Genomic DNA, 72,089 nt, shown 5'->3' with positions numbered 1-72,089 from the left:
AAGTTGTCTTGCACAAGTATTGAGGATTCAAAAAAAATAAAAGAGAGCCAGTCTTGACTCTTGAGGTTTCATAAGCTAGATACCATAGTAAAGTTCCCGATTTCTAGCTTTCGCTCATCTACTCAATGCACTCTGGACTCGACTGACTAATCAACATGAAACTTCGGGAGTCATACATACATTGCATTCTCCCCATCGACTTAAATTTTTGAAAACCTCGTATTTTGTTCTTTCGTAAGTATTGTGATTCAATCACGTTGTTAACTAACGAGAGCGAAGAAAAAATATTGAACTCTACTTTAAGACGATGGAAAAGGCCATCACTTAACTATTTTGGGGCCATGGGCTTAACCTTTGTTTCTACCCATTAGACTTAAAATAGATCTATACGGGTTTCCAATGTTTAGACCTTACGTTCAAAGTGCTCATTAGACTACCCCTAACTACGACCTTACCACGAGGTCACAGCCACGACTTTGGTTTTAGCCACGGACTTAACGCTACATGACTCCTCGACTGGCGTTTAACATCTGAAACGACCTACTGACTTTGACAATGACAGCTTTGACCGACCATGACGCGGTCGATTTTGACGCCGACTACGATGTGCCGAATTTTGACCACGCATGGGTCGAATTTTGATTTTGACCATGATGGCCGATTTCACCATGACGGTTGAATTTTGATTTTGACCATGATGGTATTGACTTTGATTTTGACCATGATGGGTTGACTTTTGACCGTTGACATTGGACTTTGACTTTGACCATGATTGGGTTGACTTTGGCTTTTGACCATGATGTGTTGACTTTGACCATGATGGGTTGACTTTGATTTTAATCATGATGTGTTGATTTTGACTTTGACCATGTGATGTGTTGGCTTCTTTGGCCCATTTGAATTTGACCGCCGACCGTGGAATGTTGACTTTTCTAGTTTTTCACATATCGGACTTTATGGATAAATATAGAAATAATATGTTGTCGATATTATATAACTCGTTGGTCATTATCTAATTTAGATTTGACGCGAAGTAGTGATAAAACATATATATATATATATTTTGATCATGACCGTGGACCGCTTATTTGTGCTACGCTTGGTGTATTATATTATATGGACACATATAAGAATAAAACGCCGTGGAAGCCTCAGATATATTGTCATTATCTAAGAAAGATTCGACAAATGATGCCACAGATTTTTTGACACGTGGATTTATATGAGATGTTAGGAGACATTATATTCCTAACACGCTTATAATAAAGACGATGCGATATGTTGAAGCATCAGGACATGATATAATATGCCGCGATATTTATATTAATGCAATATCTTGAGAAATTTATGTAAACGCTCCATTATTATATATGTGAGATGCTACTTTGAGATAGCATAAGATTGATTAATATTTCACCTGAAATGGTGTGGTAAGGCAATAATATATGGGCAACGGAAAGAACGAAAGTGACTATGAGATATAATTGAGATGTTTCTTAGATATTATGGCTAAAGGTACAATAAAAATCGGACCGCAAGACGCGATATAGTAGAAATGTTTATGAAGTCATTAATGTACGCATGAACCAATAAATTACATAACGAAAAATCCTGTAACCCGACTACCACAACTCATGTGATAAGCCCCTTCCGGCGCTTCGCCATCCGAATGGCCTTCGGCCCCTTCCGGGCGCTTCGCTTGCTTCGAATGGCCTTCGGCTGCCCTCCGGGAAATTCTAATAGTGGCTTGATTATTCCGCAAAAAATAGAACGATGACGCTTAATATTTTATGCCGAATAGTGGCAAGCATTACATAGATTCGCTTCCATGTGAGGATTTACTGGTAAAAGCGATCCCGCCAGGGTGGTTACGCGACGGAGTGGGTCATTATGTAAGGGAGGCATGTGGATGTACATGTTCATTGGGTCACATCATTGTGGCGCCAGAGAAAACTAGGTAAGACATAGATACCGACGCGGATTTTAGTGGACACACAAAGAAAGCCCGAAATAATCTAATTACGGTAATATGTTTGGTTGGTTATTTGTTTAGTTAGAACCTAAGGCTTTTCGGATGGAGGAACTACATGCCTTATTTATGATGTGTATAGTTTGTTGTGGTTAGTGAGAAGTTGGCGCGCCTCGTTGGAGGAACCACCGCCTTTAATTATTGTACTCGAGTATGTTATATTAGTCGTTGAAAGTTAAGTTACCGATGGAGGAACTAATCCGTATGGATTGTGTATGTATATGTATAAGTATATTTGTATTTTAGGGTTACCACACCAAAGATTGTTTATAATCGCCGATTCCGACGCATGTTTGTTTCATTCGCTGTTCATTCAATGAACATAGTTGATAAGTTTTGACAAAGTTTAGTGTTGCGAAGAAGGTCACCGCCGTTGTGGTTTTGCATTATAATACATCTCCGATACGCTTTGTTTTTCCTCGAGGTGATATAGCTTTTCAGCCTAGACAATGTTTTTGTATTCTCATTTGTATATTTTAATTAAAGAGTTATTGAAAAGAGATTTGTAACCTAATCTTAATTGGGAATTTTTGTAATGAAGAGGACTTATGTATAATTGAAATTTTATTGGTTTTTAATTATCCGCGATATTTTAAACTGTTTATGGGTTTTGGAAGTGAGAGGCAAAATACACCCTGAGATCGAAGAGTCGGGACAAATAATGTTTTTCCCAATCTCATAAATTCGGTGTGACACCACACTAGGGAATCGAGCTTGCTAAGTTCCCCTGCAAAACAATTATACACTTATCATCTCATTTGGGTGAGGATGTAAGCCCGCTAAAACCGACAATACAATCCCCACACTAACTAGACTCGAATCATCTATCGCCAGATCATCTAGATGGAAAAATAAAACAAGTAGAATAAGAGTGATGAAATTATGCTACTTTAATGTGCTGAAAAACAAGCTATTCTTAGCACTCTTATGCTACTCTAAATGCTAAAACAAGTTGCTCTTTATGCTACTCTTAGCACTCTTATGTTACTTTAATGCTAACCGCACTAAAATTATGCTAACTCTAATGTCCCAAGTTCTTTTAATTCTTTCATTATAAAAAGAAAACATCAATCAGCAGGCTTTAGAGCTATTGATTTCATAGTATTCGCTAGGTTATATGACGAGAATGATAACAAAATTTCATTCTAAGCTACTTGATGTTTGTTTTATGGACTGGTAATAGTCTAGCCAAACCCACCTTATTCTCGCAGGTGCCTACTCAGGTTTCTTTAGAAAGGCCCTCAAGAAAGAGAGCGCCATGAACATCCTATTGTCCAAGTGAATCGGTGATGTATTTAGAAAGGAAAAGTGGACACATATAGTCATTTAAGATACCCATGGTTATACCTATTTCTATGGTTATACCTATTTATTTGTAATATACCTATTTCTCATCTATCCCACTAGAATTAGGAGTGAAATGAAAATCAATACATGATTACAATAAAAACGGGTTCATAAGTCGTAGTATGTACATCTTGGGAGACAAAATTTCATGTCAAGGTGTGTGATATTGATCACCCAATGAATTCAATTTCAGATAACTATAAAACCATACCTAAAGGTTAAACTCCATTATGTTAGCTAGCATTCTAGCAAGTTGTTGAATGGAAATAATCAGGACAGGACTAGTAAGTTTGAAAATCTATTCTAAATTTCCTAATATAGAAATCTATAGTTTTAGTGATGCCGAATCGGTTACCACACATTCCAATTAACAATTAAAACACTCAAGCAACACTTTAGAGTTGCAGACCGAAGCTACCCCAACATAAATCACAACAGACATCCCTAGATGGACCTTCAAAAACAAAGGTTCAAAGTTGTTTTACCGTAAATCAAGTCATGAACAGAAAAGGGAATATAGTAAATCCTTACCCATGGCGCAAGTGTGTCTATCAAAGATGGTTCAAATTACCTTTATCTACTACCGCATTCAACCGGGTACAATCGCCTAGTTAAAGGTAATCCTAAAGGCTCGGTTTGAACAAGAATATAGACTAAGAAACCCACTGAGCAATTATGAGCTCCCGGCTGTCACTTCCACCAATTCGTTATACAACAACGTAGCCTTATATAGCCCATGAGTACACGATGTTAATCTCGATATTTCACTAAGCACGCATACCCTATCACCAACCATACACATAATCCTTGGAGCCTATTGTCAACCATATCTAACACAACTTCTATGTTTTTAATGAACTATGTACATTAGATAAATACTATTAGATAAATTTTTCTATATAAGGACATATAATGCTTATCTAAGATGCATGCTCATCGTGCTCTAAAAATACACTTTCATAAGAAGTTCTCATGGGCGTGAACTTGTTCCTGCTTCATGAGATCAGAATTGTACTGCGGTTAGATAAATAGATAACACAATGCACCTAAGATTTTAACTCCTCGAATTCTCCTACACTTGTAAGATAATAACTCCTCTAACTCTCCTACACTTGTACTTATGAGATATAAAAAAACGTATCCTTTTGATCAATAAGAAGTTCCCGACGATGGACGGAACTTTTTCTGCTTCATGAGACTGTAGAATTGTACTGCGGTTAGATAAATAGATAACACAATGCACCTAAGATACTTAACTCCTCACTCTCCTACACTTGCACTTATGAGATATTGGGCACGCATCCTTGATCAATAAGAAGTTCCCTCATGGACGTGAACTTGTTCTCGCTTCATGAGATCAGAGAATTGTAACTGGGCTTATAGATTATTTATTTGATCGGGCTTAGAGAATTCATTTGTTCTTCACTTGTTGTTTTCGTTGTTTAGATGTAAAGAGTCATCCTATTTCAATCAGAGTGTGAGTTAGAATACTTGTTAGCCACCTTTTTTTCATTCGATGAGATTGTTGTAATCCACATTTGGATGGTCAGGGGTCGGATTGTACTCGAGATAGCCACACAAAACTCAAACTTGTCAACATAACAGAGGCATGTTTAAGTTGGATGATGAGCCACTTCATGCTAAATCAAAAACACGTGAAGTGGATCGGATTAGTCTTTTAACCATTTCATCACCCTCAAAAATAAAATGAAAAGAACATTGTTGAATACAATGAGGTATTGAGCCAACTATGACAAATCGAGAAAAACAAATTACGTGCATCTATTCTAGATGCTCTATCCATCAAAGATTAGTCATGAGCACTAAATAAATCGCACAATGAGTGATTCATTATCATCCTTTCTACTAATTTTACGGTATTGTTAGCAACCTTCTCTTCATCCTGAATATATTTCGCTCATAATCTGCTCAAAAAAAGATCATCCCTAACGGGTCTTCTAGAATCAATTCGGACTCCTCCCTTAATAGCAACAACAGAGATTTAGCTAAACCTTTAGCCCTCCATGTCCCATTAACGCAGAGTCGTAGTGGGCAATCCCCGTATTGTTCCCTCCCTTAATATCAATTCTCGTACTTTTTCTACAACTATTACACATAGAGAAAAAAGCACTCCTGGATTCTTTTCGACCGGGTAAACCTACTAGAAAAAGTAAAATCTCAGTTTGAAACCCCAATACTTCAGCAGAGGCATCTTCCCGGCTTAGAAAAAAGATCCGCTTAGAGATTCCTCTCGGTCCTAGTCGAGATCTTTCTTTCTCCAATCCCGGTAGACGGGCTGCAGCATCTCCTAACCTTAAGAAGTGAAGTTTTCAAGAGAAGGAGTACGCTTCTTCAACTCCGGCCCGCTCCAGTTGATTTTAGCCGATGAGATACGTGAGTTCGGGGCCTTCTTGCAGGTCTTATCGCATCTCACTTGCTCTCAATCTCGTGAATGCCCTTTGTTATAGAAGCCCTGGCACATTTCAAGTGCGACCTAGCCAGCTTTCAAGCCTTTTATTTTAGTACCCTAACGATAAGCTAAGACCAAACTAAACCGATGTGGACCCACGCGACGCTTCTCTGCCTCTTTCATTAGAAAGAAAGCCTCAGAAGGTCGCTTGAAGGTCAAGGAATAAGAGCCTAATTAAGGAATAAGAGCTCGGGAAAAAAGCAGAGATCAAGACCCTTCCAAGTTTTCTATGTTACTATGACACAACTACACCTGTCGTGGAACATTGTAGATCTTCTATGGGAATGCCGACTACGTAAAACTAAAAGACTACGACTATTAAAGTAGTTGGAGCGAAGTCGCTTTATTCTCGTTGGGCTGATCCTTGCCCCGCTTAGACTTCCTAAGTAATACGCTCTAAAGCACTTGGCATTCCTTCCAGCTCAAAAGCCGACACCCCGCCTAGATCAAAAGCAAATAAGCCCATCATTTTTCTTTCTATGACTTAAATGAAACAACTCATCCTAGCTTGAAGCAGAGCATCATGTATTATTATGTAGTGACTCTAATTTCCACACTCATATACAACCAAATGGTATTCATGCAAGAGAAAGAAAGAAAAAAAAAAAAAAAAAAAAACTATAAGCAGAAATTCAAGTTGTTAAAATAGTATACTTCGAAATTCATCACCAATCTCGATTTAACAAACTTGTCCCAATCTTCTTGGTTGATATATTTTTCAGATATTCCGGGAGGTTTTCTAAGCAATTCGAGTTGGTCTTTAAATGGTGTGATGTAGAACCGGGTCACCGCTTTTGAATTCTCCATTTCTCACCGATATCTTGCAAAGTACCTTTCATTTCGCGTGGTCTTCCAAGTTGAATTTCCCTAAAACACATACAAGAGATTTTGAAACTAGCAAAGAATTAAGACTATCTAATTAAGTAATTTTATTTTCGAACTTTTTACCTTTTATAAATTTCCATAACTGCTCTCGCTTCTCCTTTGACATCATGCCAATTGCCATAAGTAGCAATGGAAACTCGAGAAGCACCAAAGAAACCCGAAAGTAGCTAGCCAAATCTTTCCCACCTTCACCAATACGTTGACCATTTTGATTGAATACAACATCCACAAGTTCATTCTCTTTCATCTTTGTAAGACGGAGCATACAACCGCTCCTCTACCTTTCCTTTTCTCTCCAAGACGTTGTGTCACATTTTCTTCCATGTTTGAGTCGGGAGTCTCGGCTAACTTCCGTGTTAGAATTGAAGTTTTCTCGATCCATGTCCGAGTCAAGAGTCTCGCCAACTTCCATGTTAGGATTGAAGTTTTCTTCCGATCCATGTTAAATTCCGTAGAGTGTAGACATGAATAAAAGCACATGAAGCCAAATAAGATAACAACTATAACTTCTAAAATGATTACACAATTTTACTTTAAGGTAAGATAACAAATCAAAATAAACCCAAATAAATTTTATTGAGGAAAAAATTAACTAAAACAAACTTTTCTTAGTGATAAACTAAAATGATAAAATATCCGTACAAGATAAACCAACTCCTTTGGAAGGAAAGAAAATATGTTTTAGGTCTAATCGACTCCATATCCCTCACAATTTGCACGAGCATAAGAACCCAAAGAGTCAACTTCCGCAAACTTTTACTCGTTTGTATGGTCAATAGAGCAACCAACGTTGATCTCATCCTCATTCTCCTCTTCATGGTAGTCTTTTTCAGAGCCCTCAATGTTATTGACCATCTTGGGTCGAAATGGGTCGGGTACATAAAATACTTGTTTGGCTTGGGAGGCCATAACAAAAGAGTCCGATTTATGGCCTATTCTACCAAGATCAACAGATGTGAAACCCAATTCATCCACTTTGACGCCATTTCTGCTCTCAACCCAATCACACTTGAATATCGGGACTTTAAGCGCCATATAGTCAAGCAACCATATTTTGAATAACACCGTAATAACACATCTCCCAAAATGACTGGTTTTTATCCTTGGCACTAGCAATTTTGCAATCGTTGAAGTTTACTAAGCTTACACCACTATTCTGGTTTACTAATGATGCTTCATGAGCCTTTGTATGAAAGTTAAAACCCGCCAATAACATAGCGAGCATTTCATAACGCTCTCGACGAGGTCCTTGAGCTACAACTTTCAAGATGTCCGAGATCGCTCCTCGAATCATTTTCTTCCTCAACCCGCTTTTGTAGGTTTTGGGAACTTGTTAGTCACATTTATAATATGGTATTAAATGTGATGCAAGTTCAATTAGTATACCGCTTTTACGGCCAGTAAATAAAGGTGCGGTGGTGCTCATCTTGTAGCCATTTCAATGACCTAAGGGGATTACTACGCCTTAGGTGCTCCATATGCTTCCTACAAAGACATAATTAGGAAAATACAAGAACCATCAAACCGTCCAAATTAAGCAAGAAACTTTCATAGTTTCTTGTAGACCTACATTGTTAGGTATAATTAATGCCGACTTACTCAATATAAAGTTGTACATCATCCGTGGTTTTGCAAAACACACCGACGCGCTTTTGCTCCCAAGAGTATTGTTCCACTCCAACAACCTTTGTACCACCAAGAGGCTTCCCCGTTGATATTGTATTTTTTTTTTTCTTTGTTGTTGGTATCCATGTTTCTTCCTAAAGGAACTCCCACGGTTTGCAGACCCGATAAGTACTCGCAGAAGAAACTCTACAGCTTCCTCAACAAGATAATTTTCTGCAATGCATCCTTCTGGACGATTTCGATTTGAACGATCCCTTCAATATCTTTATGAATCTAAAATTTAATACATATAAGAGTTAGAGAAAAAGGGAAGCTTCGTTGAATTATTGAAAAATATAAGAAATTAGCTTGTACTTGCCTCTCAAATGGATACATCCACCGAAGAATACTTGACCACAAAGCTCGACCTCATCATGTACAAGATGAATTGTGAGATGCACCATAATGTCAAAAATGATGGTGGAAAGTACATTTCCAGCAAACACAATGTAACCGCCAAATTGTCTTGGATTTTCGCGAACTTAGACACATCCACCACTTTGGCACAAAGAGAACTCAAGAAGAAACATGTTCTAATGATGGCATATCTCACATGTTTTGGCAACACCGGATCGGTGATAGCCACCGGAAGAAGTTGTTGCATCAATATATGATAGTCATGAGACTTGAGACCGCACAATTTCAAATCTTGATCGACACGCCGATGCCGGAAATTCAACAATATCCATTGGCACTTTCAGCTCAAGCAAAGTATTGCAGACTTTTGCTTTCTCCTCTCTAGTTAATGTATGACATGCTGGTGGAAGGTAAGTTCGATTTCCTCTTGTTTCTGGTGCCAGTTCCTTCCTAATATTCATCTCAACAAGGTCAAGACGACTTTTAAGGTCATCCTTCGTTTTATATTTCATGTTGAGGAGTGTGCCAATAATACTATCACAAACATTCTTCTCAATATGCATAACATCCAAATTGTACCGTACAAGCAGAAATTCCCAATATTCGAGCTCAAAAAATATGGACTTCTTCTTCCAACAAGTTCTACTTTCGCTTTCATTAGTCGAGGTAAGCCGCTCTTCGTATCCGACTTTTCATTCGATGCCTTTGACTTCCTTTTTGATGCTTTTGGCTTCGAATCACCAAAAAATTTTTTCCCCATTTGACTCGGATCCCTTTGACCTTTCCCAAAATCTTCTTCCCGCTTAATGTACTCTGGACTTGATCGACATTCTTGTCGCCCATTAAACCCCTTTCTTTGCTTCCTAAACCGATGGTTTTTGGAAGCCACTTTCGATGTGCTTGATATATGTTTTTTTATTCAATGTTTCAATCTAATGGAATCTGTTTCTTCACCGCAAACCGGACAAGCAAAATACCCTTTGACGCTTACAACCAAATTTAAATTTCCTAACGCTGGAAAATCATTAATTGTCCACATTAGTACAGCCCTCAATGTAAAAGATTGCTGCTTGTAGGCATCAAAACCTCAACACCAGGACCCTACAAAGTCTCAGAATCTTCAATCAAAGGTCCGAGGTAAATGTCAATATCATTACCCGGCCGCCGTGGACTGATATCAACATTGTCAACATCAAAAATTTCTCTTCATACACAACCATGGAGGAAGATTGTTGTAAGTGACCAACATAACGGGCCAACAACTATGCCTATCGCTAAGGTTACTATGTGGATTGATTCCATCCGCCGAAAAGAGCTAATCGTGAGATTCCTTGGTTTCAAGCAAAAGTTGGCCACAACTTATCGATCTCTTTCCACGCAGAGAATCGCCAGGATGACACATTTGACCATCAATTACTTCTCTCATTTGCATGCCATACCAAATCTTTTGTCAGCCCGAGCCGATTGAAACATCTTTACAAATCTTGGGATAGGTGAAAAGTACCACAATACTTTTGCAGGTGCTTTACCCTTGTTTTCTTGGTATCTTGACGCTCCACAAGTCGGACAAGTAGTTCTAGACTTGTACTCCTTACCTCTATAAAGTATACAATCATTGGGACATGCATGTATTTTCTCAGATCGCATTCCAAATGTAGACAAAATATCTCTAGCGTTGGACATGGATTTTGGCAACTCATTAATTTCCGGAAGGGCTTTTCCGAACAACTTCAATAAAAGGCTAAAACTCTTGTCTGACCACCCGCTTCTTGCTTTCAAATTGAACATTTCGACAAGGAATGACAACTTTGTAAATGTTTTGCAACCTTTGTACGAGGCTTCTCCAAGATCTTCAAGCAAGTTACAAAGTTTTTCAGATCCCCCTGAAATGCTCATATGCATCCTCAACCATTCTAGTTGTGTCTGCAAAATCATCAGGGATCTCAAAATCTTGAGAAAGAGGTTGACATGTACTACCACTTCGCGGCTGATCACTAGGAGAATCTTCCCCATGCAATATCCATGTTGTATAGGTTTCTTCAAAACCGTTTTCATATAGATGATTTTTTATCTCCACCAAAGTTTGGTGTTGATTATTCCCACAAACAGAGCATGGGCATCTTATCCAATGAAGCATCTTCGGGCCTACACTCTTTTCAAAGACATTTAAGAAAGTACAAGACCCCTACTTGAATTCGCTTCGTTACTCTATCCATAGTCATCCAGACCTATCCATTCTTATTCCTATTGCAAGTAAACAAAAAAACTTAAAACCCCATAAAGATAAGTCATTTTAAACACCGTGAACCACAAAATAAAAACAAGTATGTAGCATACTACATGGAGCTACGTAAAAGTACAAAGAAAAGTTCAGAGAACTGAATGCAGTAAAAACAATACCTAGCAAGAATACTGGTTTCCACTCAAGTCCTTACACGCACTATTCTCAAGAACTCCAAGAGCTTTCCCAAGAATCTGCAAGACAAAGGAAGAATGTTTACAATAACTCTCAAGTTACTTTCGCGCAATTACTACTTTGGCAATCTCAAATCAAGCTTATGACTTAAAGTGGTCTAACAAAGAGTTCACTGCTTATAAGGTTCTCAAACGCCAAACCTCAGATCCATGCCTTTCAACCCTCTTGTGATGACCCGGCCTATTTTCTTAATTTTCTACTTGTTTGAAGTCCACATTTTCTTGATCATTTTAAGTCCATTGGAAGTAGTAGGCAATGGATATCCATGGTGACTTCACATACAAATTAACATGTACTATATCTATCTGTGCATCACTCTAGACCATTCAGCTTTTAGGTAGCATCTAGCTTATAGCTAAAATCCAAACGTCATATATCATTAGTGTTCTTGATCAAGCAACAGAGTGCAATACATTTCAGTTGTATTATTAACTTTTAAAACAGTTTTAAAGAAGGGATCATTGCATAGAGGTTCTAGAATATATTCTCTTGAATTACCCACAACAAACCAACAAGACAACTCAAGTCTCTGTCAAGCCTTACCACCCAATTGCCAGAGAACTAATTTAGGAGAAATAAAGAGATATATATATATATATATATATATATATATATATATATATATAATAGTATATTTTATAATAATGGTATTTATAAATGACTACTATTCTCAATACCCTATACAATATGCACCACTTTAGATAAAAAGAGAGTTATAACTAATGGTATTTATGACTATTCTATAAATGACTACTATTATATAATCATGGTATTTATAACTTCAAACATACTATTCTATAGTTATAAACAACTCTAATCGATGACTATTCCATAAATAGAATTCAAATATCAACTCAAAATCCCCTATAGAAGTATTCCATAAATAGCTTAGGTTCTCCAAGTTGCCTCCCCACGCCTTATTAAGTCCGCTTCTTCGAAACCTAGGAATTTTAAACCCGGGCTTTAACCCGACAGTGGAAGTAGCAAGAAAGAGCAATGCGAATCGATAGCATCACCGCATTATCCCTCGCACTTATCCTCTTAGCATCCGAGGGACGATAGCAAAAAAAAAAACCAGAGTGATTCCTTTTGGATTCCCTCACTCATCTAGTGAGGATGTGTAAGAGGGATACTTGGGCAAAAGAAAGAGCTTTCAAATGCTTCTTGATCAACCAACTCTCAAAACAAGAAGGAGCAAGAGTTCGGTCTTACGCCGCTTAACTCTGTCGGGGGCACTCACTAACCTAAAACACTTAAGCAAAGCAAATGCGTCGCCTTCTAGCAAGGAAGCCTTTCACTCACAAAGGAGCTACTTGCCTTTTGGAAGGAGATATCGAAGGCAAGCCTCATCCGAGCTAATGTCGCTTAAGTTCGGTGCCATTCCTTTCGGTCAAGCATCGGAAAACAAGAGACCTCTATCACCGTGGGAGGCAACTTGGAGAACCTAAGCTAGCAACTGGTTGGACAACTAGCAGCTTTCTCAAACGAAGTTCAAACTCTAAGATCCACTTACTTTTAGGAAATTGGAGGCATGAATACATCAGCTAGTCGGCGCGGCTTCACTTTCCAAACAACTCAATAAGTGGGAGAACTGTGGCAAAGCTTAAGCCCGGGAGCTATTCAGATCAAGGCTTATCAATACAGTTCCAACCCTCACTGTGAGGAAAGTGGGAATCAAAGCATTCCGCTAAAAGAGTAGATGCTACTAAACGATCAACCTACTAGCAAAAGACCGAAAGCCAGCTGGACGAACTCACGGGGGTTTGAGGGCTGTTGGATAGATAAAGCGAGGAGCTATAAGGACTATGCTTACTTAGCAAACCAGGTAAGAAGATAAGAGTCAGAGAAAGCCAAGAGAAAAAAACACTTGATAGCTCGCTCCGGCCTTAGTGGAAGCAAGGAATAGAAATACCTAAGAGTGATATTCGCACTGATACTAGCTCCCACCGCCGAGCTACCGGTATCAAACAAAAGGTCAATCCTAACATGTAAGCTTCTTTATACCCTATAAAGTATACCACACTTTAGAGTCAAAGAAATATCTAATTGTAGATGAAATACCAATACTAACTATATCATAGTATAGAGAAAAAAATAAGCAGCTCTCATGTTAACGATCTTCAAACCGCCGAGCTACCGGTATCAAACAAAGTAAAATCCTAACATGTAAGCTTCTTTATACCCTCTACAAGTATGCCACACATTAGAGTAAAACATCCCTCATGGTAACGAACTGAAAAGCTCCCACCTGTTAACAAACTTCAAACCGCCAAGAACCAAGATTCCTTTTTGTATTAAGTTTTTCGGGTTCTAAAAAGAAGAAAAAGGTAAATCTTTTACCTTTCCTTCATCCCGGCCCGCCCCATCAAATTAGAACCTATACTGTACTACTAAAATACCGAGGTCTCTTTTCAAGAGATTACTCTACAAAAGGAAGGTCTACACGGCAAGGATAAGCATTGCAATCCGAACTTAGATCGAGAGTAAATAAAATGGTTCCTCATATTCAAATACTAGATGTTTAGCCTGTCACACAACAGTTGTTGTATAGTTAGGACTATCGAGTCCTAGGGTAAGGCAATCGAGAGCGGATACAAGCTTCTCTAAATTATTTCAGATATAAACAAACGCCGTTTTGGACTATAAGTATTATATTACAAATATAACTCAACCCCATCGACGAAGTTACTTTCTCCTTTAACACGGTTCTTACAAAAACCTCCTCGATAGTAGCTATTTTTATAGAATCCGCAACAATGGCAATTTATCTTTAGTAGAAATTCATTTCGTTCAAAAGAAGCCACACACGAAGTAAGGGTCGCTAAACCTCTGCAGCCTATTTCTTGATTGTAATCTTAGCTTTCCCGACTTAAAGCAATTGTCGCCTAAGCCAATCGGATGGTTGACCGGCTTCAATGACATGGGTGAGGATCGTAACCTCTCGCGGGAGGCTTAGACCAATTACCCCATTCATAAACCGTAGGGAGGTGACCAATGAACGGAATCTTATCCCGTTAGAAGGTGTATACTTCGGATACCGGGTAAGGCAACACCCCTCCCGGCTCCTCCATCCGTGTAATCAATCAATCGATTTTAAGCTCTGCAAATCCAAAGCTATCCTGTTTCAAGCTCTCTTGTGAATGAAAAACGACTTTTAGTCTTCCATAGGTTCGTGAAGTCAATCTTCCAGAGTGAGGGTACTCAAGCAAGTGGTCACTAACCACCGGCCGCTAATTCATGATGAAAAACGCCAAGCTATAAATAAACCCTTCGACACGCAGGCTAATCCCGATGCAGACGCAGGCTTTGGTCTCCGGTTGTTCAAACCTAACGGATAGCCCTAATACTTTTACTTATTCTCTTCCCCAGAGTGAAAGATGGCGTTGCCTAGGAGCTTTAGCCGTTCATTCCGGATGTTCCATATGAAAATATTGGAGATTCACTTAAATCAACTAGGTCCTATTCATAGTCTAGGTCGCATGTCTTCGCGATACCACATTATAGAGACAATCCAAAGAACAAGTAGTACATTTTTAAGATTCGCAGATGCTTTCGGTTTAAACCAGATGCACAACTACTTACTACTCAATTGATCCAAGGACCAAGATATCAAAGTTTCTACTATGTTGACTTGCTCCCTTGACTACCCACTGGGACATTTGGAATTAGAAGTAATGGTAAAGGTGGTACTTGTCGCCCGACGACAAAGGAAGCCCTTTAGTTTTTATGGAACAGAGGCCTATGATTCTCGTGAAAATGGCTCGCATGGTACTTTTACCCCTAAAGCAGCCATTCCTACCAATGTATGGAATGGATTTGTGCTACTCGTGGTCATTTGGGTGCGAAAAGCGGTAATGACAATATACTACCGACCATCACATTCCACTTTTCGGGGGCAGATTTGGATGTGACTTCACAAAGCGTTTTTAGTTTTTCCGACTATCTATGCCCGGCTATTGTCCCTCATCAATTTGATTTAAGCATTACGTTGATAATAGGAAACCTTGCTCAATCAAACCATAGGTTTTGTTTAACGCGTTTTAGATAATCTGATTACCTTTGTCGAGGAATGTAAACTAGGATCATAATCTCATTGAGATTTTAGTTAACAATAAAACGTAAACGACCTTACTTGAACGGGGATCGTTCTATAAGGAAATACCTCTGTTTCCTTGAGTAATCAAGAGATGGGCTCACTCCTCCTATAGAGGATCGTTCTCAAGAGCTGCTTTAAAACTAGTGTCGATTACTATAGTGAATATAGCTTGTCTGAACTAGAGGGTATACAATCATCGCAAAAAAAATACTTGAAACTAGAGGGTATCACATCTCATCGCAAAAAACAAATATATACATAAAAAAAAATACCTGAAATAGAGACTGACAGAATCCTTTGAACTTGGTTAGTTGGTCCCCTTCAACAAAAACAAATGTGAATAGTGAGGACGACAGGTTAAAATCAGTAAAAGAAGCAAGTGAAGAAGAAATGGTTAAAATCAACAAAAAAAAAAGTTGCTATTTTTATGAAAATGGTTACCTCGAGTGATTGAATAGTGAGGACGATGACGAGTTGATGTGAAGAAGACGAGTTGAGTTGTAGTTTTATAGGCAACTAACTTTGTGATAATTCTCTCAAAATCCAATTCCCGTTTCTCACGAGATAAGGTTATGGGAGTCCACAACAATTCTAATTCTACCAGTTTTTTATCCAAATGGGATGTGAGAATCGTAAACCCGCGGGAATCCTAAGAGTCGTGGAAGAACTGGAGAAGTTGTGAGGGAGAGACCGAGATAATAGCGGGAATATCCAATTTGAACGAGTTTCGCCGTATTTTTTTTTTTTTGGGCGTATTTGACTATTTGGCATCAAAGCCCAAAATATCGATATCAAGGCCCAAAATGGATATATATCGGTGTACCCAAAAACCGATATATATCGGATATTTTGGATATATCCATTTTTTTTTGTAACCAGTCCAAACTATTTAAAATATCGGAAATATCGGATATATCGGAAATATCGGATATATATCAGAAATATATTGGAAATATCGGATTTATATTAAAAAATGATCAAAAAGTCAACCGATATATATCGTAAATATCGGATATATCGATTATATCGGCGATATAAAATTTTATATCGGAAATTCCGATATATAGCGGGGAAAAAGGGTTCTATATTCGGTGGATATATGTCGGAAATATCGATATATGTGTACCAAAATACCGATATATATCGGATATATCGGCGCCGGATATATCGGCGATATTTTGGTCCTTGTTTGGCATAAAGTCATAAACCCACGGTAGAAAGTGGAAAATTTATATACCCATTTTATGTTAAAGGTAGTGGGGATGCGGAGTATTCTCATTAAAAAAAAAAAACTAACCATGGTATATGGCCCAACTTATCCCACGGTTTTCATGTAATAATCGTGACATATACCAAGAAACCAATGACCAAAGAAATTTCCGCCGTGGTATATAAGTATTTCCCACGGTTTTTGGAATAACCGTGGTATAAACGTTCTTATTGACCGTGGTATATGTGTCATTCTGTAGTAGTGATTTTCAAAACCTTTCATTTCGAAATTTAAAATACCTTGCAAGTTTTTTTCGTTCAAAAAAATTGAACCTTAATATTCGACAATAATAAGGCTGGAGCATAGAATCATTAGGTTTGAAACGTTTGTCTTATTATTATTCATATTGTACGAAAAATAGTAGAAAACGTGTATAAATGGGTAGAAAACGGAGTACATATTGCTGGCTATGGAAATTACCCTTCAAAAACAAGTTTTATAGGCCATTGGGTCACATAAATGATGGATTTGACTGTGCAAGTTTCAGACTTTATACCAAGTAGTTTGTATGTGTTTTACATAAGACAATACATTATACTGGCATTGGAAATGGTACAAAGGAGGGGAAATAAAATTGAGGAACATTTAGGTGAGATGAAGTTGATTTTTGTAGATGTATTTTGGGGCATCACACATAGGGGTGGAACTTGGGTCGGATTAGCCCAAGCCCGATGGACTAAAACCTGATTTTTGTTGGTCCTCGGCTAACATGTCAGATATGTGGTATAGATTTGGTTTTGTAAAATAAAAACCTTACTCAGTTTTGGGTTGGGCTTGAGTTAGAATATCAAAAAACCGAAACACCTGAGCCCGTGTACATAGTACGTATATCTTTCAATCTTTCTACTCTTATAAAAAATAAAGTTGAGAATCTCTATTTTAAAGAGAATAATGCAATCAAGCTTCCCTTTCAAAGAATCAAATTTCTTTAATTTCATTAGAAGATTTCAATTTCGGTATTTTTTTGCCTCCTAATTTCAAAAAAAATCTGAGAAATTTGACCAACCCGACATAACCCAACCCAACATGAATTGGTCGGGCTAGAACTTGGGCTGAAAATTTAAAGACCGGCTAGGGCTTGGTCGGTATATTGTGATACTTTGTACTGTGCAGTAACGATACACCTCTCCAATGCCATAGATACAAGTTTTGATATGCCACGCAAAGTTGTAATTGCCGTACAACTATAAAAGTGACCACTGACCAGAAGTGAAGTTCCATAACAAATCCAAAACTAACATCACAAATTCAGAGTTTAGAAATCGGTTGCTGAATTTAAACTCGTACCTTCAGTCATTTATATATCTCTTAAGTATAACTTTCTTACTAAAGAGACTGAGCGATGTTTTTCCCTCAATGTTGCCCTTGTAGCATTCGAGCTTGTTTGGTAATAAACTAATAATGATGTATTGGGAGTAGAAGTACTTTCGGATTCAGCAGGAAATTAAAATTTTAGGTTGCTAAGATATTTGTCGGATACAAGTTGATCTCAATGTTCTGTCTAACTAATCAAATGATAGAATTGTGGATGTATAGAGGATTCTTCATATAATGGTAGAGGCCGTACAGCTTTCTGCTACTTGGTTACCAACTTATCATTGCTTAGCTGGTATTCTACAAGATAAATACATGCGCAACTCCGAATCGGAATCAAGCAGTTGCTCTCATAGGTTATCCATAATTTTGCTAATCTGAATTCATTTGAGGCATCGCAATAGTGCAAGCAATGAAGCAGGGCCTACTTTGATACAGGAAACTTTTGTTTTTGGTATTAAAACCTGCCAGATGCAAACCCTTAAAGCTTTAATATTAACTTTTTATTATTCAGGGTAATTTGGCACTTTTGTGGCAGTGGATTAGCTAGATATTTGGAACTTGCTTCCGTAGTTCCACGAGTATACTGGGACTTCACTCTTACATCCAAGTACTTGTAAGAATGATGCTCTGATGGTGTGCCTTAATTTGAATTATGTGATGTAAACTGGAAAGAATGCAGCTCAGTATGATGCACTGATGGTGTACCTTAATTTGAATTATGTGATGTAAGCTGGACATATTCTGCCCCTCTAGTATTCCCTTCGAGGAAAACAAAAGGTTATTGCCATCTTTCAAATCTTAATTCTTTTGCCATCACTTTCAGATGATACAATGTCAACTAATATAGAAACTAGAAAGTATTGCATGAGATTTACAACCAAAGATATATAATGAACTAATGAATTTGCAAAGAATGCTGGAATCACACGTTTTCGACCTATTTAAATCACTCGGTTGCTATTGCTGATAGAGTGGCAGCCAAAAGTACAAACTAGGATTGTTTACTTCTTATTCCAGTAAACGAAGCAATTTTAAAAAAATCAGCATTCCCTTACGTCAGAACTCCATTTGCAAGTGATCTTGCGAGACATTTGTAAGAAGCAAATGGAAACTCGTTCTTCTTACAACAAAAGCAGAGGAAAAAAAAATATTGGTACAATCCATAATCATATTTAAACACTTTTCAAGAGATGAAACATAAACAAAAGAATCAACCACCATACGGGGCACTTTATGAAGAAGGCATAGATTTGTAGAGATCTCGAAACAAAGCACGGTTCCCTGGGCGTGAGAATACAATCTACATCAAGACAGTAACTCAAACTCAGAGTAAAAATATAATGATTGCACTCATTGTGATGTTTCGCAATCAGAACGACTTCCACCCCCTTCAAGGAATGCTTCTTCATTTGTAAGCGCAGCTATAGGCATGGGATGAAACAAAAGCATCCAACACTTACTAAAAGTGCCTACCTATTCTAAAAAGATGCCGCCGAGAAGATAAAATAGAAATATAGTTCTCACCTCATCGAAAGCCTGAAAAACCATTCGTGCAAGTGGAGAACATGGTCCTGATGTGTCAGTCAACATCCCATCCAGCTCCCATTGGATATGCATCGTCAGGCGAGATTCCCTGAAGTAGCTGATTCTTTAATCCTGCCAACTCATGCAGATATTATGCGCGTATATACACCTGCACACATGCTCAGCTAACTCAAAGGGTCGATTCCAGAGAATACACTATTGACGTATATATGGGTTTTAGGTGGATGTGAAAATAGTTATTGTCATTGTTGGAATGGAACTCACACTATATACCTTATCAAGTTCTACGAAAGAAATTAGAACATCTATAATCTATAGATATATTATAGAGCATATGAAACTATCATTGGTGGCGCGTGATCTAACTTGTCTTCTTTGTGCTCATATCAGATAATCTTGTGTGCTAAACCATGTTTTGGAGAAAATGGTATGAACATTACTTGGGAAAGTTACCTCGGCTACTTTCCCAATCCTTTTAATGAAGTGAGATAGCACAGTTTCTTTTAATTTTCAATCATCCACTTCTATTATATTTCTGAAAAAGATCGACTGTTTGATCCTACGCCAACCTGTAGCCTGGTATCTTCAATTAGCTCAAGGAAATTCCTTGTTTCCGAAATTTCCGATACCTCCAAAATAGAACTTCATTCAGTGGAGCTAATCCAGAAGGGTATAGAGATTACTGTTTAATCCGTGAGTGTTTCTTGCACACAAGGAATAAGATGTTGAAGATTGCTCGCCTTTGCTGAAAATATAAGCCATGCATGATCCCAGGTAAAAAGATACCTTCATGTTGGAGTTATCCCTCACATGAGGAGAGAAACCGAACCGACGTAAACGGCAAACTCGACATCCGAAGTCGAGGCCAAGGCCAAGAGGGGCGCCGTCGAGCTCCAAGAACATAGGGCGACCATTCTCAAAGTGAGCGCCGCCAGTGTTCAGTCTTCAGCGACTTCGCCAGAGGCGCCAGCGCTTCAGTCTATTTTCGTGGGCTTGCTCTGATCCGCTAATTTGGTTTTGGAGATAAAACCAAAAATCAAGGTTTTGGAAAACCTAACCAACGAGAACCAAACAAGTCGGAAGGATTGGAATCGGACTAAAACAAAGAGATAACCTTTGCGAGATACAACCTCAGAAAGAGATAAGAGTGATCTAGTAAGGTGAGATCGTAAAAGGAGAGATTGTAATCTTCCTTCCCACTTTATTAAGAACCGCTCTTGTGGAAGTAGGCATCATTGGCCGAACCACGGTAAATCTTTGTGTTGTGGTTTGTTGTTTAACCGCTTTTACATTATTATTTGTTGTTGATAGTTGTTTAGCGAGTTGGGCATGTTAGTATAGGTTGTAGTTGATATTTAGATTTTGTCCGAGTTGAAGTGTGTTCATACAAGTTATCCGCGGTAGTGGGGAACCGATTGGTATTGGTATAATCCCCAACAAGTGGTATCGAGCCTTGGTTAGAATAGCCTAGGGTGTTATCCGAATCTTTGTCGGGAAGGTGTTTGATTTGAAATTCCGAGAGAGAAGATTTGAGGTTAAATAACTTGTAGAGATGGACCATTCCGTGAACACTCGTATGATGAGTCCGAATAGGAAGAACTACACCATCCGGAAAGCCAAGATGGAAGACTTGCTATATCTTTGCAAGGACTTGGCACTTCCCATTGAGAATGAGGGAGTAAAACCGGAAAAAGATCGATGAAATTTGAATGGAAAAAGCTTGACAAAAAGCTATTGGGTACATTCGACAATGGATAGACGGCGTTGTCTTTCACCATGTGCCCAAGAGACTACTGACGCCTATGGATGGAAACTTCGAAGACCTTTATGAGAGGAAGTCGGGTGGAAACAAAGTGCTAGTCGTTAAGAAGTTGCGGATTAACGAAGTACCAAGAAGGTTCTTCAATGTCCGAGCATCTTAATGAAGTACGTAATATCATCAATCGATGCATTTGATGAAGATCAATTTGGGAGACGAAGTTGAGGCTTTGTTTCTATTAGGCTCTACCGAAAGTTGGGAGACATTGCCAGTTTCTCTACATGGAGCAGCCAAGGATGGAATTGTTACCATGGAGATGGCTACCACGCCTTTGTTGAATGAGGAGACTAGAAGGAGTGCAAGAAGCAGCTCTTCTACTTTCGAGGTCCTTTTCCGCAGAAACGGGGAGAGGTCGGCGTAAAACCATCTCGTTCTAGAGGTGATTTACGAAGTAAATCTAGGGGGTGAAGCTAGAACTCCTAAGGCGCAGAGGCAATGTTACTATTGTGCCACCAAAGGCCACTTCGGATATGAGTAACGAACACGAAGAGGGATGAGAAGAATAACCGTGTACATGAAGACATGGTGCGGAGGAACGGAAACACAAAGCAGAGATACTACCGCACTAGTCGATGACCCTAGTGGGAATCAGGTCGATGTGGTGTGTCTTTGTCTTAGTACCTCATGTCGATACTGAGTGGGTGATAGATACTGAGAGCATCCTATCACGCCACACCGCGATTGACGGGATTCTTCACTACCTACGGTTGTGGTGAATATGGTGAAGTGAGGATGGGTAACGATGGCGCCTCAAGATTATAGGCATGGAGATGTTCATGTAGAAACCAATGTCGGCTACACCTTGACACTCAAGGATGTAAGACATGTCCCCGACATACGGTTAAGCCTAATTTCGGGCTGGGAAATTAGATGATGATGGCTTTGTAAACTTCGTTTGGTAGCGGGTATGGAAACCGAAAGCAGAGGTTCCATCAGTAGCAGCCGAGGAAAGAAAACTTGCTCTCTTTACAAAAAACACGGGCTAGTTTGTAAAAAAGCGTAGCGAATCTTGTGAGAAAAGAAGAAGCTTCATCGCGGCGTGGCACAAGAGAGGCGCGGTCACATGGGCATAAAAGGGATGGAAGTTCTTGCTAAGCAAAAGGCCATGCCGCACATTAAAGGTACACATTTAAGTACATGTACTCATTGTTTGGTAGGAAAGCAACACGGTGTCTTTCCAAAGATTCGGAAATCTCCACGAAAGGACAATCGTCCTTGAACTAGTGCATACGGACTTATGTGGTCCTATGAGAGTGAAGTCCCACCGGGGAGTTTGCTTACTTTTGACATTCATTGATGATCGTCAAGAAAGATATGGGTCTATAGTCCCGAAGACCAAGGATGAAGTACTTGGCGTGTTTGAGAAATTCCACACATGGTGGAAAGAGACTGGGAAGTTGTTGAAGTGTATTCTCCGATAATGGGGGTGAGTACATTGGGCCATTTGAAGAGTATTGCGAGTCATGGGATTCGTCATGAGCGGCACCGTTCCCAAGACACCGCAAATGAGAATGGAATAGCAGAGAGAATGAACCGTACCATTGTAGAGAGGATAAGATGCATGCTATCTCACTCTAAGCTACCTAGAAGCTACCGGGTAGAAGCAATGCGCATGTACAGAATGCATGTGATCAACTGTCACTGAACAAAAGCCTCTGAATAGTGATTATCCGCAGAGAGTATGGTCAGCGAGAGATGTTGATTATGGATACTTGAAGGTATTTGGGTCGCGTGGCATTTGTGCATATTTCGAAGGATGAGAGATTCAAGCTTGATGACAAAGCCAAGCGGTGCATTTTTCGGGTTATGGAGATGAAAAGTTTGGTTACAAACTCTATGATCCGATTAACAAGAAGGTAATCCGAAGTCGAGATGTTGTGTTCCTAGAAGACCAAACCATAGCAAACTTTGAGGAGGGTGAGAAGCTGAGGGCTTTCACCAATGATCTTGTTGATTCGAACCGAAGTTCCACCGTGTAGGCGTCGCGTAGGCATTGAGAATGCGAGAGAACCATGAGTTTGAAGCTCATGATGAGAATCCTATTGCTTTCATGGCGGGGATAGAACCTATTGGAATAGAAGATGCAGATGAGATGTATGAACCACCACCGAGCAAGCGAAGTGCATCCTCCCGAGGCACCCGGCCAGATGGGGCAAGGAGGTCCGGAGAGAGACTAGCTTCAACCGGTATCCACCACATAACGCACGTGCTACCATCGGATGGTGGAGAACCTATGTACTATCAAGAGGCACTTGAAGGTACGACACAAAGAAAAGTGGTTGAAGGCCATGCATGACGAGATGGATTCTTTGCATAAGAATCACACTTATGAAGTTAGTTGAGAAACCCGGGGAGAAAAGTTCTCAAGAATAAGTGGATATACAAAGTCAAGCATGAGAGAACAATCTCACCCAAGGCACAAAGCTTCGCCTTGTTGTGAAGGGATTCGGTCAAAGGAAAGGGATTGACTTTGATGAGATTTTCTCTCTCTGTAGTGAAGATGACTTCTATCAGGGTGGTATTGGGTATGGCGCAAGTATGAACCAGAGGTTGAAGCAGCTAGATGTTAAGGCGGCTTTTCTTCATGGAGACCTTGAAGAAGATGTCTACATGGACCGACCCGAGAGGGTTTGAGGTCAAAGGCAAGGAGCACCTAGTATGCAAGTCGATAAAGAGCTTGTATGGGTTGAAAGCAAGCACCGAGACGATTGGTACATAAAGTTTGACTCCTTTATGGTGAAGCAAGGATACAAGAAGTCCGCTTAGATCATTGTGCGCGTTTGTTGAGATTTCCGGATGGAGATTTCATTGTCTTTATTGGCGTATGTGGATGATATGTTGATAGTTGGCCCAAACATCAACAAGATATCCAAATTTGAAGAAAGACTTGAGTAAGTCCTTTGAGATGAAGGATTTGGGTCAAGCAAAGCAGATGCTTGGGATGCGGATCACCGTGATGAAAAGAGTGGAAAGTTGTGGCTTTCAAGAAAGCTACATTGAAAGGTGTTGAAGAGATTCAACATGGATCAAAAGCGAAGCCCGGTCGGTTGTCCGCTTGGTGGCGGTTCGCATGACCAAAGAGATGTGTCCTAAGGGTGAGCATGAGCGTAGTCGGATGGAAAAGATTCCTTATGCATCCGCGCAGGGCGGAGTTTGATGTATGCCATGGTGTGTACTAGAGCCGGATATTGCTTTTCGCCGTTGGGGTGGTAAGCGATTTCATCCAAATCCGGGTAAAGAACATTGGGAAGGTGTTAAGTGGATATTGAGATATCTCAAAGGCACTTCCAAATCATGTTTGTGCTTTGGTGGAAGTAAGCCCCTTGAAGCGAAGAAGGCTCGATGCGGACATGGCGGTGATGTTGACTTCGATGAAGTCCACCTCCGGTTATCCGGTTACTTTTGCGGGGGAGCGGTTTCTTGGCAATCTAAGTTGCAAAAAGTGTGTTGCCCTCTCCACTTCTGAAGCCGGTATATTGCGACCAGTGTTGCAAAGAGTTGCTATGGATGAAGAGGTTCTTCGACGAACTAGGGCTAAAGCGTAAAGCGGTTTGTAGTTCTATATGTGATCGGCCATCCACTTCGAAAGCAAGAATCCGAGTTTTCATTCTAGATCCAAGCACATACATGCGTTATCATGGATTAGAGAAGTACTCGAAGACAAGCATTTGTGTGTCGAGAAGATCCATACCGACAAACGGGTCGGATATGATGACCAAAGTCTTACCGAAAGGTAAGTTTGATGTTTGTTGTGCTATTCACGGAATGGCGACACTCCTCTATTGATTTGGCAATTGCATGGAGGTAGCCCCCACCGCTCGGGGGGAGATTGTCGAGTTATCCCTCACATGAGGAGAGAAACCGAACCGACGGCTTCGCAAACTTCGACATCGAAGCGCCCGCTCGGAAGAAGGGCGCCTATTTCGCCGAGCTCCAATAACATAGAGGCGACCAGCTCAAAGTGAAGCGCCAGCCGATGTCAGTCTTCAGGCGACTTCGCCAGGAGTGAAGCGCCAGCGCGCCAGTCTATTTTCGTGGGCTTGCTACAAGATCCGAATTTGGTTTTGGAGATAAAACCAAAAATCAAGGTTTTTGAAAACCTAACCAACCGAGAACCAAACAAAGTCGGAAGGATTGGAATCCGGACTAAAACAAAGAGATAACCTTTCGAGAGATACAACCCCCGTAAAGAGATAAAAGTGATCTAGTAAGGTGAGAGACCGTAGAAAGGAGAGATTGTAATCTTCCTTCCCACTTTATTAAGATGGCTCTTGTGGAAGTAGGCATCATTGGCGAACCACGGTAAATCTTTGTGTTGTGGTTTGTTGTTTAACCGCTTTTACATTATTATTTGTTGTTGATAGTTGTTTAGCAATGAGTTGGGCATGTTAGTATAGGTTGTAGTTGATATTTAGATTTTGTCCGGAGTTGAAGTGTGTTCATACAAGTTATCTGTGTAGTGGGGGAACCGATTGGTATTGGTATAATCCCCAACACTTCACCCTAATCAATTAACCATCATACAGCTCATTCTTTTATAGAACAAATAAATATGGTCAATTGGACCGTCAAAGTATCTCTACACTGTTTCGTGATTTACCTATGCCAACTATTTATTGTTATGCAGAAGTTTCCCTGCACACAGATTTTGAACGTTATCGACGCAACTGCACAAGGATGCATGCTTTGACACTGTATAAGTTTTTAACTTAATGAACAACTATAAGCTTCCCACTAGAAGAGAAAATTAACAGTTTCTCTTCAGCTTTCTATGCATCTTCATTATGAAGCGAGTAAATATAAAACAATATACTAGACCAATCTCTGACGATAGTGGCATTAGATACAACAGTTATCTCACCTTAGATTGTAAGTGTAGGCCACAGCCTCGAAATTGGCTCGACTACTCAACCGAATGGAAGTTAGCTCCTGAAGAGTGTTAAAATGGCCAAGGTTAAGGCGGGTAAAATTCATTCAATCAAGAAATCTGCAACTACTAAAAAACAGAAACGAAACAAATATTAGTATCAGTCGGAGGGTTTTGTAAGCAACCTTTCCACTGGCAACAAATATTGAAGTCCTACAGATCGACTTGGTAAATGTAAATATCTAATCAACAGGGTCCTAAAAACACCTATACTGCCTAGACAAGCTACAAAACGGCTTTCATACTGCGTGCTTAGGATATTCTTACGAAATATTTTAAGTGTTTTGTTTTGTTGGTTTCTTTATTATTTATTCATTTTTATTTTTACTTTATTTTCTGTCAGTTAAACAATAATTTTATTAATAAAAAGGTGAGGGGACATGCATAGTGTGAGTAAATGAGGCAAGCATTTCAAGAATTTTTATATACAATACTATCACATCCTACCATTAACCTATAAAGAGACAAACCCCTCGTAACTAGAATAACAAACACCATGTGAGCCCGTTATATAAACTCTATTTTATATGAATTCTACTCTAGTACAAAATATCAGGATATGAGTATTTATCGATACTCAATTTCTAGATATGTATCGTGGATATATCCCTCTCTTTGGAGATATTTGACATTGTTTCACATGCAAATATCGTGGATATATCTAAAATATCGACAAATATCGTAGATATTGTAGATATTTCTTGATATATCATGATACATTATTTATATTTATTTAAAATATAATGGTAAATATTAAATAAAATTGTTATATACACAAAATATCGCTAAATATCTCCAAATATCATCAAATATCACAAATATCGCAAATATCGTCAAAATATCGTAGATATTTGCAGTCGTATATATCTCTTAACATATCGTGATATTTATATTTCTTTTTCTGAAATATGAATAGATATCTCCAAATATCGTGATATATCGGGATATTTTGTACTATGAATTCTACTACCAAAAATGGATTTATAAGATGAATTGGGGTTTGATTTTTAGTGAAGATAGTCTTCTCATAATAAATAATCTTCTTACAAAAAATCAGCCCAAACTAAAATGTTTAACATTGTCAAAAGTTGTTTTGAAATTTAAATTTTTTTGACCATTGAATAATTTTATAACATTGTAAGCAAATTTTGATACGTCTAGACATCTTCAAATGTACTGATTTTTTCCAAATATGATCTATATTATGGAGAGAACATCTCAACCAAAAATTAGCTTCTAATTCATTGTTGTTTATGGTGGAGTTTATTTGGAATTCATACAAGTGGAATTCATATAACGGGCATGAACACCCTATCCTCACGATTCACAAAACAATGTTAGAACATTCTTATGGTTCAACGTTGGAATGTGTAATAGGTCCCAAGTTGTAAACTAGTATATGGAACTATCTCAAGTTCTCAACCAGTGTGGGCGTAATGCAACATATAATCCTAGAATGCCACGTGCTTTGACTATATAAAGAAATGTAGCCCTAATCGTGGAATATACCTTAGAACAATAAAGCCACTCCACAATGTGTTCACAGTCATAGTGAAATAAAAAAAATTCATATCTCATCTCATTCATCTCATCTTATCTCACCGCATGTCATTATGGTCTCTCTCTCATTTGATTTGTTTTGTTTTGTTTTGTTTTGGCAAGATAACGAACATTGGAGGAGCAAAGATTTACAACCATAGAGGATATGTTTACCATTTTCTTTTTGGCCCTAGCAACCTTGACTTTTATTTCCTAAAATAGATAAATGCGGCACCTTTTTTACGGACTCGACTTATTAGGCTTGTTTAGTACCAATATAGATTGTATCAAATTTTTATAGATCTCATCTCATCTCATATCTGTAGGAAACTTATTTCAAAAAATATACTTATTGTTAAGTAAACAAGAAAATCAAATTGAAATAACAAATATATCATGAATAAACTTTTAGTTCAACTAATGAACTTAATTTACTAATTATTAAATCCGAGCCTAGTGATGATTACTATGTCCTTAAGACAGATTTTCTCCCTCACGGTACTTGAAGGTTGATGGAAAACTGTCTCCCAAGATATAACAGATTTCCTTCTATAGAAAGCTAGCACTTCAATTCTATAAAATTAGCGAACATAACATGGTATTTGACTAAGAACAGAGGGAGAAGAGAAAGATCGAACTTCGTGTGATCCGGTGTGTCTTTCTCTCCAAATTCATCCACTATTTATAGGTGAGTGGTGCCTCTTCGAAACAACACAGTGACTCTTGGGAAAAAGTAAGCAACTCTTTGAAAAGTCACATGTTTCAAAAAGACACACTATTTTCTAACATATAGCCTTAATGTTTGAACCAAGTACCTATTTCGAAAGGTTACACCTTTTCGGTATGATGCACTGTTTCGAACCAGTGCACATTTCGAAAGGTCGCACTTTTTCGACATAATGCATTGTTTCGAACCAGTGCACCATTTCGAAAAAGTTTTTCTCACTTTACGTACTGTTTCAAGAGAAACTCATTTCATCTCAAGTGGGGTAACTTGGGAGACAAATAACTCATTCATATCTCAATGGATTTGTACAAATCTATTTTTCTAACAATCCCCCACATGAATGAAGATTTGGCTTCTTCTAGCATAAACATCGGATTTCTGTTCTTTTACAAATGAAAAGATACCGCATCAGGTCAAGTAGCATGAGAGGCCTTGAACTTGCCTTAGTGAAAGACGATCGGATTTAATTGGACGATCAGTAGACTTCAATTAATGTCCTTGAATCGTACCGTTTGTATAAACCTAGACAATCATCTTCACGCAGTACCTTCTCAAATATTGTTGGTTCTCATGTTTGTGTTCATTTTGGCCTTGAACACTTCTTAGTTTCAGATAGTGCTTTTGAGACATTTGCCTTTAAAATTCTCATAGAAGCGGCCCCACTTCGCACTAACATAGGTGATTTCTATAAAGAGTATCCTGCAATACTCCACTTGGATAACATAACTTTCTAAGATATAGTAAATCATTAAAAGCTTGACTTATCCTGGTTCTCGCGGCAGATATGCACTGTCTTATATAGGAATGGGTTAGAGTATAATATTACTCTCCAATGTTAACTGAGTCACAAACATAATTCAGTTGGCCCATTGAACCTAGATCTTGGGATCTCCAGTCAACTAGGTTGGTTTTTCCATTATGAGGACTCTTGGTTCATTATCTCAAAGGCTTTAAGCCCATTCCCCTTGATAATCTTTCAACTTGCTCTCTTATTAAACCTTTTGTAAGCGGAGCCACAATATTATCTTTTGACCTTACATAGTTAATTGAGATAACTCTATTTGAGAGCAATTGTCTAACGGTGTTATGTCTACAACGTATGTGTCGAGACTTCCCGTTATATATGCTACTTTGTGCTCTACCAATAGCAGATTGGCTGTCATAGTGTATACACACTGCTGGCACAGGTTTAGCCCAGTTTGGAATATCCTCTAAAAAATTTTGAAACCACTCAGCTTCTTCTCCAGCCTTGTCCAACGCTATGAATTTTGATTCCATAGTGGACCTTGCTATGCACGTTTGCCTTGAGGATTTCCAAGAAATTTATGCATCTCTCTTAGAGTAAAACACTACATTTGATGTCTTCTGAGTAATGCTTCAACAAATTTCCAATTTTAAATTAATTAATTCAAGGAGATTCATAATCCCCCACATTTTCCAATTTCTCATGACAAAGTCAATAAATTGGAAAACCATTTACATATATGTTTAGCAAGTGATGCATCTTGTTAAAGAATGTCACATATCATTCATATAGTGTCGAAACACTTTTAAGACCTCAATTTTGCTGACAAGTATGCTTACAGAACAATATCTTAAACAATCTTCTTTATTGGCACTCTTTGGCGCAATAGTAAAACACATACATCTTACAAATAATAAAATATTTTTAGAACCCTTTTAGCACCAGCCATTCCTAACATTTGGAATGAAACAAGGATTCTCGGAATCTTGGATCATAATTCCCCCCAAGTGTGTCATTACTACCACCTTGTTCTCTTTCAAAAAGTTCATTCCAAGAATGACTTGAAAATGGTTTAAGCGAGCTACTATCAAATTTCCTTTGTGTCGGTTCAATACTGGAACCAATGAATGACTTCAGTTCTTCACCGTTTCGTCCTGATATTTGTACCAATTCCATGCGTCAAATCCAATATTTATGGTGATAAAATTTTCTGCCACATTACAATCTTTTCTGCTAACGTCTTTACTAATAAAGAACGAAATCCGCTTCAAAATTGTTAGTGCATTTGTACTAAACATTAAGTATAGCCAAAATTAATTCAACCAAATTAATTCAAGACAATAAAAAATCTGTCTTAAGTTTGTAGGAAATTTATTTCAAAAAATATACTTATTGTTAAGTAAACAAGAAAATCAAATTGATATAACAAATATATCATAAACAAACCTTTAGTTCAACTAATGAACTTAATTTACCAATTATTAAATCCGAGCTTAGTGATGATCACTATGTCCTTAAGACAGATTTTCTCCCTCACGGTGCTTGAAGGTTGATGGGAAACTGTCTCCCAAGATAGAACGGATTTCCTTCTATAGAAAGCTAGCACTTCAATTCTATAGAATCAGCGAACACAACATAGTATTTGACTAAGAACAGAGGGAGAAGAGAAAGATCAAAACTCTATGTGATCTGGTGTGTCTTTCTCTCCAAATTCATCCACTATTTATAGGTGAGTGGTGCCTCTTCGAAACAACACAGTGACTCTTGGGAAAAAGTAAGCAACTTTTTGAAAAGTCATATGTTTCGAAAGAACACACTATTTCGGCATATAGCACTGTTTCGAACCAGTGCCTATTTCGAAAGGTTACACTTTTTCGGCATGATGCACTGTTTCGAACCAGTGCATATTTTGAAAGGTCGCACTTTTTCGGCATAATGCCCTATTTCGAACCAGTGCACCATTTCGAAAAAGTTTTTCTCACCTTACGTACTGTTTCAAGAACTTTACGTACTGTTTCAAGAGAAACCCATTTTATCTCAAGTGGGGTAACTTGGGAGACAAATAACTCATTCATATCTCAATGGATTTGTACAAATCTATTTTTCTAACAATATCATCATGTGACTCTCTCTCTCTCATGTTTTGTTTTGTTTTGGCAGGATAGCGAACATTGGAGAAGGAGCGAAGATTCACAACCAGATGGTATGTTTACTCTTTTCTTTTTGGGTTGGATAACCTTAACTCCCCCACCCCCCTAAAAATAGATAAATGCGGCACCTTTTACGAAGTCGGCTTATTGGGCTTGTTTAGTACCAATATAGACTATATCAAAATTTTCACATCTCTCTCTCTCTCCTGATTTATTTTGTTTTGGTAGGATAGCAAACATTAGAGAAGGAGCAAAGATTCACAACCAATCGAAGGTATGTTTACCCTTCTTTTTGGGTAACTTTTTTTTTTCCTAAAAATAGATAAATGCGACACCTTTTTTACGAAGTCGGCTTATTGGGCTTGTTTAGTACCAATATAGACCGTATAAAAAATTTCAAATCTCATCTCATATCATCATGTTGACTCTCTCTCTCCTATGATTTGTTTTGTTTTGTTTTGTTTTGGCAGGATAGCGAACATTGGAGAAGGAACGAAAATTCACAACCATCGAGGGTATGTTGACCATTTTCCTTTTGAGTTGTAACTTTGACTTTTTATTTTCTAAAATAGATAAATGCCGCACATTTTTTTTTACAAAGTAGGCTTATTGGGCTTGTTTAGTGCCAATATAGATTGTATCTTTTCTTAATGGGTTTGTATTTTGTTAATAATATTATTTTCTTATGGGACTATTTGTTTTGGGTTAGATCGTCCAAACACATACACCTCTCCGAGATCCCTTCCCAGTCCAAGATCTGACAGAGAGAGATGAGTTTTGTCTCTCCACAACTTCAAAAGATTTCTTTGTCCCTTTAGTTGACTGTGTTTCTAAAAAGACAGTGTTTTTTGCCAAATCAGTATTCTCTTTCGCTGATCTAGCACGGACGTGTGAAATACAATGCTAAGGGAGAAGAGTATTACACTCTTCTCATCAAATTAGTATTCAATATTTCTCAAAAAGATACATAAATGTTTATTTAAACAAAGAAACATGGAATGATATCCTCATTAATGGTTACTATGTTAATGTTGAGATTTATGGGTAAGACAGGGCATTGAGCTATGTGAAGCGATTGGAAACTTGGTAGAGGAGGAACGTACACATCAAAGATTATTGGAGACCTTTAGCGGGGTTCGGAGGGCTATAAAAAAACAAAGATGTACGTCTTGTCACCTTACATGCGGATGGTAGACCTTTCAACGATTATTTGTACCTCAAGAACAAATGTTGTGAGGTTGGAATATGTTGCGCGTTCATTGATTCCGATAAGATTATCAATCCTCATAATTGTCCCTAATGTATTGGTATTACTACTCCATCAGCAATAGATGAAATAAACACAGCAATCAGGGCATTAGTTCAAGAACAAGGTAATATTTATCTCTAGCAAGGCCATCACCAAGGAGATGGGTTCCAAGCCACTACTAAGAGCATTTGCAATGCAGGTGATAGAGGGGGGGAAGTGATAACTATCACCTACTTTCCTCTAAAAGTGCTGTGCCATCTTTGGGTGATAAACTCGGTGATAGTTTTCCCGAGTTCAAAACAAGCTAAACCTTCCACCGAAGTTTATCATCGACTTGTTAACCGGACGGGATGTTGGATTCGCCTCGTGTTTTTTTAAAAAATGGGTTTTTTTTTTCGGACGGGATGTTAGATTCCGTCTCGCATGATTTTTTCGGTTTTTTTTCGATTTTTTTTAAATTTCAGACGGGATGTTTCATTCCGTCCGGAGTGTTTTTTCAATTTTTATGTCCAAACGGAATCCAACATCCCGTCCGAGATATTTTTTATCACCTTTGCATTGCACAGCTTCACCTTGTTTATCACCGGGTTGGTGATAGAGGGGGTGAAAAGTGAGGAGGTGGCGGTGATAGAGGGGGTGAAAACTATCACCTGCATTGCAAATGCTCTAAAGGACGAAAAAAAATTAACTTCACCTATTCATCAATTTGTGATTTTTCTTTCAAAAAAAAAAAAAAAAAAAATACCGGTCCCTTTATGGGGAATTCAATTGTGAAATTTGTGATTAGGGATCTTTCTCAATTGACAATAATTGGTGATTGCTTAGATTCTTAAACCCTAAGAAAGTAAAAACTAACAATTGAAGTTGTAGAAATTAATGAATAATGATATTTTGAATGAAATTGAGAACATTATCAAGTAAATGAATGGAATTGTAAAAAAAATAATTGTGATATTAGGGATTTGTAATGATAAGTGTACACAATAATTTGAAATTTGTTGTACTTCTCTTAGAAGTTAAATCTTATATGAATTTGGTCTATATGTTTTAAAATTTGTAAGCTTTAATCATATAGAAGTACAAAAAAGGAGAAGAAGATGAATTGAAGATTTGAAAGAAATTCCATATAAACAAATTCGTTATTCTTGGTTGTTATAAATTGGAAATTGATGCAATATTTTTGCATACACAAGATTAAATTGAGAGATGAAAAAAAGATTTAGATGAAATTTTAGAAAGTTGGAGAAATAGAGGAGTTTATTGTGTGCGAGATGTATGGTGCGCCATTACATCTCGGCCACTCATACCAAAGGGTGCGTGTGTATTTAATGGCAAAGTACTGATCCAAAGGCCCAATATTACCTGTGCACCATACGACCTGCGCACTGAAGACATGCTCAAACTTTATTGTTTTTTTTAGTGGAGTGGCTCGGAACCCATCACCAAGGTAATGGGCTCGCTAGCATTCCTCTTTTACTTATTAGTTTATTTTGTTGCTCTAATAATAGATTAGAGAGAACAAAAACACATATGTTGAACTTTTCAAAATACACAAGTACACCACCAAAGAAGATTCAACCGTTAATTGAATCAAGGATGAAGATGAGAAATATTGATAAGCTTCAAATTCTCCATTTCCTATTTCAGGTTCTGTTGTGAGTATAACACTGTGGAAACAACGTTATCCACTACAATAGATTAATCCTACACAAGGATCGATCCTTCTTACTAGACAAGACTTCAACACCCTCCAAAGTAATCCCAACACTTCTCAATATCAAATAACAAATATCTAAAGTAAAACAATTAATGTAAAAGAAGAACAAACCACAAGACGAGATATATCGTGGTTCGGCAATTTGCCTACGTCCACACTGCGAGTTCCAAGCTTTACTAGATGTCCAGAGTAACATATTACAAGTCTCTCAATTCACTCACAAAGAATGAACACTCAACTCACAAAGAATGAACACTCAACTCACAAAGAATTGCTCTCTTATAATCTCTCACTTTCTTGGTTTTGGAAAAGTTAGGTTTCTACAGAAAAAATCTATATTTATACTATTTCAGAAAACTTCCAAAATAAGTCAAATTCATGTTGAAATACGGTAGGACGCGACCCGCGCTCTCGGCAAGGCAAAGTCGAGCGCAGGGTGCACTGAAGAGTCTGGAGTTCGACCAAGACATAAAAAGCGACCCGACCTTTGTCCTTGTAAAAAAGGAGCCGGTAGGCGCTCAAGCCTAAATAGAGAAAACTTCGTCTTTTTCTCTACATTCTCTACCTCGGTGATGTTTTAACACATAAAATTGAGCCGAAGACATCCATCAAGAAAGAATCGCAATCAACTGCCCCGAAGGGCTATATAACACCCCGTCTTTTTATTTTGTTTTCCTTTAATAATAATAATAATAATAATAATAATGAAAATAGATAAAACAGATATATGATAACTATCAGCTTAGGGATAAAAGTTTCGTAAGTAACTAGATAAGTGTTATCCTTGTTTTTCGGGAAGGTTTCTAAAAACATAAAAAAAAGGAGTGTTCTCACGTAAAGTTTTTGGGAAAAAAACACAGCGAGAGTTTTAGAAAAAAAAAAGGGGGAGTTTTACTGGAAAAAAAGAAAAAGGGTTTTGAACAAGGAAGATCGTCTTTTTCACGCGACAGTCGACTTCGGTCTTTCGTGGTTTTTCCGCTTTCGGAAAGCTGTTCGGTTTATAACTGTGAGTAGATATTTTATGTTTTTTTTATTTCTTGTTTACTGTAGATTTCATGATGTGAGGTACTGTTCACATGATGTTTTGTTTAGTCAGTACGATATACTATTTAGTGTTAACTAAGTATATAACTTTGAAGAACCTATATACAGAAGTGGATAAAAAATGAGGGTAGTAAATTGATTGCTGGCTATAAACAAACTGGACGATTTATGTATTCGTGCTTTGGTTGGATGGAGAGTTGTGGGTTCGGGAGGTTGTCGAGCCTTGAAACTGGTTGTTATTGGCGTCAACCTCAGAACCAAAGCGTCCTATTCTTTGATGTGTTTGACTGATTGTTTTGTTAGAAATTTTGTTGTGATGTTATACTGTTAGTTGGTTTTTTATTATTGATGTTTAATTGGGCGCTAGAGAGAGAGCTGATGGCGGCGCGAGACTATATCGTTGAACTGTTATACTGTTGTGTGTGGGTTGTTTTTGATTTGGTTGATGTCGGGGTTTTAGAGATGGAGGACGGGTTTAGTATCGGTGGTTGGGGTTGGGTTGAAATTTGGTGTCTTTGAAGAAGCTCGAGGAGGCGTTAATGGTATAGAAATTTCAGATCTAGTTTTGGTTGAAGGATTTCGAAATTAAGAATTGAGGTTATTGCTTTTGTAAATGTTATAGGGGTTTTGAAGGGGAGTATTTTCGGTTAGGTGGGGAGGGCTGACGAGTGGTCGGGCGGCCGGGTGGTATCGGAAGTGGAGGGAGGTGTTGTGAGGAAGAAGATGAACAGTGAATTTTGATTTGGGCTTGGGCCAAATCGTGGGTGGGCTTATGTGTTTTAAATTTTAGATTTTTCATTTTGGACTTAAGTTTAGACTTTGGGCCTTACGCTTTGGGCTTTTGGGTTAGAGGAGTTTAGGTCTGGTTGACTGTTGTTGACCAGTGGATGGTTGACTGCTATTGACCATGGGCAGGTTGACTTTGTCTGTTGACCAAGGTTGATTTTGACCAGTTGACCCAATTTGACTTTTAACTCGGATTATGATTCGGTCTATTAGGATATGTCTAGGACTAGTAGCATGTTTGGCTTTAGGCTAAAACCTTTCTATGTATACTTGTGTACGTGTATTGACTACTATGTGATATTTTAGTCTTTTACGATATACAACGTTATGACACTTATACATCAATGTAATTAATAATGCGTAAACCAAAAAGACAAGAAACAAGATACTCCTTCGTTCTCTGAAATAATATATGCAATAAAGTTCAAAAATGTGTAAACAAATTTACTACACCATTTTAGAACTCTCCACGCCTCAAGTTTTGGAAATGAGTTTTATGACTGATGATGTCATATGTTAGGTGGACATTTATTGAATGTGTCATAAATGGCACGTTAGCGTTATAAATGGGTATTCATTGAATGTGCCATGAATGACCCGGGTATTCATTGAATGTGCCATGAATGACCAGATTGTTTGAACTGCCCTAGAGAGGAACTAAGGTATTCGCCTTGCGGATTAGTTGTATTCCTTGAGTGTACGGGAATGTAGGGTTGGGTATTCCTTAAATGTGGCGGAAATGACCCAGGGCATTCATTGAATGTGCCATGAATAGCTCGTTAGTGATATGATAGGTATTCCTTGAATGTGGCGGGAATGACCTAAGGTATTCATTGAATGTGCCATGAATGACCGAAGTTTTGGCCCAAACAAGCCATGAAATATATGTGTATGAAAGCCCAAAGGTGGCTATGATATTGTGGTATTCGGTGGGAGAGAGGCACACAAGAATGTGTGATTTGGCAAATGTGTGGAATGCAAATCGTGGAATAGGTATACGTACTAAAGGGTGGGCGTATAAGAAAAGTAATTGATTAATTGATAAGAGAAATTGATTTGATTATGCGAGTGTGTTTGGGCTTACTTTGGAATACCTATAGGATATCTATATTGTTATATACAAGTTTTAACTTTTTTTTTGCGGGGAGGGTAGGACTTAATAATATTTTCAGGCAGGACGCTGGGTCCTACCCTTATACTGGAAATGGATATCGGTAAGTTTTAATTCAATTAATTAGATATTAAAACGAGTTATTAGAATGTGTTAATATAATGGAAGTTTTGCTTGGGAAGAAACTATGCCGGTTGAGATGACGGAACTACCTGTCTTCCAAGCTGAGAATGATTAGGTTATGATAGATTTAAAGTGTTAGTTGGATAAGTAAAGATTTGAAATGTTTATATGTGGTTAGTCTACTCATACTAGCAAATTCCATTTTTGCTGACCCATGTTTGTTTTGTTTTGGCAACGTGGGTGTGTTCTTGGGAACATAGGTGGAAGGCAGTGGAACTACGGCGTGTGATTTGGATTCTTGTTTGGAGCACTCAGTTGGTTATTTTATTAGGTCCGATTCTTATTGAAAGGATGTAATAACGTAGTTTATCTTTTTTTAGCATGACATGAGAACATGGTAGTGAGAACTATTATTCAGAGAGTCTGTTAGATGTTTTGTTTGGACGGGAGATAACTTAATAAAGTGATAGTGGAAAAATTATGGGGATTGTGCAGTTTAAGTTGTTTCTTTTATGATATGGCTTTTAGGGTTTTGTATTTGTTGTATCCACCCCGTCATAGCCTGGGTTTTTAGACAATTGAACCGAGTGATGTTTGAGATATTTATATTTCAAATATTTACTTTATAATTTTTTAGAAATTCGGGCTGTGACATTTTGGTATCAGAGCCTAGGTTAGCTTAGATTTAGAAAGTCTAAGTGATCCTCGGATGTGGAATATGGGTTATAGTGTTGAGAGTTTTGGAAATATGTGAATATTAACGGGAGTTTTGTTTGAAATTGTAGATCATGGTTGAGACACATAATGGTAATACTACTGGACCTGCAGTAAACACTCCAGTACAGATGTCAGGAGGACAGTTGAATCAGTTGTTGCAGGCTATGCAAAATAACCATCAAGTTCAGGAAGATCCTTTTGCTAAGCGCAATAAGGAGTTTGGTACTCTTGGTGGGCAGCGATTTACTGGTGTTGGAAATGCGATTGCAGCGGAGTCTTGGATTCAAAGTTGTGAAAATGTATTTGAGCGTATGCAGCTTACTGAGGTTCAGAAGCAGGAGTTGGCAGCTCACCAACTTGATGACGCTGCTAGGTTTTGGTGGCGAGCTCTCACCCCTAGTCTGGACACTAAAACTTTGACTTGGGAGGACTTCAAGGTTAGATTTGAGAGTAAGTTCATTCCTGAGGCAGTAAAAGAGCAGTTGGCTCAACAGTTCTCTGAGTTGACTCAAGACGGGAAGTCTGTAACTGGGTATGTGACCAAGTTTAATGACTTATCGAGGTTTGCTCCCTATCTTGTGGATACTGATAAGAAGAAAAACCAAAAGTTGTCTATCTAGATCACCTGCATAATCTGAATCCACATATCTACTGACATAACAAGTGCCTCCACCATAAACTAATCCCACATCCAAGGTACCCTTCAAGTACCTTAATACCCATTTCACTGCCTCCCAAGATTAGCCATATACCTGCTTATAACACTAACTGTCTATGAAATGTCTGGGCATGTGCACACCATAGCATACATCAAACTGCCCACTGCATTAGCATAAGGAACATGTGCCATAAGCTTTTGTTCTTCCACCAAACTAGGAGAGAACTTAGCTGAAAGCCTAAAATGCCCAACCAAAGGCGTAGAAATCGACTTTGCATTCTCCATACCAAAATGCGAAAGTATTTTCTGAAGGTATTTCTTCTGAGATACAACTATACGTCACTTCTGCTTATCTCTGTCAATCTCTATGCCCAATATCTTCTTGGCTCCACCTAAGTCTTTCATCTCAAACTCAGAGCTAAGTTGAGATTCAACTTGTCTATCTCCACCATGCTTTTGGAAGCAATAAGCATGTCATCCACATAAAACAGGAGATAGATGAAGTCATTACGACGAAGCCTACGAAAGTAAACACAACAATCATACTTACTTTGGGTGTACTCATGTTGCATCATGAACACTTCAGGGCGTATGATCTTCTTTCTCAGTAACGACAAACACTTCAGGTTGTCTCATATAGATCTCTTCCTCCAAGTCCCCATGCAAGAAAACAATTTTTACATCAAGTTGCTCTAACTCCAAGTCGAAGTGAGCAACTAAACTCAATAACACACGAATGGACGTATGTTTGACCACCGGGGAAAATACCTCATTGTAGTCGACTCCTTCCTTCTGTGAAAAACCCTTTGCTACCACTCTTGCCTTGTACCCAGTACTGTCGACTTAGGAAGGACCTCTTTCTTTCTGAACACCCATTTACTGCCGATAGTCCTTTTGCCCTTTGGCAATAAAACTAGGTCCCATGTGTGATTTTTATCAAGAGATTCCATCTCTGCTTGCATAGCTACCAACCAATCTCTGTAATGAGCATCTCTAACAGCTTCCTTGAAACTATCTGGCTCATATGCCACTAAATCCACCTGACTATAGTGTTTCACCGGCTTCTCGTTGCCCACACTTGTGCATTTCTTTAACTTGTCTCTTTGGCCTAGGGTCAACCACTATAAGTTGCGGATGCTCTTGCTCTTCTTTTCATTCTTTGTGTGGTTCTATGATTTGGTACCTCATCATGATCTAACCGGTCATCTCATCCGCATCGGACAACTCAAGCTCATTAGCTTGAACTTATATAGACTCACCATTCTGCCCAGCTACTTCCGGCTTATTGAAAGATAACACGGAAGTCTCATCAAAGGTAACATCTCTCGGCCGATCGGAACTTGTTGTCTTCTAGACACCACAATCGTATCCCCTTTACCCCATTTGCGAAGCCTAAGAATATGGCCTTCTTAGCTCTAGGATCTAGCTTGTTTTCCCTCACATGGTAGTAAGTCAGTCGATCCAAAACACATGAAAATACTATAATCACCGGTAATTACGACCACACCTTATAAGGTGTCCTACAATCTATAGGCCGTAATCGGGTGACCTATTATGCGAGGTAACACGCCATGGACACGTGATCGCCCAATACTCTTTGCCTAGACTGGCATTAGACAGCAAACATCTCGCTCTTTCAAGCAAGGTTCTATTCATCCTCTCTGTCATTCCATTCTGCTATGGCGTGCCCCTGACTGTCCAGTGTCTAGCAATTCCATGTTGCGTACAAAACTCTTGGAAAGGTCCATAAGTATACTCATGAGTACCATTGTCAGACCGTAATGTCTTTACCTTCCTATCTGTGCGATTCTCAACCCTTGTCTTCCACTTCTTAAATGTCTCAAACACTTCATCTTTCGATTTTAGCATATACACCCACACATATATAGTGAGTATGATCATCAATGAATGAGACATAATAGCGGTTACCTCCCTTTGAAGCCACCCTAGAGGGTCCCCAAACATCCGTATGCACATAGTTAAGAATGCCTGTTGTCGTGTGCTTGCTTAACTTGAACTTGACTCTGCACTGCTTCCCATAAACACAATGCTCACAGAACCCCATACTTGGCTTCTTCAAATTCTTCAAGAACCTTCACTTGCACAACTCAGACAAACCTTTTTCACTCATATGCCCTAAACGCAAATGTCATATCTTAGTACACTCAGAATCATTACTACATGCACCTACTGCTATATCGCATATCACCGTACTACCTATCAGAGTATACAAGGTTCCATGTTTTTTACCCTTCATAACAACTAAAGAGTCATTAACAATATTTAGGACTCCACCTTCGCCCACAAACTTGTGGCCTTTGGAATCCAAGGTACCAAGAGAAATAAGACTTTTCTTTAGCTCAGGAACATGTCTCACATCAATTAAAGTCCTCACTACACCATCATACATCTTGACCCGTATAGTTCCCATTCCTACCGTCTTACAAGCAACGTCATTACCCATCAAAACGGAACCACCATCAATGCTCTCATAAGAAGTAAATCACTTTCTATTCGGGCACATATAATAAGAGCATCCATAATCAAGAATTCACCTTTCGGTCATATAATCTTGTGTGGACACACAAAGACTGAACTCATCCCCTTCAGAGCCTGAAGCATAACTTGCCTCAATTTTTGCCTTACCTTTCTTCTGACCATCTCTCTTGTTCTCTTTCTTCGGGTGAGGACAATTACTTTTGTAATGTCCATTTTCATCGCAATTGTAGCACTGTACATGTTTGACCTAGAATTCTCATTGCTTGTAGAATTCTGTCCATACGAATTTTCTCTTGCCACTAGCCCCTATCCTGCATCAATGTTATTCTCAACTCGTGTCTTCTTCATCAACTCATAAGAAAGAAGCACAGTTTGAAATTTGTCGAGATCTACATCTTCTTTGTTCATAAAGTTAGTCATTAGATGCTCATAGCTTTATGGCAAAGAGAATATTAAACATGCCGTTTGATCCTCATCATCCATCTTCATGCCAACATTAAAATAATCCGCTAGGCGTCGACGGAACTCACTAACGTGCTCTTGCATCGTTGAACCATCCACCATCATGTACCGATAAATACACTTCTTAAGGTATATCTTGTTAGTCATGCTCTTGGTCATATACATAGACTCTAGCTCGAGCCAAATACCGACAGCGGTATCTTCTCCCATCACACTATACATAACCTCATTAGCAAGAAGACACAACCGGATTGATGAACAAGCCTGTAGATCGAACTCTTCCCAATCATCATCACTCATACTCGCCGCCTTAGATTTAATTCCCTTTAAAGCCATATGCAAACCTTGTTGGATGAGGATGTCCCTTACTTGGATTCTCCAAATCTCAAAATTATTCTTCCTATTAAACTTCTCTACTTCAAACTTAGCATTTGACATCTTGGGAGCCATTTTTTCAAGTTACACACAATAACCAAAAAAAAAAAAAAAAAACTTTAACTCAGGAATTTAATCGAACACCTTGTCTACACAAATTCCTAAGTCATAAACATACGCTCTGATACCAATTGTTGTGAATATAACACTGCGGAAACAACGTTACCCACTACAATAGATCAATCCTACACAAGGATCGATCCTTCTTACTAGACTAGACAAAACTTCAACACCCTCCAAAGTATCAAATACTTCTCAATATCAAATAACAAGTATCTAAAGTAAAACAATTAATGTAAAAGAAGAACAAACCACAAGACGAGATATATCGTGGTTCGGCAATTTGCCTACGTCCACACTGCGAGTTCCAAGCTTTACTAGATGTCCAGAGTAATAGATTACAAGTTTCTCAATTCACTCACAAATAATGAACACTCAACTCACAAAGAATTGATTTCTTATAATCTCTCACTTTCTTGGTTTTGGAAAAGTTAGGTTTCTACAGAAAAAATCTATATTTATACTATTTTAGAAAACTTCCGAAATAAGTCAAATTCGTGCTGAAATACGGTAGGGCGCGACCTGCGCTCTCGGCAAGGCAAAGTCGAGCACTACTATTTCAGAAAACTTCCGAAATAAGTCAAATTCGTCTTTGAAATCTTGTAGGTAGCGACCCGGCATCTCAAAAGGTGAAAGTCAAGAGGAGTCTTGTTGAAGAGAGCTGGAGTTCGACTACATGAACATGGTGACCACCAGCCTTTGTCCAGGGCAAAAGGCGCTAGGGTGCGCTCAAGCCCAAATAGAGAAAACTTCGTCTTTTTCTCTACAGGTTATCTTTTTCTTTTTTACAGCTCTTTATGGAAATAGCTCAATGCAGAGAAGGTAAATCTTACTACAATACCATTTTAAATAACTAATTAGTACTGAGCGGTTGTGATGCAATCTTTATGGTGCAAGCTAGTCCGAGAGGGCACTCAAATAAAGTTCATGCTACTTCCATTCTTGAATAACATAGATGCATGGTGCTGCCTTTTTCTGCCTCATTAAGCATGTTATGCACTTATGGTCTTATGCACGCAACTTATGACAACTTAATTTCTTAGAGGGTGATAATGTGTGGGAAACATTAACCTTTTAAGGAGTATGACATGTTGCATATGATAGGGAAGGGGGAAGAGGAGCAAGAGCAGCAGGTGCTATAGCTTGGGACATGGAAGGTAAAGGACTAGGAGCAATCTTCAGAACCTACAAGGCGAGAGATGCAGAGGAAGCATAACTCATTGCTGTAGAAACTGCAATTCATCTAGCATCAACATTCCAAGCTTCTTCTTTCATTATAGAAGGGGATAATCAGGCAGTGATCCTGCTGGTATGGCTTGGTAGAGGGAGCCTCTTATTAGATCTATCAAGTCTATGATTAGTTTTTCAGTTTATCTATGTATCTTGTCCTTAAAGTGTGTTGCATTTGAATTGAATACCATCAAGTAAAACATAAAATGTGTGTTGCATTTGATGTTCATCCGGATGTTGCTCTCAGTCATTCTTGTAGTAATAGATCAACGATCTAGCTAGTGTAATTGACGTACCTCATGCTGGTAGCAGAAGTAATCGTGTAGCTGACCATAGCTCCCCACAAATTTGTGTGCTGCGCTATGAAGCACGCAATTACATTCTTAGGACCTGCAATAACATGAATTTAGTAATTATTATTAGAAAATTATATACAAGAAGAGATGAGAACGAACCTGTTAAAGGAGACGAGGAGAGAGAGTGAGGGTTTTCAATTATTTTCCTATTTCGCAAGTTTGTTGGAGGATGCGAGATGGATGGAGAAGCACTCATGCCAGATTCGTTGTTTGATTTTGTGTTGGAGGTGTTGAATTTGGAGGGGTTGGTTTGGATTTGGAGCAAATTGGGGAGAGAGAAGGAGAGAGAAAACCCTTTGTGAGATTATCGATTTTGATATTGAGTTGTTTTGATTTTCAGAACTATAAAAATATCCAACGGCCGAGAATAGACTATATCAAAATAGATTGGTGGATTGGATCGACTGTGCCTAGAATGTGGCTACAGTGATTGTGCCTCTATCCCACTCTTATATATATAGCATGGCTCCTAAAAGGACCTTAAATAAGTACCAAATCTAAAATGCCTACAACTTCACCTATAAAATAATTTAAAACCTAATATTTTGTGTATAAGATCTATTAACCATAAAGAATATCTCTACAAAAATTCAACTTGTTTGACAATTCTTAACATTGACAAAAAATAATTGCAAAAATTAGACATTTCTAGACTATTATATTTTTTTTTCAACAGTGGATAACAATTTTTATCTAAGTTAGAGGATATCAAACGAGTTGAATTTTTGTAGAGATGTTCTTTATGGTTAATAGATCATATACACAAAAGATTAGATTTTAAATCATTTTGTAAGTGAAGTTGTGGATGTTTTAGATTTAGTACTTATTTAAGGTCCTTTTAGGAGCCGGATTGTGTATATATATATATAGTTTGTAAAAACAGATGCATGAAGTTGTCTTCAGTTGAGATGATAATTCGGAAGAGTTGAACGGAAAGAAAAACTGGTAACCACCGTTAAAAGAAATTAATAATATTCTGAATTGAGTTGTCTCTATCATTACAAATTATTTAGACAATTCTGTTCCTATTTTGCATCTTAAATTACAAGATAATTGTTTTTATAACATTGTAATAATTGTTATACTTCAGGGGCAAAAAATATTAAGAGTATTTTGAAAAAAATTGTGGCACAGACACGTGCATAGCCCACGTGCTCAAAACTAGTGATTTGTAAATTTTGTATGCATGGTAAAATAATGCCTTTAAATGCACTTCACAAGTGTTAAGTGTGTGCATATACCCTTCTAACGTGTTATATATATATATATATATATATATATATATATATATATATATATATATATATATATATATATAACCACCGTTAAAAGAAATTAATACTATATATGTCCAAAATGGTATGCTATTTATCTCAAAATTGTAGCAATGCGATAGAAGCATAAATAAATAATGCTGCATTTTGTTTTGTATGATGTGGAAAAATACTGTCAATCTGGTGGCTTATGTCTAAGTGTCAAAATGTGTTTGCACTGGTTTTTGATGGGTTTTATTTGGTATGGGTCTGCTGAGTGTATAAATAGTTGTAACACAGACTAAAATCCCTATTGAATGATGGGGGCATTTCTTGTGTGACAGTTAGAAATTTTCTCATTTCTTCACTATTTTGTTTTGTTTTGTTTGCAGACAATGCTGGAGTAATTGTGAATCCGAAGGGTGAAATGAAAGGTGCGACAGTTTTCTGTGGAAGATAGGATTTTTGCACAATTAACTTTTTGAGTTGATTGCTCGTAGATTATAGTATAAGATGTACTTCTGAATGAAAACATAGTTTTTGTTGAGGTATTTTATTTAAGTCACTATAAGATTTCTTCCATGGGTTGCATGTATTATACTGAAATATCCAACTTAATTACGCCTGTTATGGTATTATGAAGATGCGTGGATGACATAAACCTGGGTTAGTGACTCTTTAGTAACAACTAGATTTTTGGACCCGTTCAACGAACGGGGACCGTTTTTATATAATTTTTTTCATTTTATTATTATGTATAAAAAATCTTACTTCCAATTATATTGAAACTCATACAGTAAATTAAACCAATTATCGAAAATAAAAATGTGAATAAGATTATCCTTCTTCCGCAAAGTCATTATTTGAAAGGGAATGAATCTTTCCTTAATAATCAGCATTATTGTCTATTTTCCTTTGCTTGAACATACTCATGTCGTAACTGCAGTTAAACGCACGACATGGATTCTTAAGCAAGATCCGCAGCAAAGGCTTGCAACCAACATTGCTCTCTTGCAAACTCATGGTGTACCCGATTCCAATATTATAAAGCTATTACTTCAGAGATCTGGAGCACTTTTGAGGTCTGATCGGCTGAGAGAGATTGTCGAGAAAACTAAAAACATTAGAGCAGCTTTTCAAATCATGAGCTGTCTAAGTTATAAAGTTTGTTTATAATGGAGTTTCCTATTTCTATCTGAGTATCTAATTAATATATTGAATGTGGTGTTCCTTGCACAACCAAGCTTTAAATTGGAAAAGTGGTAATTAGATCCTTGGGACTCAACTTTTCATGATAGTTTAGGCAAAAATGCCAGAATCGCTAAAAGTAACAATATCCTTATTACACGCTCATAAAGAATTTTTATTTTTATTTTGTTAATGTAGTTGCCACTGCACCCAAGTAACTTCTGGACTGCCTAAGTACCTGGAGGGGGGACATCAACCTTCACCTTGCTTACGGATCAAGCGACATGTAGTTCTTTTTATTATTATTCAATTACAAATAATATGATTACAAAGTACATGTAGATGTAATGGCTCCAATTCGTTAGTTCCATGTAGAAACTCTTATCTGAATCTGAGACAGCTCCCTATTCAACTTCTTCTAGTAATGCAGTTTGTGCATTTACACTTTGAAAGTGTCTTCACAAATGGGTCTATTGAACTTTTGTCGAGAAGAAATAGAATCTTTTATCACCATCTGTAAAATAACTTGAAAATTTGCACTTCAGAATAAGCTATATATGTAGAAGAGTATCATAATGTCTTTTATAGGAAGCATGGAACATATACATATTGGGTTATGGGGTTGGTAAGATGACTAAAATCCAAAAAATATTACCTAATACTGTTTTTTGTTTCCGTCACATAAGCTTTGAGACAATTGTAGCAATAAGCGATAGTGTCAAAGTATTTCCAGAGTCATTGTTTGTTTGACATTCCTTAAGACCTGAATTCATATCCAAATGAGAGAATTAAATGAAATGGAAGACAAAATAATAAAAGATGAGTATATAACATGCATACGTGAAATGAGACCACTTATGCTCGATGACCAAATATATCAAAGCTAATTTGTTATTGTATTCACGAATTGAATGAGCAAGATCAATAAAGTCTAGCAAAATAGTTAAGGTATCTAATCCGGCAGAAAGTGCATTCAGTCACCATATTTATTGCAGACCGCTTGTCTTGAATGACAAATTTGAATTCTTTGGAGTTCCATGCATTAATCGCTAGCTGCATTAAATCAAAAATCAAGAAGTGACAATGAAATTCAGCATCATTGATTGATGAAAACAGTTTGAAAGAAAGGATGTTAGACAATGAATTCGCATGTGACGTAGACGTATATAGATCCAAGAATATAAGTCCTAAATCTATATATTTGGGATTATCACCATCTGGTCTGACTGTACATAAATTTAGGAAGATTTAAAAAAAATCCCAAGGAATAATGTGTAGTTAAGCAATCCATATATTTGGGATTGTCACCATCTGATATATTGCATAGTTAAGCAATCCAGATAATAAAAAAAAAAAACACATTCATTTTTTTGTCCATAGCATGAAATGAGACTAAACAATCCATGGTGAAAGGTGCAAGACCGGGAATACAATAAAGTATTCAAGTGTAATTAGTGCTAGCATTACTCAGTCACGCTTATCTAGAGCCCTTCTGTTAGAATGAAAGCTTGCAACTATTCTACATTCTAGTATTGGCCAATCACGTTTTCTTTTCTATTATGTTGTTTTCTTTATTTTTATGTTTGTTCTGTTCTCCTTAGCAAATAAAAGAAAAATCTAAAGACTAAATGAAAAAGAATCTCAGAAATGCAAAATTATGTCACTTACTTTCTTCTAATTCAACGGCAAGTATAATACGGCCAACAGAGGTTAAAGATCGAAGCACTTTAAATTGAAAAGGAAAAAATAGGTAAGCCAATAACTTGAAATGGGTGAGATCTAGTCCACTAAATCGAAAGAAACTTACTCTGTATGTATTCTTCATGACTTGAATTGTCGTAGCTCTTCAAAAATGCCTTCAAAAGATGGAACCGCTCCATGAAATGTTGATCATCTTCCTTTTGAGAATCAAGAGGAATAACTGCAGGAGAATTGGCTTGATGATTTAGCTCTCTTACTGGAAAAGCATCAATAGGCTTCCCAAGAGAAATAGGAAGTGAAGGTCCTCCAGATGGGTAGGGGTTTAGAGAAGCCCCGGGAATGTGTGCGAATGCTGAGAAACCCTTTAGCCCCTTCAGGGATTTGTTGCCTGGGTGTTTCTTGTTTCCCATGGCTAAGTTGTCTTGATTGTGACCAATCCACCATTATTATCCAAGTTTCCAAAAGTGTTGATCTTCTCTCCTTCTTGTTCAGATTTTCTGCGCATGTAAACAAAATTTCCATTTGTGCTATTACTGCATGGAGACTGGTGACATGGAGGGCCCATAGAAAAACTCAGGTGTAGATCTTTTCGTGCCAGAGACCTTAAAGGAATCTAGGGTGGGCCATCTGTTTGCTATTTGGAGTGCCACCATTGTGTTAGCATTCTGCACATCTCTTAGTGTTGTCTTCCCTGCTTCAGCTAGTTGGTGCTTCTCACCAAAAGCAATTGTTATCCCGCCAAAATTTTCTGAATCAAGAATGTTGGCCTATTTTCTGAATCAAGAATTATTCCACGCAGCAAGTCTCTCAAAGTTCTATCAACTGCCTCAAAAGAATTTTTATGGTTTAAAGGAGCTTCATCCCATATTATGAGGCTAGCTTTCTGTATTAGGCAAGATAATTGTGATTTAATTGGAATGTTGCAACATGAATCGTCATCAGCTATGACTGGAATTTTAAACCTTGAATGTGCAATTCTCCCCCCATGTAATAGAAGATAAGCTATCCCCGAGGACACCACCACCAGAACTATTTTTCCTTCAAAACGTAACCTTGATATTATTGTCTTCCACAAATAAGTTTTTCCCATTCCTCCACTCCCATAGACAAAAAAAACGTCTCCCTTTTTTTAATGAACAACTTCAACGACAACATCGAAAACAATATTTTGTTGAATATTTAGCCCATTGTGCAATTGAGAAAATTCAGAAGCAAGAAGATCTTTGTCAAAACTTAGTTCCTCTCTCAACAATCTATTACGTGGTTGTTGATAGGATGAAGAATCCGGTGATGGCATGCAGAAGTCCTTCAGCTTTCTTCCATGGCCGCTCAGAATTCTCTCAATATCTATCAATGCTAAATTCTTAATTCAGCCTCACTAAGTTGCAAAGTAAGATCCCCCGATTCCCTCCATTCTCTATGCAAAATATCATCTAACAACAGCTCCCAATGCCTACTCCAAAGTTCAAGTGGATTTGTGACTTCACAAAATAACAAAAGCGTGACAAACAATTCACGCAAAGAACTTCCTGTAGACCAACCCGCTTTGACCAAAGTTTCATCCCATTCTTGAGCATCTTCTAACAATCCCAAAGCTAAGCAAGCCGGTTTAAAATCAGGATATGTGACACCACTTACTTTCCGAATATCTTCATAGCACCATGGACCTCTAACACAACAACATTTAATAACAAACTAAGATAATCTTTCTCCGAATGTTGGATGGGCATAATATAATCTTCCATTTTTCTCCCACATTCCCTTCTTGTCCATATTTTCTCATCCTTGTGCCAAACGCTACTATGATTTATTCTCATAAACTCAAGTGGGGTTAACGAATTTCTTATGAACCTCAATTTCACAATTATCATGTCATATGTTATTTCAATACTACAAACTCATAGTTTCAAATTCAATCACTTAATTTAGAAAACATCTTTTTAAAACCAAATATCTATGGAATGAGGGAAAGAGCCATAACAATTGTGCATGACGGAAGCCAAATAATTGGAAAAAATTATGGAAGCTTACCATAGTTCACTTGTCGTATCCTTAATCTCTTTGGCAGATATGGATTGTCGCTCTGCTACATTTAATCACATGAAGCACAGCCTAAATCAATTCATTCCCCTTGTCAGGCCAAGTATTAAAAAACATTGATATCAAATAAAAAACGTTGTTCACATCAAACGAAAACGAAGATTAAGGAAAACAAAATGCAATTGACTACTCACCTGGAATGTTTTCGTTCAAAATCTTTAAGAACTTACCTTTAGAATATTCACTACTATCATTTATTTGACCTGCACAGATCAGAAAAATTGATCAAAAAGCAAACTTGGATACTGGAATTGATTAAGGGTATATTTAGATGATAAAATTATGGCGCGCATTTTAAAATTTTAGAATCTGTTTTCTGATAACCAAAATAGATATAATTTTAAATTTGAATATGTGGAATCCCTGATCATTATTAGAACTTATTGGGAGTAGAAACTCTGCAAGTACACTATCAAGGGGTTACACAGGTAGGCACATGAACACTATATATCGAAATAAAACTATACAATTAAGTATGAAAATATGGAACTCACAGAAACAACACAGCCCAATTTAACAAAATGCAAAATTTCTAAAGCCCAATATAGTGAAAGATGTAATTACGAAATATGCAATTGGAATTAAAGGGACACCCTTCATCAGAATTGAATCGTCTGCATATGGGAATTGGTACACCACCTTCATTGCCTATTTGATTTCGGTTTGCCCGAGAATTACTTTTTTCTCAGAATGAAATCTCTTATGTTGAGGAAGCTCCTTAATTACCTATTTGATTTTGGTTTGCCTGATAATTACTTTTTTCAGAATGACAAATAGCATAAACTATTATTAACCACATTACACCAACAAACAAACACCCATCAAAATAATTCCTCAACACAAACCATAATAAACGGACAATAAGGAAAAGCTTTGATACATAACATACCCTTGCAATATAAAATCAAGTATCAACAACAGGTAACTAATTTCAATGGGCAACAATATTTGTTAAAAACATGAAAAGTAGAAATAGTAAAAAATTACTGGAATGTGACAATCAAATTCTCAGAAGTTCAAATGTAATGACAAAAAGCGCAAAAGGAATTTAAAAGTAAAACTACTAAAATCAATATTCCATTTAGTGGGTTTGCTGGCGTGCGTGTGTTAAGGACCAATCTATTGTACTCGGTATTCTCCAACAGTTGCAACTTAGCAACTCAACTGTTTTCAAATATAATTTGAAGTTTTATCTACTTAGAATGACCTAGAAACAATTTGTCATTCGCTCGTATACACCATCTACTTCTGCTAGAGTAATAATTCCTTTTATATTATTAGTGCCTTGAGAGTAAGTCATGTCTTTGACAACTCTGTAACAACTCTCCTACTCCATACCCTGCCCATATGAGGAAGACCCACTGCGCAATTAAAGAACAACCATTCTCGTTTTGAATTCTGGGTCTTCATCTGTAACCCGTTCGTGTTGTGGGCATGAGCTTGAAGAGGCAACACCATCATCATCATCTACTTGGCTGCTGCTACTTCAGGATGGAGATTTGATGAAGGGTTTTATTATTATCATTTGTTTTGGTTATTAGGTATCTTATTATACACTCCCAATACAAAAAAACAAATGTAATTATTGACTATCCACTTTTCTTTGGGGATACCATCTACAACTTAATAATTTAAAATACCTAATATTTTTCTATTACTAAATGTCAGTACCTTTTTTCCTGGTTTCACTAATCTCAATGCAACTTCTGCAGCAGTGTTGGCAGCCACAATGCCTTCCCGTTATCGGTCAATCCAAAAATACATAAGTGTGAGGTACTACAGCAATGAACCCATCAATGTACACCCAATATCTCTGCAAACAACTCAAATCGATTACCAGTAAAATAATTAAAGAATAATAATTCAAATTAATGGGTATTAAACACTTACATCTTCAAAACATCCCTAGCTACCAAAACAGAATCATTGCTAGTATGCGAAGAAAAGTGACATAAGGTATTGTTCACGGAGAAAAATGCCACTCCCCTCTCTCAATCTTTTTCTTAACATTCATGTACACATTTCCAGTTTGCCTATATCAACAAAACAAATTCTAACCATGAATGTATTCAACATGGAGCAAGCCACTATTTAAACTTGATCACACAAATCCAATCCAATTAAAATGAGCTTTCATTGTTCTACAGTCTGATACTAATCTTACACTAATGCTCAAATGACAATAACATTAAAATAAAAACATCGAAAAGATTGAAGCTTACTCTGATAAATGAATCATTTTTTTCGCATAAATCGACGATTGATGTTATCTTGTAAATGAGATTGGAGGATCACCATAGCTACTTAGATCGACCAATGCACGTCAAAAGGAAAAGGGCACACATTTCGAATAGCTCTGCTTTGACAATGGATTTGTGTCAAACTCATCCCACAAAAAATTATTTGGATATACATAAATCGACCAAACATCAACACTGGTTTTCAGAAAAATACTGAATGGATGTCAGCCTATTTCATACACACCTCTGCCTATCACAACATGTCATACCAAGTTTACGACTTAACAAATAAGTTGGAAAACAGTAGGTAGATTTGGGACAAATAATACAATCTCTATGGTGAAGATGATCGTCAATGCACAACAGCAAGACTTTAGAAAACCCAAGTGGCATGTGTAAAGTGCATGGGGGTATTGGGGTGGCCAAGTGGTTAGAGACTCTGCGGCCTTTTTTGGATTATATAGGAGACCCATCGCCTCTACCAACATGTTTGGCGCCTAATTGATCCGTCTGGGAAAATCCAAGGCAACTTCGCATGTCGGATACCTGTCAATATGAACTCTTACTAACATCCCATGAGTAAAAAGAAAAGACCCGAATTTTCATTTCTAAAACCATAAAAACTTTTAAATGTGTAACATAATGAAAATAAAAATTTGGCGGTTTCTAAAGTCCTTGTCCTTACGTTACAAAAATTTCTAATCTCAATAACTACAGCTAAAATTCTTCCAATTTCAGCAGTCTCACCACAATATTCTACGATTTAGCTATTTAGTGATATCCAGTGCCCTAAAATACTGCTTGAGAACTATAGTACATCAATCAGAAAACTTAAGGTGGGGAAACAAACTGTTCAATATAGAAATGGGTACAACATTGAATGTTTCTCCATATACTAATCCTCACTCCTTCACCCGACAAATAAAAATTAAAAATCCATAGCTGGAAGTAATAAATCTATGCTCTGGAAAAGGAATTTGGTGGTGTTTACACGAAACAAAACTTAAATAAATCTATATGAAAAAAATATATCTATAATAAGTTTCGAACCTGGTACACCTTAGAGGTATGCAGAAGTGCATGGATCAATTGAAACAGTTAAGTACCATTAGTAATTGTGCATGCTTTCTGATACGGATGACATCAAGGTCGTTGGGCATGGCTTTACTTCGACAGGTATAAAACTGAGCAGAATAGAAATAATTTATAAATAAACAGCTAATTGCAAATAAGAGAGAGCACTAAGACGTAAAGCATAGCTTCTAGGTTTAAACATCGTTGACATACATAGTTCAACCAAAAACTTATACACCATAGCTTATAATATGCAATTTTATAGTATAGAATATCAACCATTTCTTAGTATATATATCTAAATAAAATCAATGCTTGAAGAGAACCTGTTGGAGGAAATCTAAATCTAACTAATAGTAAATCCTTCCGGTGAACTGTGGTGATTGAGTGTGTCAGAGCGTGCGAACAATAGATGTTATGCCTCAGGTTCAGTTTGGATACATCCTTAAGCTATGGTTGGGGTCTCTCCAAACATACACAAAGACACAATGTTGTCAAAGTAGGGGGGGCTATCACAGGTATGCTTCCAAACTTTCATAAGTTATTTGAATAGACAATATTGTAACACAGTACATCAAAAGCACACAAAAAAATCTAATCAGAATTAAGAAGAAAAAGAAAAAGAGGTGCCACCACTGCAAATACTTTGTGTTATGCAAGTTCACGAAGGCTACCTGAGTCGAAGAAACAAACTTTTAATTCATATCATTATAAGTCTACTTAGAATTTCAATCATGGAACTTAAGTCTTAAATAAATTTCAAAATGACATGAATATGGGACTGTCACCCATGCACATTGATAGCATGGTAAAGGAATAAATTGGAAAGGAAAAACAGTTTCAGACCAAGATACTATAATCCAAATAGGTGGTGCATTCAATGAAAATGCAATCTCCCTGAAGCCTGAAGATACAAATGATCGAAAATCTATGCCTAGGAAATTGCTTATGTCATGATGGTTTGTTATTCTGCTTAATGTGAATAACATCATGAGAATATGTATAAACTATAAAGTCAGATCTTAGACTCCAACTATAAACTCAAATACGTTAGTATGAAAATCTTTTAATAGCGGTAAATAATGATCAATCTATTTAGCTCATTGACAGGCTAATAGCAAATGAGAAACATAGATATTTATGGAGGGGCTTAATTCTTACCAAAAGTACTCTGACTTTTCTGACAAAATGATAAGTCTGAAGTCCTAAATACAGCGGCAACACATGCATGCATTCACTGTTTTGGTTGGCAGATTCCATGGTCCATATATTAACACCGGTTGATCATCTCAGTACACATGATGATCAAATAACAACATAACTTCTAAATTTAGTATTACTTATTTATTGGGTTGTAGACCTGCATATATACTCGGAGATATATATGTCATATTGCGATAAACATCAAATTAGTCTGCAACAAAATGCACGTCGTGTCCTTTTTTGCCTTTAGGTTGCAAACAATACTCAATCAATTATTGAATTTTGTTACCTTTAATGTTGCAGAGCATTACTCTTCGTCCTTTGCTAGAATAGCAGCAATGTTGCTTTTCGAGTTGTCATAGCTGCGGTTCACCCGTAGCATTGGAAAAGCAATCTACGATATCAATACCGAAACCAAAATAAGATTGGAAATATATGCATACAAAAGTAATACACATACCAACATCTACAACTTCTAAAAAAAAAAAAACAAATCAATGATAATAACAGGATTGTTTCAAGTATCATACCTGAGCAAAAAATATTGACTTTCCACCATGCTACTGTCATTGAAATTACAGAAACATTATTAAGTAGGAGAAGGTAACAATAACGCTATTAATAGGGAATAAATTTATATTTTCATTTGAAGCAGGCTTTTCGCGTTGTACACAAAAAAAAACGTAACATGTTATAAGACTTGGTCAACGCCCGATCCTAAACTTGGCAGGTCTTCGGTAGAATTTGTATAAGAAAAGTTAGGTTTCCGGTAGAATTTGTATAAGGTTTATTTAATTTGTTTTTTTTTTTTTAAAATTTGAGGAGACCATAGAAAATTAAGAATAGATTAGGGAGATTTAAACAAATATGGGGAGGTGTTTCTAATTATTAGGACCTCTTCTTTTCTAGGAACCACTAATATTGCTTGGGTTGGAAAATAAAGCGATATGGTAAGGAGAGAGAATATGCGCGAGATTTTATATATATATACATAGACCTAATTCTCATTAACCATTGCAAGTAAAGCTGAAGTGTCTCTGAAATTCACATGCGAAAAGATCCTACGCAAATATGACACATTTCTACATAGAATGATAAAATTCTACGGGAGGAATAGTGTCGCCAACAGACTGATAAACATAAACACACCTTTTATAAAAAATAAGTAAGTAAACATAAATGCACCACACGAAAGTAGTTCTACAGAAAACCAGTAAATCAAAGTCGAACAACATAAATGTAATAGGAACTCGAAATCAATCAGTTGATATAATTTTTTTCATATTTCGACCATTATAGTTTAACAATCTCTTACAAGGGAAAACTATGAAAACCACAACTGATTAAAAGTTTACTTGAAAAAAAACATTAAATATCCATAAAAACATAAATGCACCACCTCACCATCTTCGATGAACTACAACGACAGCAAGGAACTCCCATCTCTGATTACAGTAAACTTAAATCCCATTCAGTAAAGAACCATTCCTTGTGACCTTCAAACCCAGGACACATAAGCTTCTTCTCCCTCTTTGCAATTTTCTCTGCATCTTATTGTCATTTTTCCTCTCAGCAATATTCCCAGACCCTTTAAGCAGTTTTTCAATCCTAACTTTATCTCTACTCTCAACTGTCACCTTCCTAAACACTTTTTTGTCATTCTTTATTTACTTTTTCGCATTAATAATTAGCATTGGAAGAAGCAGTTGTTAACTGGAATTTAAATCATGGAAATGGATGGAATTGAAGCTAGCAATTATGATCTTAGGATGGGGTTGAAAGCTAAGCTGACCAGTAAATCCTCAATCTTCGTCTCACAATATCCCATTATTCCAATACTGTTATGCTCTTCTTTGAACCTAAATGTCCTTTCCCGCAGCATAATCTAAATATACCTTGGCTCTTCCAGCAAAAATGGTAGTCATGCAAAACAAACCTGATTCCAAACCCCAACTTCATCACGGTGTCTACAAAACAAAAGCCAAGAAAATCGTTTGTTCAGCCTATACAAATCTTCAACTTCCTGGCAATGGCTGGAGTTTGGGATCTGATACAGTGGTAACATATGGCAGTTATTATATCTCGAACATCTGCCCAATCTAGGACCCCGCTTTCTGAAACTCCTCAAATTCAAACTTTCCCATCGATAGAGCCACTGATAAAGTAGCCATCATTAACAGGGTTGAATTGAATGCACGTCACTGTAAACAAAAGCACCCTAAGCACATATATTTTCGAGATTTCCTCCAGGAACAATAACCCAATCAGGAACTTCCCAATCAAATTGCTCCAATATCTCAATAGCAGCGGTTTTCTGCCCTTCAAGCCTCAAACTATTCAAAGAATTCGCAAGATATATGGGAACCTTAGTAGTTATCTCACGAACCAACTGCATGCACCCATCGAAATCTGTGTCTCGACTCAAAACCAATGCACCATTTGAAATTGCCTGAACCAATTGGGCCAGTGAAATTTTATCAGCAGGAAGATCCCCAGTCGGCTGCTAAAGCAACAGCAACAATCTTGTTTGGATTCAATTTCCGATTCGGGTTTATTTGACTAACCAAAACAGTCATGCCCAAGAACGTCCTTAAAACTGCCAGTATGACTAATAATCCCACAATTCTTGACCCACACTTCATTCATACCTAAATTATCTTTACCAACCTGGCAGCCCAAAATCCTGTGTTACCTTTGTTTCAGCAGCATCTATATGACATTTAATTGTTTTCACAGTCCCACTTCCAAAACAAAAGGAAGTGTTTTTAGGTTTCGAGAAGATTTATGACTGACAAAATCCCCGATTCTAGCAAGTAAACTTGTCCCTAAAGAGTGAATTGTTTATTTTGTTACTTTTGTTGATCATTATTGGAATATGTGGAAGACAGCCTTCAACAATCTACTTGTAAGAGTTGTAGTTAGATACAAAAATCTGATGCATGTGTGTTTCAGCCTCATATGCATGCTTTATCACAGTTATACTATTCCAGTTAATTTGTTTGATGTGATTTACCATAGTTTCACTTCATCCACAGTTATTCCACATGCTAGTTCTTCTATGTAACTTATATACTCAACTTCCAATGTGAAAGCCTTGAATTACGTTGAACTGTTATATCTAGGAGCAGATGGTTGAGGAGCCGATGGTCAAAGGCCTGTTTTGGCTGCTCCATCAACAGATCCTAGCGTCAGCACGACAGCACACCGGCCAATTCCGCTAGCTGCAAGTAAAATTAAACTTGTCAACGATTTTAGAAACAATCTTGGGCAGTCGAACTTTAAATTTATGTACAGGACTATATATGTTAGAATTTGTAAACGATAAACGATGGAAAAGCTACTATACCGGGTGATGGAGCTTTCTTTTTTGGCATAAGGATAGCCCAGTATTACAAAAGGAAGTGTTTTTCGGTTTCGGAGAAGATTTATGACTGAAATAGGAAGATTGAATATTACGTTCTATAAAAAGCATACCTTAGCGACAAAAGAAGTTTGCTTGAAATAGAGAGAGGGCAGGGGAGAGAGAAAATCAGACCTTCTCTTGAGTCTTGACCAATAAAAAATCTAAGAAATTTTATTTGATGATTTTTCTGTATTTTGCGTTGGATTTGTTGGTTTTTTTTTTTTTTTTTAGAATTTGGGGAGGTTATAATAATATACGAATAAATTAGGGAGATTTAAACAAATCTGAGGAGATATTACTAATTATTATCCAAGCCGATTTTGTAGGAGCCAATCATATTGTTCCGAGTACAAAATGGAGCGATATGGTGAGGAGAGAGAATGTGCGCGAGCTTTTATAGATAGATGCAATAAAAGCATAAATAAATAAGGGTTAACTAGTATAACCCCCTAGATGAGCCAATTAGGATTTCTCACCCCTCTACTAGATGAATTAGGGTCTCCCCCCTAAATACACACACAAAAAAAGTCAAAGTGGGTTGACCAAAATTTTTTTGTGTGTATTTAAGGGGAAGACCCTAATTTTCCATCTAGTGGGGGGGGGGAAATCCTAATTGGCTCATCTAGTGGAGGGGTAATACTAGTTCACCCAATAAATAATGCTATATTTTGTTTTGTATGGTGGGGGAAAAGAGTCAATCTGGTGGGTTATATATGTCTAATTATCAAATTGTGCTTGAACTGGTTTTCAAATCGGTAGTGTATAAATAGGTGCGACATAGGCATTTCTTGTGAGACAGTTAGAAATTTTTTCATTTCTTCACTGTTTTGTTTTGTTTGCAGACAATGCTGGAGAGATTGTGAATCCAAAAGGTGAAATGAAAGGTGCGTTGGTTTTTTTGGAAGATATGATTCTTGCCCAATTAACTTTTTGAGTTGGTAGCCCTTAGATTATAGCATAAGATGTACATCTGAATGAAAACATAGTTTTTGTTGAGGTATTCGATCAAGTCACTGCAAGATTTCTTCCATGGGTTGCATCACTTGCATATATTAATGCTGAAATATCCAACTTAGTTATGCGAAAATAATATTATGAAGAGGCATAAGTCACTAAAACTTGGGTTTGTGACTCTTCTGATAAGCTGTTTCAATAATACAAAGGAACAACTTGAAGGATGGCATTGATGCATGCAATTAGTACCATATAGAAATAGTCCTTCTAGAGTGCGTTATTACTTATTATTTATGTGTATTTCCTAGTTGTTTAGGGTCTCCCCAATCTGGTACCCTTTTCTCCTAAAATCAAACAGACTTGTGTCATAATGGCATGTTTAACGTGAATTTTATTTGTTATTGGGTTATAAATGATGTTTTTCATGTTCACTTATGGGATTTTGTTGCAGGATCTGCTGTAACTGGTCATATTGGGAAGGAATGTGTTGATTAGTGGTCGAGGATTGCAAGTGCTATTGTCTGAGTGTTAAAGGGTTCTAATAGGGATTTTGTTGTTTCCTAGTTTTTCTTAGCTTTGGACATGAGGGGATATTTTCGTCCTCTGTTAGACCATTATGTTTCTTTTCTACCGTTCAGGCCGAATCTCAAGTTCTGCTATAAGTTTTCGGAAGACATGTTCCTGTATTTTGAAGTTTCAAGTTATTATATGAATGTTTAACGTTATTTAACCCTTTTCTTTCGGGTATGTTGAGGTGCAGCTCTTAAGTGGTGTTGTTGCTCTTTGCGTCATCCTATGAGCCAAAGCTTAGTCCATCCTCTGCTCAATGCCGTCTCCACACTCTCCTCTGCCACATGGCATTCGGCCCAATACTTATCAGCCGCTCCCAGACCCTTACTCTAAAGGGTTAACCAATATTATCCCCCTTACTAGATGCGCAAATTAGGATTTAGTTGACTTCTTTTTTGTGTGTATTTAGGGAGGAGACCCTAATTTCCCCATCTAGTAAGGGGGAAATTCTAATTGGCTCATCTAGGATGGGGATAATACTAGCTAGCCCTACTCTAAATCAACATAAGCTCTCCATTGTGACTGAGAAAAGAAGCACCAATACCTGCTAGACTGGGGTTGCCCCTCTGTCTGAGTTGATCTTAAGGCAGCTCGGAGGTGGAGGTAACCACATGCATTCTCTTATTCTAGGTGCCCTTGTTGGTTTAGGTTTCAGTCCCCAAGTTCTGAAAATTAACAAGTCGTCTACACTGTTATATGTGTGACCTTTAGAGAGGTGTGCAGCGATGTTGATGTGTGAACTAATTAGCTTGATGCAGTACTGGAACGAGGGATTCTTTTCTTCAAAGTACACAACATTTCTGTGTTTCCATAGTGATATCATAGTTGTTATCACTGCAGCTCCCCACAAATGTTCAACGGCTGCTCTGCTTTTAGTAATCTTCATTGCCTCCTAAAAGTTAGAAAAGTTAAGCCTAAAACTGAACTTAGTCCATCTCCATAACTTTGCAAAGTCACAAGCCCTCAATAGATTAGGTTTTGTAGACAAAACACCATGTCCTTTCAAGGCTACAACATGGGCAGCTTATCAAGAGATCGATTGAAATGATTATTCTTCGCATTCCTCCCCTATATCGAAGTCATATCCATATCATATACACGTATTCTAGCTCAAGGCCCAAAATATCAATATCGGTGTACCCAAAAACCGATAAATATCAGATATATCGGAAATATCAAATATATCTATTTATTTTGTGACCAATCCAAACTATCGGAAGACATAATAGCAATATTTATTTATCAAGAAAACCATAAAAAAAATATTGACAAATAATTAACCACAATGTCATAATCTAATGTACTCAAAGTCTCAAATTACAGAATAAGATAAATAAGTTACATCAAGTCATCAATACATAAACGAGTGGCGTGGCTGGTCAACTTCCATACTCGATTCTTGAATCCTAACTGTTTCACAATACCCTACCCAAGTGTATACAGAGTTATACTCATCGTCGAGAAATTGTCGAACATGCCACTCATATTTTTGTGTTGGAAATTCTAACATGATTCCAATTCGAAAAGTGTTGGTGTAAGTATACATTGGGCGTAATGCAACAAATCCAGGTGCAGTTCCAACTGATTCATAACTTGGATAGAGTTGTCCATATGTTGGTTCAGGTTGTGGTGCGCCATAAGGTTGTTGATCAGCCCCCATCCAATATCCATATGAAAAACCATATGACACACTACTCGCAGGGTGACTGATCATGCCACTACTAAACCCAACCCGCCCTCAATCGGTAGATATATTGGATATCTCGCCGATATATATCAGATATATAAGATATTTTGAAAATATTTATATTAAAAATTGGTCAAAAAGTCAAACTATATATATCGTAAATATCGATTATATCGGCGATATAAAGTTTTCTATTGGAAATTCCGATATATATCGGGAAAAAATGATTCAATATTCAGTAGATATGTCAGAAATATCGATGTCGGTGTACCAAAAAAATGATATATATCGACAATATATCGGATATATCGGTGATATTTTAGGCATTGCTCTAGCTTAATCTAGGGCTGAAAATATCGACGGATATATCGGTGATATATATCAGTATTTGAGTACCCGATATGGATATATTCTGATATATCGGTTGGATATATTGACACTGTTTTGAACTGATATATATCCGATATATATCATTGACTTTGTTGATTTTGACCAATCTTTGACTAATTTTTTGTTAATATCTTTGATATTTTTTATATATATCGATTTATATTATCGATATTTTTGATATTTTATGATATATTGACATATACAAAAAATTTGACAAATCAACTAAAATATATATATCAACCAATATATCTGATATATATCGTTTTTTGGGGAGTCTGATATATCGTCCGATTGGGCCTTGGCTTAATCTCCCTAATCTCAAAATAGGCACTCGCAAATTAGGTTAAGTTACAACCTCATGTTTGATTTCTTATGGTGGCTATAGTTTTACTGATGAGCTCAAGCCACCTACTATCGTAATGTTATTATTGGCTGGTCAATATCAATCCAAACCTAATAAGTACCGAGTCCGGTTCCTCTATAACCGGTTACAGATATGAATCTTGTAACTGTGTTATTTTACTGTTGGATCGTCTTGAAATACACACATTTATCTCGAAATACAGATTTTGACCTCGATATTCGTATATTGTGTATCTCGGCACAGATCCAACCATGAAATAACAGAGTTACAGAGATTCATCTCTCTGTACCCGGTTATAGAGTAACCGGACTCGTATATGCACCGCATTTTATAACTGATTATATTACCTAAGACTTGAGACAACGTGTACCGTACTTAACCAAACAACCCCTTCTCCCCAAAGTCACATCAATTTTTTTTTTTATAAACACATTAGAGAGCGAGAGTGGCGTGTCTTTTTAACTTTCCACTTTTCGCTTTCAAACCAATAAGACCATTCGTTTCATTTCAATAATAATAATAATAATAATGTCAATTATTAGTATAAAAAAATTCAACCAATGTGCTGCTAACAAGAAGAAACTGACGAAAATTAGCCACCACCAAGAAAGACTAATAAAAGTTGTTGGAAGAAGGTGTCTCTTATTAATATTGTTGTTGTTGATTCCTTGAGATTTGGAGTTACAACATAATAATTATGTTTGGGTGCAAGTGTTTCTATTGGAACTCTCTTTCTGAAGATTTTATCCTACCTTTCAAACCAAAGCCTTTTTCTTTACCTTCTCCACTTCCTCAATGGCCTCCAGGTATGAATTTTGACTTTGTTTGTTGAAGTCCCGATTATGATTATGTTTATGCTGGTGTCGCATTGATTAGCATAATTAACCTTAGTTGATTGTTTTGATGCAAGAAAATTTGTTTTAGGAGATGGAATGGTAACCAAATTTAAGTGAAATGACCTCCAATTTCATTCTGTTACGAAGTGAAAAAGATTATTTACTTCTGTTTTCCACAATCACTATGTACCGAGATGATGAAACATTGGCTTATCCAAATAACTGAAATCTTAGAAGCGTGTTTATCTTGACTAGGGACGAAAACTGGAAAAAATTCTTTAAAAACGAATGACAATGCACTTACGTAGTATAAAGATTTAAGTTAGAAATAACCAATTGGACACCAAACATACTCACCTTGTTAAATTAGTAGTTGTGTGAGTGAATTTTGGAAGTTGTTGATATTCCATATTCTTGTGTTCTTGCTCCTTTCAAGATGAGGGTACAAGAGAGAGAAAGAGGTAACAACTCTCTCAAAGGGAAGGGCTATAGTGTAAGGTTTGCAATTGCTATAATGTCATATGATGAGACTGGAGAAAAGCTTAACACAATTTTATAAAGGTTATTTGATATAGGATTCAAAGTGTGGTATACCTAGAAGAATGAAGCGTAACTTATGGAAGAACATGATTTGAGAGGTGGCTCTAGTATCAGTGTTTAATGATTGGGGAGCTGTTTGATGTAATGATTTTCACTCATGTCATCAGAATTTTCTGAAAATTTGACGATGCTGCTAACGAGGTCAGAAGGGGATTCCTGCAGATTCATTTTCCCATGTGGTTTGATAAGGTCTGAGCAATGAAAGAGGAGCTCTGGACGATCGGGCCGGACCAGGATGGACAACAACAAAGATAAATAAAAGTAAAATCTTAGATGTTTTTCTGATTAGTTGGTCGTAGACTCGGAGTGACCAGTAGTGTAAATCTTAAATGATGACAAGTGTTCTAATAAAGAACGGTTTCTTTTGTTGTTTTGAAATGAGGATCATCCCTTTTCAGTGGGGATAGATGTTGGTCATTCAATTAGCAAGGATGAGGATAGTTTAATGGATATGTGGTACTTTGATGGAGAATAGATTAGATTTGGATGCATACGTGAAATCTTGTTTTTATTAGGCACAACTAATGGGGCTATTGAGATGATCTGGACATGCCGATGTAGATAAAATATAGTCCTATAAGAACAGAGTTTCAGGTTGACTTGGTCAGTATAGAGTTGGAGACACTCAAGATATTGAAAGACATGTTTGTGTTTATTTTGGATGTGGTAATTAGATTCTTTCTCGCTCATGGAAAATAAATCCTTTCTACCAATCTTATGCATTTGGATTGTTATTGTTGGAAACGGTTTATTAGGGAAAATGCAATCACTAGCTAGCACTTCTTCTTCTTTTTTTTTTTCTTACTTAAAATAAGAATGTTTTTTACTCAATCCAGATGTCTTAGTAGGAAAAATAAGCTTATTTTTTCCTACTAAGATATCAAGCAGCATTTCGATCATTCTATATGTCATAGGCCTTGCATCTTTCTTTAACCTAGGGAATACAAATGTATATTTCCTGTCAATTTGTTTTTAAGTAAACACCCACCAACCATGGCATGAGAAGTTGAAGTTATCGTGTTATTTGTTTTATTTCAAACTTCAGACATACGTAACTCTCACTCAAGGAAAGTTTTTCATTAAGGAAATATCCTACTCTCAAATTATTGGCTGGTCAGTATCATTCCAAACCGAAGTACCTAACTAAAATCATATTCCCACTGGAAGATGACATTATGGAAACTTTTTATGGGCACAGATCAATTATCCACCTTAATATGCATCGAGATAATAGTAGATGGAGTTTTTTGTAGGGATTTAATCCCTCTACTTTACCAAACAGCCCCTTCTCTCCAAGTCATATCAATTTTTTTTTATAAAAACATTAGAGAGAGATATAATGTTGTGTTTTTTTTACTTTCCACTTTTCACTTTCAAACCAACAAGGCCATTCATTTATTTTCATTACAATTGAATAGAAGATTGTCAATTATTGAAAAAGAATTCAACCAATGTACTAACAAGGAGAAACTGATGAAAATTAGCCACCACCAACAAAGAGCAATAAAACTTGTTGGAAGGTGTCTCTTATTATTATTGTTGTTGATTCCTTGAGACTTGGGGTTGCAGCATGTTTGGGTGCAAGTGTTTCTATTGGAACACTGTTTCTGAAGTTTCTATCCCACCGTTCAAACCCAAGCCTTTTTCTTTACCTTCTCCACTTCCTCAATGTCCTGATGCTGCTTCTGTAACTCAAAGGTTTCATCTTTTTGTTGTATTCTTTCTTTGTTTAGTTTGTTTGAGTGGTGCATATTGTTGGGCTTGCTTGAATTTTGACTTTGTTGAAGTCCTTTTGCATGATGTGATGGATCTATGAGATGCCTTGTATGTTGAAATGTAGATGTCCTATTTGCGTAAAACAAGTTCTGAGTATGATCGCGTTTATGCTGCTTTGTGGATGCTGGCGTCGCATTGATTAGCATAATTAACCTTAGTTAGTTTTGGGAGATGGAATGGTAAACAAATTTAAGTGAAATGACCTGCAAGTTCATCTTGTTACTAAGTGAAAAGTATATTGTCGTCGAAGGAGTGGATAGTCGTCGGGCCATAACATTTTTATATGTAAAATCTTCTATTGATTGCTTAGTTAATAGTCTCATGTACTTCTGTTTTCCACAATCACTCCTTAAATTCTTAATTTATGTACTGAGATGATGAAACATTGGCTTATCCAAATAAGTGAAATCTTAAAAGCATGTGTGTCTCGACTAGGTAGGGTTGATTTGGACGAAAACTGGAAAGACATTTTAAAAACTAATGACAATGCACTTACTTAGTATAAAGAGTTACGTTAGAAAGAACCAGTTGGGCTCCAAACACAATCACACCTTGTTAAATTAGTAGTTGTGGTGAATTGCGGAAGTTGTTGATATTCCATTTTCTTGTGTTGATGCTCCTTTCAAGATGAGGGTACAAGAGAGAGAAAGAGGTAACAACTCTCTGAAAGGGAAGGGCTTTAGTGTAAGGTTTGCAAGTGCTATAATCTCATATGATGAGACTGGAAAAAAGCTTAACGCAGTTTTATAAAGGTTATTTGATACAGGATTCAAAGCGTGTTATATCTAGAAGAATGAAGCTTGGAAGAACCTGATTTGAGAGGTGGCACTAGTATCAATGCTTAATGATTGAGGAGCTGTTTGATGTAACGATTTTCACTTGATTAGTCATGTCATCAGAAATTGCTGAAAATTCGACAATGCTGGTATCGGAGTCAGAAGGGGATTCCTACAGAGTCATTTTCCCATATGTTTTGATAAGGACTGAGCAATGAAAGAGGAGCTCTGGACAATCGGGCCAGACCAGGATGGACAACAACAAAGATAAATAAAAGTAAAATCTGGGATTTTTTCTGATTAGTTGGTCGTAGACTCTGAGTGACCAGTAGTTAAATGATGACCAGTGGTCTAATAAAGAACGGTTTCTTTCGTTGTTTTGAAATGAAGATCATCCCTTTTCAGTGGGGATAGATGTTGGTCATTCAATTAGCAAGGATGAGGATAGTTTAATGGATATGTGGTACTTTGATGGAGAATAGATTAGATTTGGATGCATAATGAAATCTTTGTTTTATTAGGCACAACTAATGGGGCTATTGAGATGATCTGGACATGCCGATGTAGATAAAATATAGTCCTATAAGAACAGAGTTTCAGGTTGACTTGGTCAGTATAGAGTTGGAGACACTCAACATATTGAAAGACATGTTTGGGTTTATTTTGGATGTGGTAACTAGATTCTTTCTCGCTCATGGAAAAGAAATCCTTTCTACCAATCTCATGCATTTGGATTGTTATTGCTGGAAACGGTTTATTAGGGAAAATGCAATCACTAGCTAGCACTTCTTCTTCTTCTTTCTTTCTGTTTTTTTCTTAGGAAAATAAGAATGTTTTACTCAATCCATACATCTTAGTAGGAAAATAAGCTTATTTCAATCCGTAGTTCCCAAGAAAGAATGGTTTACTCATCTTCAACTCTAAATCAAAATATTGAGTTTTAGCAAGCTTTTTTATTTTATTATTATTATTTTTTCCGATAATACAGTTTAGCAAGTTTTGCTGTATTGGATGACGTCTCCAGATACTATAATAGTTTGTTATTTGAAAGAAAAACTTCTCGTACTTTTCAGTCCATGTTAATCGCTTATGACCACCCCAATATGGAGTATACCCCTCTGCAGTAATTCTCCAGACATATCCTAAGAAGTGGTTTTATGTGAAAATTTCAGAGATAATGGAACCCAAAAAGTTAAGATTCTGTTTTTGGCTGGGATTCCCATGTTTGGTGATCTACTTCTTTTTTCCGTTCAAGCCTATTGTTCTGTCTTTTAGCCCTTCATGAAACCTGCATGTGTTTATTGTGTTTTTTCATTTTTTGTTTATATATTTTTAGTTTTGATTGTCAAGCTTAATTTAAAATGAGATCAGTAACTCACTGATGCTAGTGGGGTGGGGGTTGATCCCCAGATTTTTGGTAACATCACCCAAAGGTTTTACCAACTTTGCTAGTTGGCACCCGCACAATGCGTGGGCAAGCCTGTTTTTAAAGAGACCAGTAACTCGATAGTGTGCGAGCGAGGCTAGACTGAAATTGGTTTATAGAGACCACTAGACCAGTAACTCGATAGTGGGCAAGCCTGTTTTTAAATATACAAGTTTTATTAACTGAAATTGGTAGTACAAGAGATGCAATTTCATTTGTGACCTTAGTTTTCCTTTCTGAAACTACTGCTTGTATCTTGTAACTCACTAAGTCACTGGTAGTTACTGTTATTTTTATGACTTCTATCAAGTGTTGTACTAGTGAAGACTGACTCTCAGAATTGTTGAGCAAGAACACAAGATGTATCAAGAAAATGGTATTAAAAGAGATGTGGTTTTATCATTTATGTGGATCTCATTTATTCAAATAATGCTTATTGCTTAAAACTCACTGGTGATTTTTGTTATTCTTGAAACTTGTATTGAGTCAACTACCCATTCTGATTGAATTAGTGGCATTTCCAGGCCAAGGCTTTGCTACTGGGAAAATACCATTCGGAGAGCTTGAAGTTCTCAAGATCACCAAATTTGAATGTATTTGGAGTTACAATCCGCCGAATGAAAAGACAAAAGGTGCTGCATTTTATAGACCTGTAGACATACCAGATGGTTTTTTCAGTCTGGGTCACTATTGTCAATCAAATGACGACCCTTTACGAGGCTTTGTTCTTGTAGCAAGAGAGGTTGGCCATAATTGTCGGACTATCACAAACTTACCAGCTCTTAGGAAACCTATCAGTTATACCCTAATTTGGAGTACAGACGACTTCAGTGAGGAAACTCGTTATGGTTGTTGTTACTTTTGGCTACCACTTCCACCCACAGGCTATAAAGCTACGGGCTTTGTGGTCAGTAACAATCCTGACACGCCTTCCCTTGAAGAAGTGAGATGTGTTCGAGATGATCTCACTGAAAGCTGTCAGACATACCGTATGATACTAAAACCCCATTTCGTGGTCTGGAATATGAGACCGCGGTGAGAGAGGGATGTTAGGAAAAGGTGTATCTGTTGGGACATTTTTCTGCAGTAGCCATTTGAGTTCTGGAGATGAGCTAAATATTGCATGCTTGAAGAACCAGGACTTGGCTCTGCAGGCAATGCCAAATCTGGAGCAGATCCATGCACTTATCAAGCATTACGGACCAACTGTTTCCTTTCATCCTGATGAAAGGTACTTGCCTTCTTCTGTTCCATGGTTCTTCAAAAGTGGGGCTATGCTGTACAGAAGAGGTGATGTGGAGGGTGAGGCCATTGATTGCACTGGCTCTAACCTGCCAAATGGAGGTGAAAATGATGGGGAATATTGGATAGACCTACCAGATGATGATAGGAACAGTTCAGTAAAGAATGGTGACATTGAGAGTGCTGAACTTTATGTTCATGTGAAACCAGCCTTAGGAGGAACTTTCACTGATATTGTGATGTGGGTTTTTTGCCCCTTCAATGGGCCAGTAACGATCAAGTTTGGCATGGTAAATATTCCACTCAGCAAGGTTGGGCAACACGTTGGTGACTGGGAGCATTTCACCCTTCGGGTGAGCAACTTCAGTGGTGAGCTCTGGAGTATATACTTCTCACAGCACAGTGGTGGAGAATGGGTAAATGCTTATGATTTGGAGTATATTGAAGGAAACAAAGCAATTGTTTACTCATCCAAATGTGGCCATGCTAGTTTTGCACACCCTGGTGGCTACTTCCAAGGGTCTCATGTAGTTGGTCTGAGGAATGATGCTGCTTGGGGCAATAACGTGGTTGATTCCAGCGTTAAATATCACATAATTGCAGCTGAGTACCTTGGAGAAGGAAGTGTTGCAGAGCCATGTTGGTTGCAGTTCATGAGAGAATGGGGACCGACTATTGTGTACAACTCAAAATTTGAACTGGATAAGATCGTTAGTGCATTGCCGATATATCTTAGGCTTTCGGTGGAGAACTTGTTTGATAAACTCCCAGTTGAGCTATATGGTGAGGAAGGTCCAACTGGACCAAAAGAAAAGAACAATTGGATTGGAGACGAAAGATGTTAGGCCTGCTCTAGGTCAACGTCGGCATTAGACAGTTTCTCATTTTGCTGTCTCATTTATATTGATTGAATGATTGGGCAATTAAGTGACGCATGTTGTAACACTATGTTGTAATACTTGTTATAGATGTAGTTCGTTTAGTTCATGTTGTGTTGCAATGTTTGCCAAGTTTGGGATGTTCTTGTCGTCCAACAAGGTTTGCCGAGAAAAGAGTAGACGCTCAAGTGTTTTGTATGCCAAAGAATTGATAACCGATTTGTTATGGTTTACAAGATCTGCAAATTCAGTGAAACAAATGTTGGATAGTTCAGTCTTATGTTTATCAATTTTGCCTTTCCTGCTCCAAGTGAAAAATGGCTGCCGTGGGTTTGAGTACACTACTTAGACGGGACCTTCCTGCATCAGTAGGTGGACAGACTGACATACCTAATCTGGCACATTGTGTGGCTGACACGGTGCACTATGCCAGTGTGTGAGGAACTAGTAATATATATTAAGGAGATGAAGTAAGTGAAGCCAACTGTGAATTCGATTAATTAAAGGATGGACAATTTTGGGTAAATACTGCCGGAAAAACAATTCATGTGATAACACATTTCATTGTTTTTTGAAATTCATTTGATGGAAACGATCATCCAATACGAAACTTCTAATCTGAAGCATTCAATTATTTTCTTAGGAATTCCAATTGTAGAATTTATTTTTATTTTCACACCAATTTGTTGTCCCTCACCTTAAAGCCAGCTATAATATGGTTATTTTTATGCTTTCAATGGGCTAGCTCAAAAGGTACATATCATTTGCCGATGAAAATGCAATAGCAGTTTCTATATCTTTCCGGAGTCGCATTTTTGTGGCGCTCAAGTTTCAACAAAAACTATCATGTGTCATTACATTTGCATCAAGTGACCTTGCCGATGGGTGAGACCAACTATCCCATTTTTTTGCTCATTTTAACCATGCTTGGACTGTCTTGGATTAATGTCGAATTAAAATGTTAGGACTTGTAATTATGAGTTTATGACACGACATAACAAGATATTGGGGTGTAATAGGGCCCTGAATTAAAGGAATACGCTTCAAATGCATCTAACATGGCATTTTGCATTCCTGGCTTTATTTACATGCTCAAGTAATTGTTGAACGAAACCAACAATCTCATCGACTGTTATGTCCATTTTGTGTGAAAAAGAAAGTTTAATATCATAAAAGAATAACTACAGTAAAACCAAAATTTCTTCTTCCCTGTAGTTTTGAGTGAGAGTATATGGAAGCATTGCTGCTTCAGGGCGACACATTCTTCTGGTCTGTCCCATAGCAATTTGCATCATGGTTAATTAGAGGGCACATAATCAGATATATTATCTTAAGATCTTATCTTGGTTAATGTGACTCACGTTTAAATCACAGCATTTGTTATATAGCGCTATAATATTTTTATAGCAAGTGGACAACATGTGCATCGTTTGAGTATCAAAATCATGTAAATTTACATACTGACCCCATATCAATATTATTTTGGAATGCTTTTTTAATTAAGTGCTTGTTGAAAGTAGAAAAGTGGGCACGAAATTGAGCTAAAAGCTCTCCTTTTTGTACGTTTCCTTAAGAGAGTGTGTTTATATTTGATCGACCTTAACACTATTATTTCAATTTTTTCAAAAACAGAAATATTTGATGGATTTTGAGATTCGAAATCACGAACTATGAGTTTACCCCGAGATAGGGGTGATTTACATTAAATTGATGTGGTGCCATCCACTCTCCATCCACTCATACGGATTTCGTCATTGAACTATTCTAATTCAAGTCATTGGACTATTCTAATTCTGCGTAACTTGAAGGAAGTATGGATGGATGAATGCCCCCGGTTTAATGAAATATGGTGATCAAGGGGGTTATATGATTCTATCAAAAGTATTTGGTGTACCAAGCCTCCAACTAAAGTTAGGATATCCACATTGGTTTTTGCAACCAATAGTACCAGTCCCCCACACTTTTCCAATGTACCTAGACAATGAAACTATCTAACCCACTCGTATCGTAGACAGTTTCACCGTTAGAATCGAAAATTTCGAAAAGCATTGCTTTCAACGAGTAAGTTACACTTAAGTGGAGCAGACAAAGAGCATCAAAAGAAACAAGCAAAGCAAAGGATGGTGCAAGAAACAGGTAATAAATAATGTCAGGAGCGTATCAAACATTTCTGGCACTCTAATTATGAGAGAAATATCCTCTCTGTGTGGTCCTCACACTTATATATGGACACTGTCCCAAATTGTCTCCTTTCATCACTACACCGCCGTTTCATCATGAAACTTTGGAACTAAAGGATTGCTATTGAAGTCGTTGAGTCTTCATTAACACTGCTTCTTAAATTTCTTCTTTGATAAAGACTTGCACACTTGCAAAGTTGATTTTTTTTTTTTTTGGTAAAGCAAAGTTGATTGAAATGTAACTTGACCGAGTTAGAAAGATTTTCTGAGCACACGCGTTGCAGTAGTAAATAAAGAAAAAAATATGCCAGTATTTTCATCATTGAGTGCTTAGGTAAATTTACCATTGTGTCAAAATCTTAATGCAATTGCAATTGATGTCCACTACATTTCGTGGGAAGAAACATACTACAAGTTAGCAATGTAAAGGCCAAAGG

The 72,089-nt window shown here is 37.3% G+C and overlaps 2 protein-coding genes and 1 long non-coding RNA gene across 30 annotated transcripts; 1 reads left to right on the top strand and 2 right to left on the bottom strand.

The window, feature by feature from the left end:
- Positions 1–18,941: 18,941 nt before the first annotated feature.
- On the bottom strand, positions 18,942–60,411 carry LOC147505112 (uncharacterized). Of its 2 annotated transcripts, XR_015220538.1 has the most exons (4): positions 60,203–60,411; positions 26,138–26,205; positions 19,437–19,605; positions 18,942–19,212 (listed from the first exon to the last, which is right to left on the bottom strand). It is a non-coding gene; the product is annotated as an uncharacterized LOC147505112 (long non-coding RNA). The 2 variants fall into 2 exon arrangements; XR_015220537.1 differs by having other exon boundaries at positions 18,942–19,605.
- On the bottom strand, positions 46,331–58,191 carry LOC147505113 (uncharacterized). Of its 27 annotated transcripts, none has more exons than XR_015193185.1 (13): positions 58,106–58,157; positions 57,917–58,001; positions 55,975–57,791; positions 55,101–55,133; positions 54,860–54,964; positions 52,276–53,477; positions 51,944–52,086; positions 51,725–51,866; positions 49,985–50,256; positions 48,060–48,450; positions 47,234–47,305; positions 46,908–47,015; positions 46,331–46,766 (listed from the first exon to the last, which is right to left on the bottom strand). XR_015193185.1 is itself a non-coding variant. In XM_086557708.1 (13 exons), the coding sequence occupies exons 10-11, from the start codon at positions 48,361–48,363 to the stop codon at positions 47,295–47,297; spliced, it is 315 nt and encodes a 104-aa protein (XP_086413834.1). In that variant the 5' UTR covers positions 48,364–48,450; positions 49,985–50,065; positions 50,188–50,256; positions 51,725–51,866; positions 51,944–52,086; positions 52,276–53,477; positions 54,860–54,964; positions 55,101–55,133; positions 55,975–57,791; positions 57,917–58,056; the 3' UTR covers positions 46,331–46,766; positions 46,908–47,015; positions 47,234–47,294. The 27 variants fall into 27 exon arrangements, 4 of the variants coding, with proteins under 4 accessions (XP_086413834.1, XP_086413835.1, XP_086413836.1 ...); XR_015193196.1 differs by lacking the exon at positions 58,106–58,157 and having other exon boundaries at positions 48,060–48,173; positions 49,985–50,065; positions 50,188–50,256; positions 57,917–58,056; XR_015193201.1 differs by lacking the exon at positions 58,106–58,157 and having other exon boundaries at positions 48,060–48,173; positions 49,985–50,036; positions 50,188–50,256; positions 57,917–58,056.
- A 2,016-nt stretch (positions 60,412–62,427) lies between the features above and the next one.
- On the top strand, positions 62,428–69,752 carry LOC147505111 (hypothetical protein At1g04090-like). The gene is given in 3 exon segments (XM_086557706.1): positions 62,428–62,744; positions 67,877–68,385; positions 68,387–69,752. Coding segments are annotated over 3 exon segments (1,671 nt in total). The 5' UTR covers positions 62,428–62,635; the 3' UTR covers positions 69,440–69,752.
- Positions 69,753–72,089: the final 2,337 nt, after the last annotated feature.

The sequence above is a fragment of the Coptis chinensis genome, chromosome 4 (genome assembly GCF_015680905.1).
Source record: "Coptis chinensis isolate HL-2020 chromosome 4, ASM1568090v1, whole genome shotgun sequence".
NCBI lineage: Eukaryota > Viridiplantae > Streptophyta > Magnoliopsida > Ranunculales > Ranunculaceae > Coptis > Coptis chinensis.
This window is presented reverse-complemented; position numbering and strand designations above follow the sequence as displayed.

Coding starts and splice junctions, on each gene's coding strand:
- LOC147505113 (XM_086557707.1), bottom strand. CDS start 48,363: ATGGGAAACAAGAAACACCCAGGCAACAAATCCCTGAAGGGGCTAAAG.